A 72089-nucleotide genomic window follows, 5' to 3' on the forward strand; every position below is an offset into this window, starting at 1 on the left:
GTAATAATGGAGAATGGATGTTCTTTAGACAGGACATACCTGAAGAGTAAATGTAAATATTTAATTCTAGGCTGATTTATGCCTCTGGAGATAGGGGAGACATGACAAATAAAAAATAATAGACATGATGTTTTGACTCCAGTAAAATCCCCAAACATGTCATTTAGAATGGATTGGGTGCTCTGTAAATGTTGGTTTCAAATGAGCTCAGAAAATAATCATTAGAAGAATAATTACTTTTTCAATTTATAAATTTGATGCAGTCAGTTGCCTCATGTAAACCTCTTCCATGGTTTTCATCAATTTCATACTCAATATCTGCTACCAAAATGGAAAAATTTGGCTAAATATAATCTAGAAACTTGACATTGCTTTCAATAATAAGAAGAATAACTCAAACCTGTGTAAATAATGCATTCAGAAGTTGCTTGAAGGTTTGAACTTTTCCTTTCATTTCGCTGGCTCTATATCCAGTCCTCATGTCCTTCCCACAGGGGCTAGAGACACCTGGAATTAGGAGGAACACCTGGGGGTAGACCTCTCACATGGCTCTAACACCTGAATCTGAGAGGATGTTTCCACGAGCAGAAGAAGTAGGTGGGAGCCAGAGAGGAAGCTTAGAGTTGGAGTTGGTAACCCAAAGATGTGAGTTAGCCATGGGAAATCCAAAGGCTGATACTGGGGAAGAGAGACTCAAGTATGCCATTATTAAGACAAGGGGAGAGGGGCTAGAGGGGCTGCTTTCTCTTCTGTGGCTTGTCTACACCAGGAGCTGTTTAAGGAGGAGCTATAGAAAGCACATTGAGAATTGTTGTGAAAATGCTAAGAATTCCTTGACACTTTTTCTCACAGTTTGTGTCACTTGTAACTAACAGAGATTATGGTTTCCTGGGCTTGGTCAGCATAGGGCAGGGGATTCAGCTTCTGCCTTGCTCACTGCATCCCTAGTGCTGGGACCCTGAGCTACCACATAGGCAGTTTTTCCTAGGAGCAGCCATGTTATGAGAGAGCCCAAGCCAATGGAGAAGACACATGGACATGCTCTGGCCAGCACTCCTGTTGGCATCAACCACCAGGTATGTGAGAGAATGTTCCTTAAAGTAACTCCTGTGTCTAGCATTCAAGTCACCAATTGCCTTTGAATCTTTCCAGCTAATCTTTCCAGAACATAGATAGGCCCTTCCCACTGGGGCCCTGATTATACTAAAATAGTCGTTTTGTGTTCGTACTTACTAGAGACCTATTGCAGTGTAAAAGTAGCTACTCAAAAATATAAAATGAAGATAGCAAATTTTTTTCCATAAAATGATCTAACAAGGATAAAAGCAAAAGTACATTCACTAGATGGATAATTGTATGCAAAGTATGGGAGATAACATAGTTATCTGGCTTGTACATTCACTTTAGGTTTTAAACCTGTATTCTGAAATTATCAAACATATCTCCCTCTTTAGAAGAGTGAGAGAGTTCCTCAGTTAAACTCCTTTTTTAAATGTCAGAGAATTAGATTAAACTCAAAATCATGGAGAAGGCAAAAAGGAGAGTCCAGTTATGTGATTGCTCACTGCATCACTTTATACCCCCTGCATGTATAAAATAGTTCACAATACATTTTTAAACTGAAGGACACTTTATAAAATGGGTGTGGATCATACACAACAAACTTCTGTGTGCATGTGTACGTATATGTATTGATGACTGGAAGCCCAACAACAAGGTGAGGCACAGGTAATCTGTAGGGACACTATAAGATTATAGGGTAGAAACTGTAATACCTCAGATCCACACTGCAAGAAAGAAAGACACATAGACAACATGAAAAGACAAGGGAACAAAGTGCCCCAAATAAACCAAGATACTACAATAACAGAATCCATTGACAGCGTAGTGGATGAAATGTCAAGAAGGAGTTCAGAATATATATAATTAAAATGATCTTGTGAATTAAAGAATAACATAAGAGAGCAAATACAGGTGAAAATAGCTCACTCCAACAAAAAGATAAGAGAGCAAATACAGGCAACCATTGATCACACCAATGAAGATATAAATGAACAAATATAGGTAGCAAAAGATTACTTCAAGAAAGAGATTCTGGAAAAAAAATCAGAAATCCTTTAAATGAAGGAAACAATAAACCAAATAAAAAAAACTCAATAGAAATCATCACCAACAGACTATATTACTTGGAAGACAGAACCTCAGATAATGAAGATAAAATATAACCTTAGAAATAAAGTTGACCACACTGTGAATAGGATAAGAAAGCATGAGCAGAACATCCAAGAATTATGGGATAGCATCAAAACACCAAATCTAAGATTTATCAGGATAGAGGAAGGCACAGAGATTCAAACCAAAGGAATGCACAATCTCGTCATGAAATAATAACAGAACATTTCCCAAACATGAAGAATGAATTGAAAAATCAAATACAAGAAGCTTACAGGACACCAAGTGTACGAAATTACAATGGATCTACATCAAGACATAATGAAAATGCCTAGCATACAGAATAAGGATGGAATCAAAACCTCGCATGAAGGAATGCATCAGATCCCTCTATCACTTGAGCTTGGTAATCTGGAAGCTCTTCATTTTGTCCAAAGTGAGTTATGGTTAGTCATTTAATTAACAATTAAGCTAGATGACATATATGTAAAATATTACATATTTTAATTTACATGGTACAAATGTCAGGCTCCTTAAAAAAAGCAGTTTCCTCCTTATCATAAAAGTTGCAGAAGAAGAAAAGGAAAAGAATGAACATTTATTTAGTACTTTACCATAGTCATAACCCTTAATACTTTATGGCACTCACCAAATCCCAGATACATCCTAAGAGCTTTGCGTTTTTAAACCTCATGAAACCTTATGAAGACACAACAAATAATAAAATAGTAGTTTTATTATTTTTGAATATTACAAATTAAGAGACTGAAATGCAGCATTGTTAGGCAGCTTTCCCAGTGTCACAGAGCTATTCACAGGGAAGTAGAATGTAGCCCAAACAGGATGGCTTCCTGGGCAGTCCAACACATAGGGTGCCTCCTCCCCATGTCTAGTTATTTTTCCTAAGAGTGGTCAGGAAACTTGTCAGAGACACACAGATAATAAATAGTGGGATTTGCTTCATTCCAAGATCTACTTGAGTCTAACTAAACCTTTGACGCTATGCTGTCTAAAATCATAATCAGATGATCCTTTATGTGATAAACAAGCTTTCTTCTTCTATCATTTGGTCTGTATTTTTTTTCTGACAGATTTTCTTGAGAATCTTTTTGGTGGAAAAACTCCATATTCAATTTTATTGACTTCTATATTTATAACTGGGCTTACTTTACAGAGAGTATGGTGTGGCTAATTTTCAGTATCTTTTGTTTCTCAACCCAGATTTTTGGATTTGCTAACCCTAAAACACCCAGAGGAGCTGGTACATGACTAAAACTAATTTATAGGAGGTAAATTTGGGACAAATAAATATAAAAATGATATGGAGCTTGTTATCCCAAGATAGTAAAAATGTAAATAGGCTCAGAGATGGCTAGATGGCTAAGATAAATTTGTAAAGACAGCCCTTTAAAGATGCTATTAAGGAAAATTATGTATAGAAAAAATACATTCTTATTTATGGAATTTTGTCTAGATTGTACATTTTTTCATTTTATCATTTTTGTATCAAATTTTGGCTCTTCTTATTCTCATACCAGTTTCTTAATGAGAGAAAGAGACTCCTTTGGCCTTTTGGCTTTACTTATAGGATTCTGAATGAGAGAAGAACAACATAAGTGCTAATGCCCTGCGTGCTGGCACAGTGGCTAGATCCCATGGTCTTGGTGGGTTCTGAGGCTCCATCTAGCCAAACATTCAGTTGTACAGAGAGCCCTTGGGGCTAAGGTAGCAACTCAAAAGTGTGTTTCTTGCTGCAATTTGATGATGGAAAGACTAACATTAAACCACATTAGTACAAATTTACTCATCACTAAGATAAAACAGGCTCAAAGTACTTACGTGGGATTATTTGTTCAGGATTATAAGAACTCTTGGGGTACAAGGAATCTAATTCTTTTATAAGACAGAGAGGGATGCTGAGGCCCAGCATCCCAGTTGTCTATGGATGTGTAACAAGCTATCCTTCCACATTTAGATGTTCAAAACAATAATCATTTTATTGTAGCTCACTATTTGTGATGCATGAATTTGGACAGAACTCAGTTGGGTGATTTGTAGGTGGCTTGTTTGCTGCATGTGGTGATGACTCTGCTCACTGGTTGTTATTTGGCTAATAGGGGATCCTTCCAACTCCCTGGATTTGAAGACAGGTCACCTCTGTTTAACCACAGAACAATTCCCCAAGGCAAATGGGTCAATCTGGAGAATTTCAAGTTGCTCTCCAAACATATTTACCAATGACAAAAATACTAAGGCTGTGTCACGGGGTAAGTGCTGACAGAGTGTTTAGGTCATTTTCTTGTCCTTAGGTCTGCATTCTCCTGGGTCTTGCATCAGGTTCATTTCTTTAAAGCAGGCCATCACCTGTTAGCTATTAGCTGTTTTATTATTATTATTATTTTGCTTCCTTCCTGATGGATGAGTGGCTTAACCTTTGCTGGGGACCCAGGAGCATTTACCTTTGTTGGTACATGCACCTCTCAGAAGAAAATAAGGGGCCTTGGGGCTTGGGTCTGAGTGAGTTGGAGCTATGCCACTCAAGCCAAAGGTTCTGGTGTGTTCCGTTCCCAACACCACTGCTTCTATTTCTGTTATGCAGGGAAAAGAGCTACCGGGTGTTGACAGATGGCAGCGATATGGATTATCATTATTTCCGGATAAACCAGCTGTTCTCAAGAATGATACCTAATATGAATCTGAGGTTGGGTGCCTCTTGGTCCTTCTTAGATTCTTTCTCTTGCTTCCTGTCAATGATCAAATGTGGAAACACACCAACTTAAGAATTAATTTCCAGAGCAAACACCATAGCAAGCATGTCAATAAGCACCTGCTGTATCCCTCAGTTCCAAGTGTGCATGAACTTCGTTTTCAATTTACTTTTCAATATCTACATTTTTATTTTCTATCCCCCTGGCACCCCTGAACCTACAGAGGATCAGAAAAAAGTATCTGTAAGGAGTACCTGTGTTAAGGATGTGTATTCAATAGGGTTATTTGCTTAAATTGTAAAGTAGATTAATTGAAATAGAGAATTACTGAATATAATAAAAGTGAAATATATATGCTCTGTTGTTAAATTGGTCTGAGTTCAAATTTTAGCTCTGCCATTTACTTTTCATGGAAGTTTCAGGGACTTTAAAAACTTTGATCCCCAGTTTTCTCATCTGTGAAATGGACAAACTCCCTATCTCATATGGTAATTTTAGGGCTGAAACAAGATGGTACCTTTACTTGCTTGGCCTGGCAGGCCTTAAATTTATTGAAGTGCCCTTTGCTTAAGAAATAGGTCTCTGAGTAAACAAGACATGTGGACATTTAGGAGGACATACTTTTGTAAATAAAGGCCAAGAGCTGTGAGCTCAAAATAAATATTTTTTCAGCATTCCACACTGTTGCAGAGACAACAGAGAAACCCAAGCTCCTTATCCTGAAAAGGTGGGATGGGGTGGAAGTCTGCAAACAAACCTGACACAGGAAAAGTGACTTTAAGAGGGCTCCAGACATATTGAAGGAGACTAAAACCGCCCTGCTCATGTGCAAGAAAATCCTTCCCTGATAAGCACAGGTAAGCTGTGTAGAGTCAGGATGGGGCTCACCTTAAATTCTGTGAGGTTTTCATCTGACTTTCAACTTTGGTCACTAAGCAGAGAAAATCAATACTCTAGAAGAATTTTTTATGACAAGAAAAGTAAAATTCACAGAAATTAAGAAACCATGAGAAATGTGTGTGTGTGTGTGTATATATATATATATATATATATATATATATATATATATATATATTGATAATTTTGTGGGGGAGCAAAAAATTAGAAATCTTGGGAAATTTAGACTATATATAATGTGCTTTTAACGTAATCTTTAAAAATTGGCTAATTTAGTAATGTATAAATATATGCATTTTTTGTCAACAGTTTTTCCCCATTTTTAAATTTTGACATAATTTCAGAGAAAAAGTGTGAAAATAAATAGTGCTTAGAATTCCTATACAAACTTCCTTAAGAGTTAATATCAAAGCAAATAACCTGTTTTACTCCCTTTCTCTCTGTCTCTTTGTGTGTTGTATCTATACCATCTATCTATTTTTTCTATACTATTTAAGTAGGTAAAATGATACTCTGGACCTCAGAGTTCAGAGTATGTTTCCTTAAAACAGGATGTTGTCTAATGTAACCACGGTACAATTATTACAATCAAAAACTCGACTTTGATACATTAAAACTTCATTAATTATTTCATGGATGTTTATTTAGCACAAGAAAAACAAAAACATTTCAAGCCCAGAATCCAATTCAGAATTACACACTCCATTTATGTATCATGTCTCTTTAGTCTTTTAAATTTTTTTTATTTTGTATTTGTTTTAATTAGTTATACATGACAGTAGAATGCACTTATATACTTTGATATATCATACATAGATGAGATATAATTTCTCCTTTTTCTGAGTGTACATATTGTAGAATCACATTGGTCATACAGTCACATACATACATACAGTAATAATGTCTGTTTCATTCTACTATATTTCTTATCCCCACATCCCCTGCCTTCTCCGCCTTTCACTTCCCTCTGCCTAATCTAAGGTAACACTATTCTTCTTTTTTCTTTTTTCTTTTTGCATTGCAATTATTAATACACATATAAACCACAATTTTTGTATCTCTGCTTGTATATGAAGTATGTTGACAACTCAATTAAAGTCTTCATACATGTACTTTGTATAATAATGTCTATCACATTTCACCATCCTTGCTAATCCCTTGCCCCCTCCCTTACCCTCCCACCCCTCTTCCCTATCTAGAATTTATATATTCCTCCCATGCTCTCCCTCCCAAACCCAGTATGAGTCAACCTCCTTATATCAGAGAAAACATTTGACATTTGTTTTTTGGGGATTGGCTGATTTCACTTAGCATTATCTTCTCCAATGCCATCCATTTACTGGCAAATGCCATGGTTCTGTTCTTTTTTATTGCTGAGTAAAATTCCATTGTGTATATATGCCACATTTTTTTATCCATTCCTCCACTGAAGGGCATCTAGATTGGCTCCACTATTTAGCTATTGTGAATTGTGCTGCTATAAACATTGATGTGACTGTGTCCCTGTTGTATGTTGTTTTTAAGTCCTTTGGGTATAATTCGAGAAGAGGAATAGCTGGGTCAAATGGTGGTTCCATACCAAGTTTTCCAAGGAATCTTGGAAAATTGTTTTCCAAATTGGCTGCACCAATTTGCAGTCCCACCAGCAATGTATAAGTGTACCTTTTTCCCTATATCCTCACCAACACTTATTGTTGTTTGTCTTCATAATAGCTGCCATTCTGACTGGAGTGAAATTATATCTTAGAGTGGTTTGGATTTGCATTTCTCTGATTGCTAGAGCTGATGAGCATTTTTTCATAAATTTATTGATTGATTGTATATCCTCTTCTGAGAAGTGTCTGTTCAGGTCCTTAGTCCATTTGTTGATTGGGTTATTTATTTATTTTTTTAGTGTTTAGCTTTTTGAGTTCTTTATATACCCTAAAGATTAGTGCTCTGTCTGATGTAGGAGGAGTAAAAGTTTGTTCCCAGGATGTAGGCTCTCTGTTCACCTCACAGATTGTTTCTTTTGCTGAAAAGAAACTTTTTAGTTTGAGTCCATCCCATTTATTGATTCTTGGTTTTAATTCTTGTGCTATAGGAGTCTTATTAAGGAAGTTGGGGCCTAATCCCACATGATGAAGATTAGGGCCTACTTTTTCTTATATTAGACACAGTGTCTCTGGTTTAATTCCTAGGTGTTTGATCCATTTTGAGTTAAGTTTCATGCATGGGAAGAAATAGGGGTTTAATTTCATTTGGTTGTGTGTGGATTTCCAGTTTTCCCAGCACAATTTGTTGAAGAGGCTATCTTTTCTATAGTGCATGTTTTTGGCACTTTGTCTAATATAAGATAATTGTAATTTTATGTGTTAATCTCTGTGTCCCCTATTCTGTAACATTGGTCTACTGGCCTGTTTTGGTGCCAATACCATGCTGTTTTTGTTACTATTGCTCTATAGTATAGTTTAAGGTATGATATAGCAATACCACCTGCTTCACTCTTCCTGCTTAGGATAGCTTTACTATTCTGGGTCTCTGATTTTTCCAGATAAATTTCATGATTGCTTTTTCTATTTCTATAAGGAATGTGATTGGGATTTTGATTGGAATTTCATTAAATCTGTATAGTACTTTTGGTAGTATAGTCATTTTGATAATATTAATTCTGCCTATCCAAGAGCAAGGTAGATCCTTCCATCTTCTAAGGTCTTCTTTGATTTCTCTCTTTAGGATTCTGTAGTTTTTATTGTATAGATCTTTCACCTCTTTTGGTAATTCAGAAGTATCTTTTTTTTTTGAGGATATTGTGAATGGGGTAGTTTTCCTCATTTCCTTATCAAAGGATTTGTCACTGATATACAGAAATGCCTTTGATTTATGGGTGTTGATTTTATATCCTCTACTTTTCGGAATCCATTAACTAGTTCTAGAAGTTTTCTGGTGGAGTTTTTTGCATCTTTTAGGTATGGAATCATATCATCAGCAAATAGTGCTAATTTAACTTCTTCTTTTCCTAAACATATCTCTTTATTTTCTATTGTCTGTCTAATTGCTCTGGCCAGTGTTTCAAGAACTATGTTGAAGTGGTGAAAGAGGGCATCCCTGCCTTGTTCCTAATTTTAGAGGGAATGCCTTCAATTTTTCACCGTTTAGAATGATGTTGGCCTGAGGCTTAGTGGAGATAGCCTTTATGATATTGAGATATGTTCCTGTTATCCCTAGGTTTTTACTGTGTTTTGAACATAAAGGATGCTGTATTTTGTCAACTGCTTTTTCTGTGTCTATGGAGATGATCATATGATTCTTATCTTTAACTCTATTGATAAGATGAATTACATTTGTTGATTTCCATATGTTGAACCAACCTTGCATCCCTGGTATGAATCCCACTTGATCATGGTATACAATATTTTTGATATGTTTTTGAATTTGATTTTTCCAGAATTTTATTGAGAATTTTTGCATCTATGTTAATTAGAGATATTGATCTGAAGTTTTCTTTCTTTAAAGTGTCTTTGTCTGGTTTAGGAATCAGGGTGATATTGGCCTCATAGAATGAGTTTTGAAGTGCTCCCTCTTTTTCTATTTCCTGAAATAAATTGAAGAGTATTGGTATTAGTTCTTCTTTAAAGGTCTTGTAGAACTCAGCTGTGTATCCATCTGGTCCTGGGCTTTTCTTCGTTGGTAATCTTTTTATGGTTTCTTCTATTTCCTAACTTGATATCGGTCTGATTAAGTTGTGTATATCTTTCTGACTCAATCTGGGAAGATCATATGACTTAAGAAATTTGTCAATGTCTTCAATGTCTTCTATTTTATTGGAGTATAAGGTTTCAAAATAATTTCTAATTATCTTCTGTATTTCTGTAGTGTCTGTTGTAATATTGCCTTTTTCATCACATATGCTGATAATTTGAGTTCTCTCTCTCCTTCTCTTCATTAGCGTAGCTAAGGGCCTGTCAATTTTATTTGTTTTTTCAAATAAATAAATAATTTGTTTCAATTTCACTGATTTTCAGCTGTGATTTTCATTATTTCTTGCATTCTACTGCTTTTGCTCCTGATTTGCTTTTCTTTTTCTAGGGCTTCAAGATGTTGTTTGAGGTCATTTATTTGTTGGCTTTTTCTTCTTTTAAGGAATGAACTCCATGCAATGAATTTTTCTCTTAGTACTCCTTGCATAATTTCCCAGAGATTTTGATATGTTGTGTCTGTGCTCTCATTTACCTCTAAGAATTTTTTAATCTCCTCCTTTTATGTCTTCTGTAACCCATTGTTCATTCAGTAGCATATTGTTCAATCTCCGTATGATGAATAAATTTTTATTTTTTATTTTGTTATTGATTTCCAATTTCATTCGATTATGATGTGATAAAATACATGATAGTGTCTGTACTTTTTTGTATTTGCTAAGAGTTGCTTTGTGGCATAGTATATGGTCTATTTCAGAGAAGGATTCATGTGCTGCTGAGAAGAAAGTGTATCCACTTGATGTCAGTTGAAATATTCTATATATGTCAGTTAAGTCTAAGTTATTAATTATGTTATTGATCTCTATAGTTTCTTTATTCAACTTTTGTTTGGATTATCTATCCAGGGTGAGAGAGGTGTGTTAAAGTCACCCATAATCATTGTGTTGTGGTTGTGTTGACTATTGAACTTGAGAAGAGTTTGTTTGATGAACATGGCTGCAGCATTGTTTGGGGCATATATATTTATGATTGTTATGTTTTGTTGGTGTATGCATCCCTTGAGAAGTATGTAATGTCCATCTTTATCCCTTTTGATTAGCTTTGGCTTGAAGTCTACTTTATTTTATATGAGTATAGAAACCCCTGCTTGCTTCCGTAGTCCATGTGAGTAGTACGATTTTTCCCAACCTTTCACCTTCAGTCTGTGTATGTCTTTTCCTAACAGATGAGTCTCTTTTAGGCAGAATATTGTTGGATCTTTTTTTTAAAATCCAATCTGCTAATCTATGTCTTTTGATGGGTGAGTTTAAGCCATTAACATTTAGGGTCACTATTGAGACATGGTTTGTCCAGCCATATTTGTTTATTTTTGTTAACTTGACATGGTTTTCCTCTTTGATTAGTTTTTCCTTTAGTGTGCTACCTCCCTCTGCTGGTTTTCATTGTTGTTTTTCATTTCTTCTTCATGAAATGTTTTGCCAAGGATGTTTTGTAGTGCCAGTTTTCTAGCTATAAATTCTTTTAACTTTTGTTTATCGTGGAAGGTTTTTTATTTCATCTTCAAATTTTAAGCTTAAATTTTCTGGATACAAGATTCTTGGTTGGTACCCATTATCTTTCAGAGCTTGAAATATGTTGCTCCAGGATCTTCTAGCTTTCAGGATCTGTGTTGAAAAATCTGCCATTATCCTTATTGATTTATCCCTATGTGTAATCTGATTCCTTTCTCTTGTGGCTTTTAAAATTCCCTCCTTATTCTGTAGGTTGGAAATTTTCATTATAATGTGTGTTGGTGTGGATCTGTTGTGATTTTGCATATACGGCATCCTATAGGCTTCTTGGATATGGATTTCTGTTTCACTCCTCATGTCTGGAAAGTTTTTTAATATTATTTCATTGAACAGATTGTTCATTTCTTTGGTTTGGACCTCTATGCCTTCCTTTATCCCAATAATTCTTAAATTTGGTCTTTTTATGCTATCCCATAATTTTTGGATGTTCTGCTCGTGGTTTCTTATCATTTTCACTGTGCTATGTTCTTTTAAAGATGGTATACTTTATTCTATCTAGTAAGTGGTCTACTCTATTGGTGATGCTCTCATTTGAGTTTTTAATTTGGTTTATTGTTTCTGTCATTTCAAGGATTTCTTTTTGTTTGTTTGTTTGTTTTTGTATAACCTCTATCTCCCTGTTGAGTTTATCTTTTGCTTCTTAAATTTGTTTATGTAGTTTATTGTCAAAGTTATCTTTTCCTGCCTGTGTTTGTTGTCTAATGTCTTCTTTGAGATCCCTAAACATTTTATTCATGTATATCCTGAAATCTTTCTCCGTCATTCTTTCTGCTGTCGATTCTTCTAATGATGTGTTGCCTTGAATTGACTGTGGTACTTTCTTCCCTTGTCTTTTCATGTTGCTCACGTTTTGTTTGTTTTTTTTTTTCCAGCTCTATGTGACTGGTGTGTTATTGTTTTTACCCTATAGATTTGTAGTGCTCTTGTATGATTCCAAGGTCCCTCCTTTGTGGGGAAGGACAATGTTAACAGATCCTAATATCAAGAGTACATCACCTAAGAACAAATTGTTGTTATTAAGACATTTATAGTTAGTCTCAATGTCCAGAAATGTTGGATTCAATTGTTTTTTAAAATATAATGAGTAGTTTCATAAAAGGTGTACGGTTTCTGGTTGTGGCCAGTGAATTGGGGGTTGGGCGTAGGATGATATGTTAAGGGGGAAAGATGTGAGGGTATGGGGTTAATATAACTTAGGAAATTTGAAGGAGAACTCTAATGAAGAGGGTTATAAGCAGGGGAATAGATAGGAGGTAATTTAGGGTAGACAAGTATGTGGAGGACAATAGAGTACATAAAAACAGATACATATGTATTTAGAAAATTACAGGATGTCAAAATAGTAAAATTTGGAGGGTGCAAGAAGAAGAAAGAAGGAAAAAAGGGAAAGAAAGAAAGAAAGAGAAAAAAGAAGAAAAAAGAAAGAAAAGAGAATAAAACAAACAAAAAAACCAACAAAAACAGGGGATTGGGCCTTATGCTATTCCTCTCTATTATTCATGTGACTCAGTTCTCATTGTTCTATTTCATGTAAAGCTCTTGGTTTCACATATGTTGAGGTTGTGAGAGCCAGAGGATAGAGGGTAGAGGAAGAAGAATAAGGATAAGAAGGCAATACCACCAACAAAAAAACCAACCAACCAAACAAACAATAACAACAACAACAATAACAACAAATTCTCTTAGAATTCTGTTTCCTTTCTGCTTCTCTTCTCTTCCAGTAGGTGAGAGGACTCGAGGCCCCTGGTATCGTCTCCCTCTCCTGCCTGGAGCTTCCCAATCCTATTCTCTCTGATTTGCTTCAGGTTTTTTGTTGTTTGTCACAAGACCCCTCTCCTCCTTTGCATATCAGGTCACAACTGCAGGATCTGTCACCCTCAGGCGCGCTCCAGGTGGGCAGTGCCCTGGTCCCACTGGGCTCCCACTCCCATTCAGCTGAGATCGGTTTTTGTGCTGGGAGTCACTGTGCCGAGTAATCTCAGCTGGGGAGGGGGCAGGGGAGGAAATTGGAAACCAGGTACCTGTTCAAACAGAGGTTCATGTTAATAGCCACGTCCACCAAAAAATGATGAGAGAGATATTTCAAGATGGAGTTGGTCTGTTTCCAGCACTGGGGTGTCTGGTGAGGTGGGGGGAGCTGGGATGACCTTGTGCTGTGGTTAGATTGCTGCCCTGTGGCCTGCATGGGAGCAGGTGCAGCTGATTAGGTGATTCTGCTCCGCCGCTTGAGAGCTGTGTGCACTAGAATTGCGGGCTGTGGTCTGGAGTCCAGAGTCTTACTGGAACACAGAGCCTCTGATTTCTGCGCAGGTGGTCGCACCTCTGATTGTTTTTGCGAAAATCCTCTGTATAGGGGTCCTGTCATATGCTCTGAGATGTTGTATTCCATCTAGGTGAGACCTTGAGGAGACTGTTTTCTTGGTTTAATTCCAAAGAGCAGCCAGAAACAGTACCTTCTCTATTCTGCCATCTTAGATCTGCCTTCTTTATTTTTTAAAATATATATTTCTTAGTTGTCAATGGATCTTTATTTTATTTATTTATTTATATGTGGTGCTGAGAATCAAACCTAGTGCCTCACACATGCCAGGCAAGCACACTACCACTGAGCCACAATACCAGCCTTCTTTAGGCCTCTTTAATCCAAAATGTTCCTGTTCTTTCTGTCTTTCATGATTTACTTTTTTTTATATACTGGGAATTTAACTCAGGGCCTCAGGCATAGTAGGCAAGCTCTCTACAACTGAGCCACATTCCCAGTCCATGACTGGCATTTTGAGCAATACATACAAATATTTTTGTGGAATGTCCCTCACTTTGGCTTTGTCTGTGTATCCTTGTGTTTAGAATCATGTTATACATTTCTGTCAAGAATACTAAAAATTGTTGTTGTGTTCTTAGTGCATCACATCAAGAGGCACGTAATTTCCCTCAGTATTGGTACTATGGACTAAATATTTGTGCTCCCTCAATTAATATATTAACCTAACCCTCAATATGATAATATGAAGAGTTAGGGCCTTTGGGAAGTGTTTAGATCATGAGGATGGAGCCCTTTTTAATGAGATCAGTGCCCTTATAAAAGAGACTCTTGAGAGTTCCCTTTCTCTTTCCACTAAGTGAGGAAACCATGGGTAGATGGCCACCGATGAAGCCCTAGCCGGACACATCTGACGTTGGACTTCCCAGCCTCCCTGAACTCTGAGATATATGTTTCCATTATTTATAAGCCACCAAAACTGTGGTTATTTTGTTATGGCAACTCAAATTAAGATGATCTGTGATATTATCTTAATATCAACTCAAGTCCTATACATCAAATCGCACAGTATTTGCATATTAACCAATAGTTCACGGTGATATCTGATAGGTTTCTCCACTGTAAATGTATTTTTTCCTTTGTAATTATTAGGCATCTTGTGAGGAGACATTTTGAGACTCTCTCTCTCTCTCTCTCTCTATATATATATATATATATATATATATATATATATACTCTCTCTCTAGAGAGAGAGTATATATAAAGAGAGAATTATTGATACATATGTATATTGATATGTTTGTGTATATGTATATGTATATAAATATATATATATATATATATATATATATATATATATATATATATAGAGAGAGAGAGAGAGAGAGAGAGAATTATTGAAACAATTATTACTATTAGTGGTTGCCAAAATATAGTGTCAATATTTTAATTCCGTCTTTTTTACTACTTGTAGTTGGAATTCTATAAGGAAGTGTTTTCTGCAAAATTAATTTATTCATTACACATTTATCTCAGTGAAGACTCATAGTTTCTAATTTTATTCTATGGATCACTGTATTTATTTATTTTGTTGCTCAAATTTTTTCATATTTGATTCATAGTAGACCCTTCAATTTAGCTTCTTTGTTTTTTTAATAAGATCTCCATTTTGTATTATTTTTGGCCCAGTTCTGGAATCAGCCATTTCTCCAAAGATCCCTGGTTCTTTCATTTCAAATATTATTTTATTTAATATTAAAATGAAGTTATTTCCATATATATATATATATATATATATGTATTTTTTGCACAGCTGATCATCTGTTATATTTAAGGCACTGAGTATGGTACTCCTAGAGATATGATTATTTTCCCTAAGAGTAAAAGGATCAATAAAGTAAACATCTAAATACCTACCCAAGGTAAAAATGACATATTCCAAGAGGGTTAAACCTGAGATGCTGCAGGACACAGAAAAGGGAAAATCCATTCAGTCTGTGAGCATTCAAAAAGAGATTAACAGAGAAATGGCATGGGATCAGTAAAGGAGGATTTAAATAAAGATTAATATGGGAAGAAAAGGAAAAGGTGCCAAGTTAAAAAAAATAAGCTAGTCATTATCAAAACAACAGGTCCAAATTTCCTAAATTGACCAGCAATAAGTTTTCATTAAAAATGAGCTGTCAATTACTAAACATTAAGGAATTAAGTGTGTTGCAGATTTTATTATTTTTATGATGATCAGAGAAAACTTAGAGGCAAGGGAAAAACTGACAATTTAATCAAGTTCTCGTATTTTCATATTCATATTTCATTGTCTCTACAGTGTAAATCAGTTGCAGGAAACAGTTATTTGCAATAATTTCCTGGGTTGGGTAGAGTGAATGGTGGGCAGAGACCCCTGCTAGTTCAATACAATTTTCCTCAGTGGGATTTCCTCTAAATGACCTTGTTCCTGAAGTTATAACTGTCAGCAGTTTGTGCTTTTTCTTGTGCTACTTCTAAGACATGGTTTTTCCCCCAAGTTCAGTAACACCAACTGAAGATTTGCTCAGATTGATATAATCTTCTCTATTCTTAATTAGTAGTTTCTCTCTTGCCCTCTGGCAAGCATCCTCACACATGGACCACTTCTTCCCTGAGATGAAGAAAATGAGAAGTGCTGACATCAGGCAGGCAGCGGGGACCATGGACATCCTGGGTCCCATCACTATTGCAGAGGTTTCTGTGACTTCTGCCGTGAATGACATAGACACCTCTGAGTGCTGCTAAAGGAAATCGAGTTGGGATGCCTGATTTGGAGGACCTGTATACCATTATATAAAATTCTTACAACTCTGTTGTGGGTATTTTCCCACCAACATTTTATTATGATATTCCTTGATATTCTGGGAATATTTTTCCAGGACTCCCTCAGACAGCAAGATCCATGCATGCTCAATTCCTGTACATCAAATGGCACAATATTTGCACATCACCTAGAATTATCCTCCTGTGTACTTTAAATCATCTCTAGATGACCTTCAACACCTAATATAAGAAATATGTAAACAGTTATTATGTTATATTGTTTAAGGAATTATGACCAAAAAATGTCTGTACATATATGGTAGATGTAACTTTTTTCAAATGTTTTCAATCTTACAGATACAGAGGGCCAATTTTGTTTTTAAATATGCAGCACAGTTGAATAAATTTGACATCCAACCTAAATACCTACCACTTAAATTTTAACATTGCCATCTTAATATACTTGCTTTATCACATACTGATTCATTTATCTAACTCTCAGTCCATGCATCAGGTTGGGTTTTATAAGGTAATATCTCCAATATCCCTGTCTTTTGGTTCCATGCCCATTTACAGCTCTGAGTAGCTTCTTGCCCCATCTCAAATAAGCTTGTAACTTTGCTGTCTGATTCTTCACCATCATGGGCACCCACTACAACAGGAGGATAATCCAATGGAAGTCACTTACAGTCATACCAAATCTTGTCCTTTTAAATGATTTCCATTTGGATTTTAGTGCTATATATCCATTATGACTTTGAAATTCTTGTCACATACACACTCCCACTTCCTGTTTCAAAAAGTTTCTGACACCACAAAGCAGGTACAGAGATTTATTTTTTCATAGTGTCTTAGAGATGGTGGGATAGGATCTTCTCCATGTGTTGACTTGTCTCTAGACCCGGCCCAGAAGGAAAGCCTAGTCTGGTCAGTTTCCACTGTAAGGGCAGAGTCAAAGGGCCTGGCCTTCCTATTCCACCCCAACCTCTCTTGGCTCCTTTGGGATATCCTGGCTGCTGTGCTGAACAGAGACGTGAACTCAGATACTGCAGGGAGGTGGCAGAACTCTCCCTGGATGCATTGATGTCTAAGGGCTTCCACCTCTTTCCTGATGAATCCTACTGAATCCTGATTCATGGAACTGTTGCAGAGAGTAAAGGGATGCACAGGAAAGTACCTGGTAACTGTAAATACATTTTATTATGTGTCTCATGCAACATTTAGGACACATTCATACTACATTTCTTTATCTGAAATTCAAATTTAACTGGGAAGCCTGTATTTCATGTGACTACCACACTCATGGGAAACAGAAGTCAGTTCTGACTTCCAGTCCCATGACACCTCCCACATAGCACCTGGGGAGTGAGCATCCCCTCTAGAATGCCCTGAGGATCATGCCCTGCTTGCTGAAACTGTATTTCTGCAGTGTGAGATTGGCGGGTAAATGGGACATTGTGGGAATTTTTAATCAGATGTTGTATACAAACTCCATGAGATAAATTACCCATATTAGTTTTTATTTAAACTATAATTGAATATGTGAATAGAAAATTAGTGTAATGCATTGATACCATCTGGTGCTCCAATTTTATACCAGTTTTTTCATCTGTCTTAATTTCAACAAGATTGAATTTTCCTCCTACATGTGATTCTGTTTTATTAATTACTTTGTTTTTAGTTGGATACCATGATGTTGACCATGAGCTTAAGTGGATTTAGTAATTTGTAAATATAGAGCAGGTGTGATGTCCTCAATGAGGCAGTGTTCTAGTGACACAGATGCTTAGAACTCAATAGTTCACCTGCAAACCAAGACTGAGCAATTTCCCGTAGAACATCACACCCCTCAGGGGTGTATTTAGATAGATTCGAACCAGTTCACACATGCATTTCTTCCATATTCTGTGCACCAGGGATTTAGGGGGTACTAAGCAGATAAAAGGATATAAGACATAGTCTAACCTCTCAAGCTGGTGAGAGAGACAGACCTATAAACAGATAATAGCAATGTGATTCAGTAAGGCACAGTTACAGTGCTCTGAGAACATAGAGGAAGGAGTCGCTGATCTGATAGAAGTGAGCAAAGACAGGAGGCAGCCAGAGAAATGCACAGTGAGGCAGCAGGAAAAGGTGTTCAATAAAATCCCATTTTCAAACTTGGATGTTTAGCTGAACACACTTTAGACTTACATAGGACTATGTGGTTTATGAAGCACATTCACAGATTTTTGAGCAAACACATACATACATATTGTGGAGAGGAGCAATGTGAGGTTGCCCTCAAGGGCAAAAGAAGCACAGAGTGGAAGAGACAGAAAACAGATACAATTGACATTTAGTGGCTCATCAATGATATCAGGGAAGTGGAATGTGGTTAATTTAACTAACTGAGGTCTGGGCTTATGGGTGATTTTGTTTTATATATATATATATATATATATATATATATATATATATATATATTCCTAATATTTTGGTCTTCAACTGGTGCTGCAGCGAAATTGTTAAAAAGGCATGCTTACAAGACAAAGAAAAGCTGTGAAAATGTTCCAGATTAAGGGATGCTGAGGACATGCAATTTAGTGCAAAGTTCAGCCATAAGCTGGATCCATAATGGAAGGAAAGACCATGAGATTCAGAACTGGGTCCACCGACAAAATTGGAATTTGGATAGTAAATTAGAGAAAACTCCCATATCCTGTTAAATTAATGAAGTTGGTGACTGCTGTAGTTGAGCAAAAGATATTCTTATCATAATGATAAACAGACTAAGGTGTTTAGGTATAAGGGACCCTGGTACATGATCTCTCTCTCTTTCTCTCTCTCTCTCTCTCTCTCTCTCTCTCTCTCTCTCTCTCTCTCTCTCTCTCTCTCTCTCTCTCTCCCATATAAATCATTATTGTATGCACAGCCTCCCAGCTGATTTGACATCCTGGGTCTCTCCTCTGAGAGGTACCCTCTCTCTCTGTTAAATTTCTGTTCCATGGTGGACAAACTGTTCTAGACCTTTCTTTTCTCTCTACACATTCTTTTGAGCTCTTAGCCTTAACTGAAACCTGTGATTGCCAGGAGAGCACTGCTTCTCAACATTTCTCCCACACATGACAAGGGCAAGGTTTTCTATCTGACTCTTCCTTGCTCTCTGGTACCTGATCCACATCCTCACTTTGTTACCTTGTATAAAATCACTGCTCCTCTGGGACTTTATGGATTTGGCTAAATTATTCTATGCTCCCTTCTCATTCTCTTCAATATGGCCAATTTATCCCTTCCCCTCATTTCTTGAAGAGTTGGGCATCTGTTTTACCACATTCTGCTTCTGCCAAATTTCTACCACCATCAGTTTTCCATGCATCTCATATCCAAAGCTTTGTACTCCTCTTTGACCACCTACCTTATCCCCAGTGATAAGCACCTTCACACATCCCCCACCCACTTCTAGGCTACACCGCAGACTTTCTCACTGTGTAAACACTTGTTCTATGCAATGATATTAGTGGTAAGCAACAAACATCAAACCTACTAAAGTTCATGGAAGGTCCACTGGAAGGAGCATTAATAATGTACAGAACAACAAGAGAACTGGAATGCTCAGTCAAAAAACAGCCAAGGGCCAACAGAGTCTGTTGCAGAAGAGAGAGAACATGGCCTGATCATTGGTACTGAAAGCCAAATCAAAGGCGCTGACACTGCAGCAGACACTGCTGGCCTTAAATGCCCACCCACTGTGCCTTAGCTCTACCATTGCATCTACTGCAGATAACCACTAGCTATTCCTTTTTGGTCATATTCCTTTAGGATTAGGGGCTTGAGGTGACAGATGACGACTGCCCCAGCACAGTTTGTGAGTGGGCTCCTTCCTGTCCCTAGAGATCTGAGGAAAGGAATGTGTCTCTTATTTCAGTTTCCCTAATGAAGGCCGGCAAGGACTCTCCCTTGTGGGATTAGCCTAAGGGGGAAGGGTATTGGATGCTGGGAAGCCTAAATTGGTCAAGTCTCACAGGGTACACATAAGGCTTGGAAACCCCTCATCCTTATCCACTTTTCTTCACATAATCACCTTTCAAAATAAAGTTCCCACCTAGCCACTGCAATTCACACTTTTCTGCTGAAACCTCATTCACACCCCACCCACCTGTACCCCAATCAAAGATATATCACAAATCTTTCAGCTAACGCATCTAGCTCTGGATGATATCTATTTCTCCCCTGGTTCTCTCTTGATTCTGCCTCAATATTTTGAAACTTTTGAATTAATATAACCTACATAAAAATAAATATCAGGGAGGCATGAACTGTGACAGGTACTCTGTATTTTTCTTTTTTCTTAGGCCTTTGGCCAGTTTCCAAAGTGATCAGGGATGTTGGCCTAATAAAGTGACTCAAACTATTGTTCCTGAAGAATGTGATCCCCAGGTGTCCCTGCCCCTTAGCATCTCATGTTCAGCATGGCTGAAATAAGAGGTGCCCAGGGCACACCTGTGTTCCATTTAAAGTTCTTCTCACCTACTGCTTAGTTCAACACTATTTTCCCTAGGTAGGATTCAATGCCCCAGCCAAAAACTTAGCACCTTTTTTTCACTGGTTGGTTGAATAGCATGAGGAGCTCAAAGTGACCAGATGGCATCCTTAGCTTCTAATTCCATGGATTCATTGTTGAATTCTGGGTGGGAGCAATTCTCTAATGATGCTCCAAAACTTCTAAATTAACAGTCTGTAATTGCAGGAAGAAAAGCAAAACTTTTACTAGCAGGTCATAGATTTAGTTATGTGAGATGCATCCCAACTTTACCCCTTGTGAGATGACCATAAGAGTCACTAAATGATATAGTAGAAAATAATTCTGAGCATCTTCTCTCTTTGGCAAGACTGAATTCCTTCAAAGGAAGGTATTGTTTGTCAGTTGGGCTAGAGGTCTGGTGTTTCAACACATATACACACAATATGCAATATACACATAGACTATGACATGTGCAGGTAAATAGCAGAAGTGTGACTAGGAAAACAAATTCTAAATTTAGATACTTCTGAAAAGTAATTGATAGTTGTCCATAATGGAAGAGAGCTATGAAATCAAACCTGCCACATACAGAGATGGTCCTCCAAGATACTATGCAAAAGACTTGAGATTAGTCACCATTAGAAAGCTGCTCACTTGGAAATGGGTAGCCAGATAAATGTTGGCCAAGAGAAATGAATTTTGCTGGATCGTTGTATGGTCTTCATTTCTACCACCTTGCACTTGCACATTGAGTGGACAGTGGGAGGGTCAGGGAGGAGAAGTGAATTATATTCCCAGACTGGGCAGGCTTTCCCTCCTGATTAGTAGGAATTACTTTGGTGGAATTGCTTTTTGGGGGGATCTCATGCAAAACACAGGAATCCTTACATTCTGAGACTGTTCCAGAAGTTCCACATACATCTCCAAGTCTTTGTCACTAGTACTTTGTACTGCTTCTTCCAAGTCCCTGACCATCTGACCACACTATTAACCACTGCCCAGGAATAAAGGCAAATTCTCAAGTCAAATTCCTTCTAAATAAAATGGCTGAGGGCATTGGCTGCTGTATCTTATTCACTTAGCCAATTTGCCTTCTCTGTTTTCTTCCAAGGCCATCCATGAATAATCTCTAACATTGCATCAGTCTATTTGGCAAGGGACAGAATATCATGCAGAGGGATTTTAAAAACAGGCCTATTTTTTTCTCCATTGTCAACTGGCATGGAGAGAAATCTATAGGTGTGGCCTGAGAGAGGGGCAACCCATATGCTAATATCTTTTTCTTCCTGTGCGGCTCAGGGCACTTGGACTTCCTGCATTGTAGGATTTGATAGGAGATGTGATATATATGTATATGTATCTATGTTCCTGTTTTGTACAAATGTATGTATATAAATATTGAACACATGCACGTGTTATCCAAAATATACAAGGGTCAAGACTTTTCCTGTGGTATGTAACCACTCTATTCTCAACACACAACAAATGCCAAGATTACAGTAGTAGGCTTGTTAGACTTAACCAGTAAAAATATAGTCCTGCCAATTAAATTCTAATTTCAGACAAACAATAAATAATTTTAGTATAAATATATTCTGTGCAATATTTGGGGCATATTTATTCTAAAAAAATGCTGCTCACCCACATTTCAAATTTAACTAGGCATCCTGTGTTTTTATATCGGACAATACTTATTCTCAATAAGTTTCATTCATAAAGGAAGTTTTCTTAAATCAAGAGATTTATTTAGTGCTCACTCTATCCTTCTCAGTTCATTGAAATTTTCAACAACTATATAATATTTTGAAGTACTAAGCCCTTCTCCCTGTGGCTGCTAGAGATGGGGAGAGTCAGAGAACATAAAATGTAAAGGTTCAGGTATAAAATGGAAAAATTGGAAAAAAAATAGCTGCTAATCAACACTTTCTCTTTTTTCTAGCTAGACATGGACAAAAGGAATGAGGGGGTAGTCAGAGTTATTTCTGAAAAGATAGAAGTTATTTTTCCCATTGAATGAATATTATATATGGAATACAAGAATTTTCAGATAGACAAGTAGATCCAAGAACAGAGGGAACCTCTGACCTGTTTTCTGACTTATTCCTAGAAAGCTGGATAAGTTAGCTATTGCTGCGCAACAAATAGCTACAGAATCTGGGGACATGTAGCGCTGGGCATGTAATTTTGCTCATAGGTGTGCAGGTTGTTTATGGAAACTCTGTTTCACACTATTGATCTCCTCCACTCATCCCATCTAGGGACCCAGGCTGGAGGGGCTGTGACTCCTGATACAGGAAGGAAACTCCCAGGGTGTTGATTGGAAATATGCAGGGTCCTTTCAGGCCTAGATTCTGGCCAATCACACTGTCACTCTGCTCACATGCTATTGGCAAATTGAGTTCAGGACCAAGTTCAATATCAATGAGGTGAAGCATCACTTCCTGGTAAAGAGGTGAGAGGAGAAAGGGTGAAAATGAGTTGAATAAGAATTGCATCTACCACCAGACAGGAAACAGTCACAAAAGGTGTTGAAGCAGAAGGGCTTGAGGCAGCCTCACTAAGACCTCAAATCCTCTCCTTGAAGAAGGGGAACAGAACAATACTTTTTTTCTAATCAAAGGTTTAGAATGTGCCATTTTTTTGGTCTCTATTAGTTCTCCTATTCATTCTATAAAATAGATACTAAAATTCCTGTTTTGTACATAAGACCAAGGCTGACAAAGTTGGGTGATTAGCCCAGGAACCCTGGTAAGAGTTGAAGAGCTGGAATCAGAAACCCACATGGCGGGGGGGGGGGGGGGTGTCTGTAGCCTGTGCCTTTGCACTGCTCTGCACTGTGGGTGGGAATCCTGGTCTCTTCCCTTTGATGGTTGTTGTCTTCTGTCTTCCTCCAGGGACCTTGGAGAGCTCTCAAAGATAGTGGCCACTCACAGCTATGCAAAACCAGGAGGAAAACTTTACTGGGTGAGTTAAGCCACTTTGCAAAATAGAAGTTTGGTAAATGTCTTACCCCCAAGACCAGCAGAGTCTAGAAAAGCACCTCTTCCATAAGGCTTTAAGAAAGCACAGGTTGGCTGCCTCCAGTCAGTCCCCTGGGGAGTCCTCCTGCAGGGAAGGGGGACTGGACTGTCCTTGGCACAGCACACTAGCAGGCGAGAAAACAGGACTGATAGGCTTCAGCAGCAGACCTGAAGTGTGTCTACCTCTAGTTACACTCTATTTATCAGGCTCCTGGCTCTGCCCAAGGCCTTCTCAGCTGCTGCTGAGTCAGTAGGGTGGATATTTAATTAAAGTCGTGGTGCTGTAGAAATGAGAGATTGGGAAGACAGCCAGTCTCTGCAGCCCTTCTCCTCACAGGTTCTTCCATGCACAGCCCCACTGCCAGGCCTGGCAAACAGCACAATCAGTCCCATGAAAGGGCCCGTCCAGATCAGAGCTTGCAATCTCAACAACGTGGCATTGGAACCTTACAAAGGCATGCACATGAATAGAGAGGGTGCAACAAGTTCTGTTTTATTTAACAAGTCATTCTGCAGAGGCTGGTAGCCAGGCTTGAAGTTAAGTTGTAACATTAACAGACTGAATCATAGACCAAACCCTGCTTTGGAAGGAGTTGCAGTCACAAGGGACAATGGTAAATAGAGAACTAAAGCACTCATGGTTATGATCATTAGCTGGGATTGTGGCCCAGATACCATTCTGGGAGGTTTTGGAGAATCTGGATCACAGCAAGTGACCAAAGCCAATGTGAAATGGAGCTTGTCACTTGCTAATACCAAATCAAGAATCCGGGATGTGATGTTCCTTCAGCAGCAGGCCTCTACATTACCAGATACAAACACGGGTGAGAGGCTGAGCATATGTGCCAAGGAGGAGAGCTGGAGGGTACTGTCTGGCCAACTAAGTACTAACTACGTACCAACTAAGTTGGTACTCCAGCCAACTAAGGTGATTGAGTGTCAGATGGAGGAGACTCCCACCCACCCCCAGGGTGTCACTGTCTAAAGTCTGTACATGTGGACCAGCAGGACATCAATGCTTCCAGCCAGACAGACCCAAGCAGAAGGCAGGGGATGGCTAGGTGCAGGGAGCTCATGTGTCAGCTCCTCACTGCCAGCCCCCACTTTTCTGTGCTTCAGGCACTACTGTGGTCTTGAGTATCAAAATGTAAGTAACATACAATCCTTGCCTTCAAACATTTGATTTTCTAATGATGGTGACAAACTATTTAATAAGTTGTGATGACACAAAGGAACGTCTCACTGCTCTTTAGAAACTTTCCCCGATTCCAGCTCTGTCCTGGATTCCTCCTTTCATGCCCTTACCTAACAGAGTGGTGATGGAACCTTCTGTGCCTTAGTTGCCTCACCTAAGAAATGGGCACGGTTCCAACTTGAAGTGTGGATATGAGGATCAAACTGAAATTATTTATAATCATCCTTTGATGTCCATTCAGTATTGGTTCCGGGACCCCCATGGATATTAATGTCTGAGAATACTAAAGTTCCTTATATCAGAGGTATAATATGTGTATACGCATCTGCCCATATGCTTTGCCATCTCTGGATGATTTGTAATACATAATACAATGCAAATGCTATATAAATAGCTGTTATTCTATATTATTTATATATAGAAAAGTCTGTATGCTTTATTATTGTCCATCCACCCACCCAAAGAGTGCATTTTTCTTACTATGTTCTTCCTGAGTGACAAAATTAGTTTTCCCACCATTTCAAGTGGTTGAAAAATTTCCAGTATTTCATCTGGTAAGAAGTCAGATCATTTGTATTTCATCTGTTTAATGTCTGATTAAGACACTGACAAAGCACCTCTTTCTACTTTTTATTCATCATCAAAGAAAAAAAAAGTCTCAGCAGTATTGTGAACTTAGCTTACCCTATTCATCCGGAACTGAAAGAAGTAAATAAAGTAGCAAATTTGGAACTAAACCACCAGTCAAATCATAGCAATTGCCTCTGGACATCCTGTGTTTTGACATATTGACATTTTGTGTAAGTCTTAACTGATTCATCTCTTAAAGGAAATTACAAATAAATACCATACTTACCGAGCTTAAAATACACAATTGCTTTCAGTCATTCAATGCTGGATAAAACAGTGAGCAGCCAGAGTTCCTCAGGAGAAAATTAACTGCTCTTGAAAAGAAGAAAAATAGAAGTGTGCCGCTCCATACACAATCTGCAATCTTTGACTCAACATATTAATGCTTTTAATTTTTCTTTGAGGAGCAATGGAAACAAGGGCAATTAGTGATCCATTTTTCACATTCTGGGTCTTTGAGGTTCCATGGAAGGCTGAGCAAATGAGGGGTGTTACTCTGATTTCAGAAACACGGTTTCTGTAAAGGACAGCACTTGAGTAAAAGCCCGGAAGCACTTTGCTCTTGAGGCTTTTTATTCCTTGAAGTTTTAATAGAAGTAAAATGTATGGGTTAGAGCGTGAAAGGCTGAAAGGCATGCATTCATTGTTCATTTACTTTCAGGCAGTTAGCCCTGGCCAAGCCCTCTATCAGCAGAGAGATGCCAGGTGACTGAGGCAATGTCTTGGGCGGTCAGTGCTGTTTGCAATGTGGGCATATTTTCCTCAACTACAAAAATGAAAGTTGGGGCTTGATACTTTCTGTGTTTGCAAGATCTATTCTTCTGCAACCCTAAGAGGTAACCATTTCAGCTGGCCAAGCATAGACACTCAACTATTTAGTTCATTATTGGTGAAAAACAAATCACATTTAGAACTTTTGACTTTGAAGTGTGGCTTGGAAAAGATATAAACCAGTGACTATCAAATGTGGCTTTGCATTGATATTGATATTTAATAGCTCATTAAATGTCTATTAACGTGTAATGCCACATTCGTACAGAAAAGTGCATCCATTGGTGAGTGTTCACAAAGCAAACACACTAATTATACTGAGAAATGGCGTCTTGCCACCTCCTGAGAAGGCTTTAAAAATTCCCAAATTCCCATGTCTGACTTCAGACCCACTGAATTGGAATCCTAGGGTAGGAACCAGGGGACAGTTGTTTGCACAGGCTCCCTGGTGTATCTGATCCAGCCAGGCCAACAGTGCCATTTGCAAACCTCTGAAGTCAATAGTAGTTTTGTGCCATTGGAATAAACATGAAGATTCTGATCATCCACACACAAAAAAAGGGCACAGGCATGCATTAACTGTGTTAGCATGAGGCTGAGGAGCACAGAGTTACTATCCTACAGGGAACTGGATCAGCCCCAGGCCACACAATCTGCTACACTTATATGTGCATTAGGTACAATCCCCACTGTGTCCCTGAGGTGGTGATATCGTGCTTTTACTGAATAGATGAGAACACAAGCTCAGGAGGGTGAAATAGGTGCCAGAAATCACAAAGTCAGGGAGAATCTGTATTGAGTTCAAACTCAAGTCAGTTTGATACACAGATTCAGTATGTCCATCTCCCTAGTCCATAGGTTTCATCCTAAGATTAAAACCAGTTTCACTGGGTGCAGTGGTGCATGACTGTAATCCCAATAGCTCAGGAGGCTGAGAGAGGAGAATTGCAAGTTCAAAGCCAGCCTGAGCAACATAGTGAGGCCCCAAGCAACTCAGAGAGACTCTGTCTCTAGATAAAAAAAATGGGCTGGGGATGTGCCTTAGTGGTTAAGTGCCCCTGGGTTCAATCCCCAGTACCAAAACAATCAAACAAACAAACAAAAAAATCAGTTGCAACAAAACCCACAAAAATGCTGAACCAATATGGGGATGTCCCATGGCTTATGTTGATGTTAATACTCATCAGATTTTTTTAGGAAGTTGTATCAATTTTAGCATTAGTTCATTCTAGTCCATTCTAATTGTATTGTAGAGGTTCCGGGAAAATACATACACACACAGTTTTACTACTGCCATCTTTGTTGAGATCAGATCAAAACCTTTCCCCAAAAATATAGTATAAATCTTTCTTCTACTACAAATGTAGTTTGGTCAAAATGTAGTTTTGTGAGAGGCGGCACATATTCTTTTATTGATTAAGAATTTTGTTATAGTAGATCTTGTTGGAAAAAAATACAAGTTGTGTTTTAGGGCTTAAAGGTGTTACGCCGTTTACCCTACAGATGTGTTTAATTTTGTGGTTAATTATAGAGAAGAGTAGAATCACTGTTCTAAAAACGATGCTCTGTGAAACTCATAGTAGACACAGATTCTCCCATTATTTTATCTTATTTTAATTATGCTTTTAGTTTTAGTGTTTTTGGCCTGGGAGATGTCTTATATCGATATAAATACTTTTATCCCAGTGGCTTGGGAGGCTGAGACAGGAAGATTTTGAATTCAAAGCCAGTCTCAGCAAAAGCAAGGCACTAAGCAACTCAGTGAGACCCTGTCTCTAAATAAAATACAAAATATAAAATACAAAATATGGCTCAGTGATTGAGTGCCCCTGAGTTTAATCCCCAGAACCCCCCTTCCAAACAAATAAATATGGGCTATACTAAAAAATTGCTACTACAGAGATGAGAAATGATGGAGGCCAGAAGATGGATGAATGCATTTCTTCTCACAGCTACATAAGACATTGTGATATCTCCTTAGGTATAAAAGAATTTCTAAAATTACATGTAAATATGGTATAGCATTCTGGGCATGGGCTTCCAAGTTTCGAAGCTAGGATTATCTGGTTTAAGAGGCTGAAAATGAGCACTAATAAAGAATAATGGCAGTGAATTATTCATAGGATTGCAGGATGGCTTTCTTTGGGACAGCAGATCTCAACTGGAGCCATTTTTCTTCCCAGGGGATGTTTGGCACTACCTTGAGAGTTAGGGTTGTCACATTGAGGGAAGGGACATTGCTAGATATCCTACAATATGCAAGGTAGTCCTCCATTAAAAAAAAAATTATTCCAGAATGCCAGTGGTGCCAAGCTGGAGAAAACCTGGCTCAGGTAATGACAATAAATCTCACAGAGAAACTAGCTTTTCTGTAAACTAATGGGAAAGAATAAGCTATTTCTACTTAGATTGAATATTACCATGCTGAAGGAGACCATGTATTTGCAGGGGCTTGCTTAGATGCTAAATTAGATCCCCTCAGGGCTGTATTGGAATATGGAGCCCAGAGAAAACCACTTCCTCTTTGGAACTGGGGCTATTAAGCCTTTGTAATCTCCTCTACCCCATTATTCTCACCTCCATGCTAATACTTCTCTGAGGGCAGAATTTGTTATTCTAATGAGAAATCAGCACACAAACTAAAAAAAAAATGATACCAATGTAAGATGTATTTCTTTTGAACAAAGTTAATTTAGGTGTATAAAATCTCAATTGAAATATTGTCATGATTTTTTTTTTCCTCCAAAATCCTAACTTGGAACAAATGTGGCTGCTATGGTGTCCCTAGGAGAGAGTTGCTAAGGAAACCAAAAGCCATCCCCACTGCCGATGCACTCCATCCCCATGGATTACCATTATGGCCCATCAGTCATTTTGAGAGTCAGAGACACCACAGTGAGCAAAATGACGACTTTATCTGTTTATCCCAGGGGAACAGTTTCAAGAAATAGATTTACCCGATGCCATCAGAAGATTATCGAATGACCCCTTCCTGGTAATGAGACAGAAAATGGATGTCGCTCACAGAAATGTTACCATGGAATACATTTCCAAGTCCTTAACACTGTGATCATAAAAATGCAAAATATAGTTTCCGATAGACTGAAAAAATACATTCATAATAACAACTACAGTAAGACCAATCATATGCTGCATATGGTTGTTATTGTTTGGAGCACAGTGTATTGACTTAAATATAACCTTTGTGTAGTTGCTACAAAAGCTGACCAAAAAAAAAAAATTATGAAACTCTCCCACAGAGTGCCAGGCACAAAAAGTATTTTTTTAGTGAAATTTTTATGGGTGTGATTACATTTGGAATATTATACCAGACAATGGATAAGGAGAGGTTTCAGTCAATGCAACCAGGCTGACAATGCTATAGAAGGAACAGCTGTGGAAAATGGATATGGTTCAACTAATAGAGATTATTATAGGAGAGTAAGTGCTCCCTCTTCATACCTGCAGGGGTGACCTGCTAGAGAGCCTGGGGCCCTACCTGGAACTACACAGACCTGAATACAGAAATGTTCCAGAAAGAGGTCTCTCCAGCTCCAGTCTGGTGCTATCCTGGTTGACTGATTCCCTTTGCCTACATGACCACCAGCCTAGGGGATCCATTTCCCACAGAGCTATTGACTTGGGCCCTCTGCACCTGCTGGGGTCCCTCAGCCTCCTCTGCCTGCCTGTTATCAACCTCAGCTTGCTGGCTTGTGCCCTAGAGTTTGTTTCCTGCTCCATGTGGATACCTTGCACTCCAGGCTTTGCACTGCCAGCGGGGACCTGATTTCCTCTGCCTGCCTGCCCACTGACCTCAGAACCATGCTCTTCCTGTTTTCCCATGACTGTGGACCAGCTATGTCCCAGCAATCCAACAAGCTTCTCTGCCACACAATGGGCTTCAACTTTACCTTCTTCAATGACGGAAATGCTTTCCAAGTGTGTCCTTCTTGGGGTATCCTCTCTCAGACCCAGGGTGACCTTGAAAGTCTTCTTTTCATTTTTATCATTACTGTCTATTCGAAAATTAAAGATTGCTTATGTACACTTCCCCTGTTTAAATGACTTCATGGCGTCTGACATGTGGTTGGACCCAGAATGATCCACCCATCTCCCTCCCTTCCCAACGGTCCTGGAATTTATGTCAGATCATAAAAATAAATGCCTACATCATTTGTTTTGTTGTCATAGGCAAAAACTGAAATTGCGGACAGGCTACTAGAAGCTGTTCCCTGTTCCCTGTTCTCTGGAAGGTCAAAGGTAGATAGCTCTGCAGAGACTAGAATTAAACCAAACACTGATTTTCTGTTCTTCCTTCTCTCAGGAAATGCGCACACTCTCCAGACAGGAAATTGCCCTTTGCTTCAACAAAGTACAGTGACCTATAATAATATTACATCAGAGCCCTAGTTCTGTATTCCACAGCAAGGCAGAGTTATTCTCTCGGCTACATAAATGTTAGTTCCTGTGCCTACAGATACCTCTCTCTCTCTCTCTCTCTCTCTCTCTCTCTCTCTCTCTCTCTCTTTTTCTCTCTGTGTGTGTGTGTGTGTGTGTTTGTGTGTGTGTGTGTGTTTGCTGAAGTTACTACTATTGTATATTACTTACCACATGACGACAGGCATTGTTTTTATATCTTTCTGTATTAACTTTTTAAATTCTATTCGACTTCCCTTCTAGGCAGGTATAACTCATATTCCCATTTACAAATGAGTAAATCAAGGCCATGAGAACTTAATCTGCCTAAGGCAGAAAAGTCAGTTGGCATCTCTCAGTTCACCTGTGCTGTTATTAAGGTTGAATTCACTTATATCTAAAATAAGAGAAGATAGGAAGTTAATGAGCCGGTGACCCTAGGGAAGTGTCTTTTCATTATATATGATTAAGCATGGAAAAATGTAAATCATAAACATGATGAGTTCTGTTATATCATTTGCTTTTAGCCTAATGTGTTGGAAGAATTAAAATAAAGGTCAGAATGAGCAATTCCTGTCCCTCCTCCCTTTCCAAAGCTGTGAGTCAATTCCTTCCAGATACCTAGCCTCTCATTTCCCAGGTAAGATTGTAAGAGACTGAGAAGACAGTGGCCAGAGGCATAGTGGAACATAGCCAGTGGAACCAGAGGACCAGAGTGGGATAACTTTTTAATTTTTCAAAATTAGGATGTTTTTGAGAGTAAATGGGGTTGTTAAAATAATTACATTAGAACAAATCATATAAGTCAAAACCATCCTGAGCATACCCACACAGAGGGTAATGCCATTATCCTAGAGGATAAGACCACCAGGGTCCAGGCATGAATCAAGGGGGTAACTTGATTATAGAAAGCTAACAAAGGGCAGGAATGCAAGGACCCCAAAGAGGTAGTCACCACCAAGGACCTAGCACAGGCAGAAGGAGCTCCCAACTCTTGATCATCATGAGTGGGAGCAGCAGAAGAGAGCTGCGCGCAGAGCTAGGTCTTGGAGGAATTCTTGCTAGAATTGCCAAGAGCAGGGGAAGAAGCAGTGGAGAGATGCTGTCCTCTCCCCTCCCCTCCTGCCTTTAGATCTCCACTAGAGACACCTACTGGCCTAAACCAGAGGACAAAGCAGCCTAGATGGTGCCACCTGGAAGGGAGCTAATCTCTTACTATTGGAGAAGGGTAGAGAATGGGCTTAGGAGCAGAGTCCAGCAGAAGAATCAATGCACTGTGATATAATAACCTCCATCTCCCCATCATGCATCAGTCAGCATAACAAGTCCAAATCCTCCAGTAGTTCCCTATTCCCTGGAATCCACTACTATGGATCTCTCTGCACATGCCCTAATCTAACCCCTCTGCCACCTCCACCTCCTGACCCGACTCTTCTGCACTTCTGATACTTAGCAAAATCTTTTCTCCATGTTTTTAGTTGGTGCATTATAGTTGCACATATTGGTGGGATTTGTTTTACATATTGGCACATGCACACATTAAAACAACATAATTTTGCCAATATCACTCCCCAGCACTTCACCCCACTCCCTGTCCCTTTCTTCTAGTGATCTCCCTTTGATTTTTGGGAGATCCATCCCATCTGTGTTCTGTTTTCTTGTCTAGCTTCCACATGTGAGAGTAAATAGAAGTTTCTGATTTTGACTTATTTTACTTAACACAATTGTCTCTAGTTGTCCTCAAATGCCATAATTTCATTTTTATTTGTGGCTGAATAAAACTCCATTGTGTGTGTATATATACCATATTTTGTTTATCCATGTATCATTGTTGTACACCTAAGCTGGGTGACTTGATTATAGTTTGGCTATTGTAATTTGTGATGGCGTAAGTATGAGTATGTGTGTATCACTGTAGTAAGATGATTTTAATTCTTCAGGATAAATACTTAGAAGTGGTATAGCTGGGTCATCTAGTGGTCCCCTGCCTACTCTTTTGGGAACCTCCATGCTGAGTTACATAGTGTTTGTATTAATTTAGTCATACCAACAGTGTAAAGTGTTCCTTTTCCCCCCACATCCTCTCCAGGATTTATTATTATTTATATTCTTGATGACTGCCATTTTGAATAATGTGAGATGAAATCTCAGTGTAGTTTTAATTTGCATTTCCCTAATTGCTAATGATGCTGAACATTTTTTCATGTATTTGTCAGCCATTTGTATATCTTATTTTGAGAAATAACTGGTTTACTAATTTTGCCCACTTATTAATTGGATCATTTGACTATTTGGTATTAAGGTTTTTGAGCTCATTATATATTCTAGATATTAGTCCTCTGACAGAAGAGCAACTGGCCAAGATTTTTCTCCCCTTCTGTGGGTTCTCTCTTCACCTTCCTAATTGTTTTCTTTGCTGAGCAGAAGCTTTTTAAATTGATGCTGTGGTTTATTAACTCCTGACATTGTTTCCTGGGCTTTAGGGATCCTATTGAGAAAGTCATTGTCTATGCTTAAAAGCTGGAGTGTTGCCCCTATATTTTCTTCTAGGGGTTGCATAGTTTCCATTCTAATTCTGAGGTCTTTGATTCAAGCAAAATCTTCTTTATCTTCTCTTCTCAATGTGACCTTCATCATTTTGCTCTATCTGAAATCTGGTTTAGTGGACTGAGGATATTTACCACTTTTTTTTTTCTTCCCTTCTCCACAACAACCCATAACTTGGAAGCTGGAGCCTTCTGACTCTACCACCTCCCACCCCACCTTGGTGAAGTCATATCACTGTGCTCCTCATCCCCCAAAGATGTGAACACTGGGCTCATGATCACTCCTTCAAAAGTTATTGTAGCTCTGAAATCAAACATGGAAAATGTTTTTAAAAATATCATTTAAGCACTTTAAATACTTGACTGCTAACCTGAAATTAGTTTCAGTGTTATGGCTAATTTCACTAATCTTTTTACTTCCCCACTCTCCTGATTGATGATTACTTTCTTCTCAAGCCTTCAGTATCTCTTCTCCCATTTCCACTTTCCCTGGTCACCTTTCTTCCTGTTTCACTGTACCTCCATGAAGCAATCCATGTTTGCCCACCATTACATCCACCTGCCAACATACATGCTTGCACCATTTTCTGTTTCTATGGCTCAAAGACTACCAGATACATATTTCCAGCCCACATCATCTTCCCCAAATCTATACACACAAATACAGCTTCTTGTACAATATATGTACCAGGATGCCCGATAGACATCCTGGCATTGAGGCATTTTATACGTAACCTGTAGAATTCTTGCCAGCCCTGGTCATCCTCCTCTGTACCTGTTCCTCCTGCCCTGTCACTCATCACAGTACATGGTAGCTCCACCTTTACAGCTGCGCCATTATTCTCATCTCAGATATCCAATGCATCAGGCATAAAATTTGGGCTCTATGGTCAAAATATATCCTCAATTTAACCAATTATTACTACCCCAATCTTTAACCCCTTCATAAAGTCTCTGTTGCCTCATTTCTAAATCATTTAACATCCTCCTGCTTTGTCTCTGTTCTTCCATTGCTTCTCCCTAGTACAGCAATCAGAGCAAGTTGTGTCATGCTATTGCTCTATTTGAAACCATGCAGCATTTCCCTTTTCATCCAGAACACAAGTGAAAGCTTGTATGGCCTGAAACCTCATATAGGAACTATATTGTTATGGGATTTCTGGGAACTCATCCCCTTATTTTTATGGTCTGGATATGGAATGTCTCCCAAAGATGCATGTGTTGAATGCAGCAGTGTTCAGAGATAGGACATCTGGGAAGTGATTGGATCATGAGGGCTCTGGCCTCATTAGGAGGTTAATGAATCAACAGTTGAATGGACTACTGGAAAATTGCTATGAGAGGTAGGACCTGGTTAAAGTGAATGGGTGGGTCCTAGGGGCATTCTCTTAGGGACTATATATTGAACCTGGCCCCCTCTCCTTTTCTCCCTCCCCCTCTCTGCCTCTCTGTTTCCTGGCTGCTGTGAACTCTGCCAAGCCCTTCCACCATCATATTCTGTCTCACCTTAGGCCCAAAGCAATGGAGCCTACCAACGATGGACTGAAACCATGATCCATATCTTTTCTCCTTTAAGTTGTTTGTGTCAACTATTTTGGTCATGGTGATGAAAGCTGAAGAACACACTTGCTCACCACACTGCCATCATGCTGGCAAGCAAAATTCTTGAATATGCCTAACATGCTCATAAACCAGGGATTTTGCACTTTTTTGTTTCTCCTTTCTGGAACCATGGATGGCTTCATAATTGACACTTGTCATTCATTCATATCTTCCCTCCTATATTATCACGCTCTGGCATATGATATTTTATTTATTTATTTTTGTTTGCTTAGCCTCTGTCCCTCCCATAGGGAGGACCATAGCCTCTATGATGACAGCAGGTGCTCCATAAATAAAGAATAAAGAATTGGAGAGAGCCATGGGATGTGTGTACAAAGATTCTCTCTTTCTCTCTGTGACTACAGATGAGCCAGAGTAATCAACAGAAGCTGGTAAACACAGCTTTGTACAATGACTATTCAACATTAGCCATTGTCCTGGTGAAATACACTCTTGGTGATCTTGTGGAGGGCAGTAACTACTGATGCAGAGTTGCTTTCAAAGAGCAACTAAACTGGTGTGTTAGGATACATTGTTTGTTCAAACTATTTCCTGCCTGATTCCAGGTGTATCTTGCATTGTCCCTTTTTTGGCGACCCTTCCTCCATTGAAGAGGTACACTGTGAATCTGTTGTCACCCAACTTGACACTGTGGTCTGCTCTGATCAAGAAGTGACAGTGCATGTCCACAAGCAGCACTGGTGTGATGTTGCCAATGCCCTTTTTCCACTTCGAGAAGTATGTCCCAAATGAGGATAACTCCATCAGATTGGTCCCAGAATTGCCCTAGACTGAGGACTTTTAATAGAACTGCAGCCAATTAGATGCTGCAGGTGTGAGAAAATAAGCCTGGGCTATTTCAAGACATCGAACTTCCGTGTGATTTATTATCACAACTTAACCAGTGAATATTGACTAATGGCAGTTGGCAAAAATGATTCTGGAAACATCTGGAATATGGGCAATGGGAAAGAGCTGTTGCTGCCTCTCTTGCTCTTCACCATACTGACTCCAGAATATTCCAGCTGTGTTTAAAATCAACTCTGCTATGCCTGAACCTCTGTACCTGAACATGGCTGGAAAATATATTACTCTGACTCCCCTAATTTTACATATGTGATTACTAATCTGAAAGGAACTCAGAAGCTAGTCCTGGTGACCAGTGAAGGAGGTGACATTTGAACTGGAACCTGAACAATGAGAGGAATCCAGTCCATCCAGGGAAGAACAAGTACAGAAGCCCCAAGATTGGAACTAGCTTGGGGGATTTAATGGAGAGAAAGGAATATCTGGTTACAGTGCAATGAAGATAGGGCTGATGGGACAAGATGACACTGGAGAGGGAGCTGGGGTCCAGAATTATCTGTACACAATTCTGTAGTCTCAGGAAAAGACAGTGGGTTTTCTTCATGTGCCATTGGGAAGCCATTGGAAGGATTCAAACAAAGGAGTAAATAAGTTTCAGTTTGCTATTGTCACATAAAATATATTCTTAAAATTAGTGATTCAACACAATGGTTTCTATTTTACTCTATAGTGTGGGCATGGCTTGTTGGAGTCAGCTTGTCTCTGCTGTGCCAAGGATCTGTGGCAGCTCAGAGGTTGAGGTCAGGCATGACCTGAAGCTTTATTCACTCATATGTCTGGGGAATGATGCTGGCTTTCAGATGGAACAAGATGGACTACAGATGGCCACGTGGCCATTGGACTTCCTCACAACATGGTAGCTGGGTTTCCAAAGCGAGCGTATTGAGAGAAAGAGCCTAATGGTAGCTCATACAGGAGATTGTCCCAAAAAGCTTTCCAGTACCAAGGGGAAGGAACACAGACCCTCCTGTTGATGGATGAGTTTCAATATCACCATGTGAGATACATTGGAATGAGATATATTGAAATGGGATCAGCTTTGGAAAATAAAATATGCCCCAAAGAGTACGACTTATGTGTTTGAAAGGACACCCTTGGCTACTTTAAGGAGAACTAATTGGAGGAAGGCAAGAATGGAAATAGACCCTGGTCTGGTGACTCAAAAGATCTTGGGGACAAGTGATAGTGAGTTAATTATGATGGGGGAGTGAATGTAAGAAGCAGGGGATGAATTCAGGAATTAAGCCCCCATTTAGAAGCAGGTTACTTTAAAAAACCAGAGGCTCCAAAGGCAAAGGAGAACAGGCAAGTGGGGATATATGCAGAGACACTATCTCACCTTCAAAAGGGAAGGTATATTTCTTCCCATGGTCCTCCAAATATACAGGACTCACTACTGGGTGTTCACTTTAAAGTGGATTTGCTGATTTGTCAATATTATTGTTATTTCAAACACACATTTAAAATGGATATTTTGGTGGAACAGAACTGCTATGCTAAATAAAATCTGTGATTGACCTGCAGATAACACCTCACCTTGACAGTGGAGGAGAAATCTAGGAAGGTTCCTTGTTTCGGCAGAGTGCCTGCAGACAGACTTTTTTGAACAGACATCAGTTGGGTTCAACACATGTGCAACTGACCTCCTTTTTGACAGGTTTGTCAACACCTGGTCCTCTCCAGCCATGGTGTGCCATCTTCCTTAATAAGTGGTCACTGAGGCTTCTGAGAAACAATGACACCTGCTCCCATAGCCTCCTGATTACTAAGATCAGACATTCCAGACCTTCTATGTCACAGCTCTTCACTGCTGTGATGCCTCACCGGGAGAGGAGAGGACACTAGCTTTGGAATCCGACAGTGCTAGGCTCCAACACCAACGCTGACACTTATGAGCTGACTGACCTTGAGAGGCTTATTTAACCTTTCTGGATCTCAGTTTTCTTCATCCTAAAACAATGATGATAACCCTATTTCATGAGGTTTATTATCAAGATTAAATGAAGCACCAAGATAGTCGCTTGCATGGAGTCTGACACATCTTATGGGCTCGATAAATTGTAATGATAGTTATTACCTATTAAAGAATAAAGGTGCCGCAATATTTAGAAATCCATTCCTAAATTTCCAACAGCTAGCACCAGGCATACAGACCATTAGAGAACAGCTGACACTGCCTGCTGGCTCTGGTCATGTCACATCCTTTTATGGCTCAGTGACTTAACATTTAGAAGATGGAACTTTCACAGTGAGAGCAAGTTGAAAAATAAGTAAAACCCCAGAGAGCATTTAGGCACAAACCAACTTAGATGAACCTGAATTTCTCAGCTCAGTCTGCCAGCTGGATGGCTTTTACATTCTGCTTGAGCAAAGCTATGCTGTCCCAGAGGTTGTTGCAAATTCACAAGTGCTATATGCATGTCAAAGACTCAGGGGGAGATTAGCTCTGAAATGCTGACGTTTTTGTACATATCAACAAAGCCTGGAGCAAACGGAGGTCTGAGAAACACTATGAGAGCCTTCAGAAGGTGAGTGTGTGAGCTGTCACCAGACCTCCCCTGCCAGGTAGCCTTGGCAGTACGGTAGGTCACCCAAGTCATCATGCAAGTTTGCAGATCTTGGAAATGAGCAAATGATTGCATTTTAAAATTTCGCATTCAGTTGTTTAGTATCAGACAACACAAATATTCCCTAACTTCATGCCTTCTAACTGCAGCATCTTCCTTTGATAGGTGGCTTCCCCACACCTCCACACTAGTCTCAGGTATGGCTGCTCTTTATTGAGTGAGGTAAAGGTGACGAACCCTGTAATAGATTTTACAAGCATGATCTCATTTTCTCCTAACATTTGTTCATCTGTGTAACAAATACTAACTGACTGCCCAAGAATCTGTAACAGGGTACAATTTCACAAATGAACCACCTGAGTTTCAAAGATGGAAAGGGACCAAGTCCCCTTAAGAGGTGAGAAGATATATATTTGATCTACAAATATATGAAAAGATGTTCATAATCTCTAGTAATTACAGAAATGCAAATCAAAACTACTCTAATATTCCATCTCACACTAGTCAGAATGGCAGTTTTCAGAATACACCAACAATAAATGTTGGTGAGGATGTGGGGGGAAAGGCACATTTATACATTGCTGTGGGGCTGCAAATTGGTGCTTCCAATCTCTGTGGAGATTCCTTAGAAAACTTGTAATAAAACCACCATTTGACCCAGCTACCCCACTCCTTGGCTATACCCAAATGACTTTAAATCATCACACTATGGTAAAGCAGCCACATTAATGTTCATAGCAGGTCAATTCACAATAGCTAAACTGTGAAACCAACCTAGATGCCCTTCAATAGGTAAATGGATAAAGAAAATGGTGGTATATATACACAATGAAATATTACTCAGCATTAAAAGAGAATAAAATTATGGCATTGGCAGGCAAATGGATGGAGTTGAAGAATATCATACTAAGCAAAATAAGCCAATACCCCCCCAAAAAACAAAGACAGAATGTTCTCTCTGATAAGTGGATGCTGATTCATAACAAGGAGGGAGAGGCATGAGAAAAATGGAGGAACTTTGATTGGGCAAACGGGAAGGAGGGGAGGGAGGGTGAATGGAGGCAGGAAAGATAGTGGAATGAGATGGACATCATTACCCTAGGTACAGATATGATTGCACATATGGTATGATGCTACATCGTGTACAACCATAGAAATGTAAAGTTGTGCTGCAATTGTGTACAATGAATCAAAATTCATTCTGCTGTCATATACACCTAATTAAAATAAATTAATTAATTTATAAAATAAAATAAGAGGTGATTAGGAGAGTCAGGATGAATGAATCTGATTCCCACACTGTTCCCAACAAGCCATGCTTCCCCCGGGGCTGCGAATGCTGTGCTAGGAGAGAAAGCTAGACCTGGAGTCTGGAGATCCAGGCACTTTGCTTGGCTAGTTACTGGTCCTTTCCTGGCCTTGAGTAAGTCACTGAATCTCTTTGGGTTTATTTCCATATGTTTATGGCACATTGCTGAACACTCTTTGACCTACCTTCTGGTGTTCTTCGAAAATCAAATGCTATAAGGAAACAGTTCTCTTTAAGAACATCCTTTATGGGCTCACTCAGCTTCTGCTGAAATGGTGCAAAGGACAGGGCGGCACTCACTGCTTTGCACAGCTGGCGATGTTGGAGAGCTCTGGTGACCACCTGAGTTACAATCTGCTCTCCTGCAGCTTCCACTCTGTGGTCCAGAGTGAAATCAAGAAAGCCATTTTCCTGGCTTTCTTCAAATGTATAATTTTAAATGTATTTTCTTTGATTCTATTATTTTAACATAATTCATATAACAATCATTGACTAATCTTGCAATTACCTTTCTAAGATGAAATATGCACAATAAATCATGCAACAATTTCGAGTGCTATTAATTTCCACACAGGATCCCCTTTTAGCATTTTTGACAGGTAGTAAGTAATTTTATTTTCATCTATTGATTGGTTCAAAAAACAATTAAAATTCATTTTTGAACTTCATCATTGATCACACTTATATAAATTTAAAGCCCAATATTGTCTCCATCTCCTGCCTTCCAATGCCACCCACTAAAAGTAGCCACTGTCAACACTTTGATCTTGCTGCTTGTGAACTGATATTTTTCCTTATGCGTTTGAAGATACAACAACACAAATACACAAACATGTTACCCATTTTTTAAAAAATATTTTTAGATGGATATGGACACACAATATCTTTATTTATTTATCTGTATGTGGTGCTGAGGATGGAACCCAGTGCCTTACACATGCCAGTCAAGTGCGTTACCACTTAGCTACAACCCCAGCCCCAATTTTACCCATTTTTTAAGGACGAAGAAACAAGACACTGAGTCAAGGGACGGAGAGGAAAGCAAACTGAAAGTAACTCCTATGGAAGAGTAGGAACTGGGGAAACTGGGGTAGCCAGCTGCACCTAAAGGAGCTGTTTCTCCAGTCCATGGAATAGTTGCCCCTGAGCATAGAGGATCAGGTTTAGAAAATCTTCTGATTTTGCATGAGAAATCAGATACCCAGATTTATAAATGTCATTACTTTTTAATTAAGAAATTACATTTCTTAAGAAAGATACCAGCCTAGATAAATTCTTCCTCAGGGCTTATCTAGCCAGTGAGCTGCCAATTGGAATATCTATTACAAATATCAGTTAGCCTCTTGTTTATTTTCATGTAAACTATTTGATAAATATCTTTCCATATCAGTGCATATATGTCCCCTAGTTCTTTTTACGGTTGCATAGTATTCTATTGCGTAGCTGGACCTTAACCCTCTCTTTACTGATGGTTAAGAACTCTAGTGTTTCTAGTCCCTATTTCTGATCTATTATATGTTTTTCTAACATTCTGTCTGTTTTACTTCTCTTTAGCTATTTGTCATTCCAGTTTCCTTACCTCACTTCTCTTAGACCACTTTCAAATGAATTTTTGCTGAATTGTCCCACATGCTCATCATTTATACCAGTAAGATTTCATCAGAAATTCATTTTAAGTTGGTTTGAGAGAAATGTGATCATATGTGCTGGAGCATTTTGGTTCATAATCATTGATCTGTTCCCCTTGGTCTCCCAAGTGTCTACCTGGAAAATAAATGATGTGACCAACTAACCCAAAATCTACCCATCAGATAAAGCCATCATTCTCATCTTATGACAATGTGCTCCAGACACTTTTATAAGCATTTTACATCTTTGATCACATTCTACATATAAAATTTCATATTTAACACTAAAATATTATTCAAAAATATTTTATAGATATTTGATTAGGTACATTATTTTTTATTCTCCTGATTTTTGGAAATCTAGTTTATTTACAAATCAATAATATAAATAGTACTGCAGTGAGTATCTTTAGGCAAAAACCCTTTCTTCCTTTCAGATTACTTCCTTTAATAGAATCCAAGATTTAAATCCAGATCAAAGTGTTGACAGTGGATACTTCTAGTGGAAGGCATTGGAAGGCAGGAGATGGAGATAATATTGGGCTCTACGTAGGATTTCCAGGGAGAGAGTTATGAATATCTTCAAGGCTCTTGAACTGATGCCAGGTTTCTTTTCTAAAGGTAGAAATACTCTATGTTCCTTCCAGCTGTGTCAAATATGTCTTCGTCGTTGCACTCAATATCCAATATTAAATACTTTCATATTCTACAGTTCAATTAATCTGATAGGTTAAAAATAGCATTTAATTGTTATTCTAATTTCCATTTCATTGATAATGAGATTGAAAAATGTTGAAATGTTAATTAGCCATTAATAAGACTCTGTCTTAAATTATCCTTGTTCTTTTTCCCTTTACTTAAGGGGAACTCCATGCTTCTATTACCTTTGGCATGAATGTTATTTTTTTTTAATTAAGGATATCACCCTTTGTCCTGTTGAAAGCAAGTATTTCTCCCTGTTTCTTTTCCTGCTAAATGATTTTGAGAGAAATTATAATTTGGATATAAAAAAATATACTGACCTTTCTCTTTGCTATTTCTTCAATACCTTTTAGCTTAAAAAAAAAAAACTCTTGCCCTCGTCTTTGCTTAGGTTTTATCACTATTTATTTCCATTTTGTCTTAGTACTTTTTATAATTTTGTTTTTAACAAGCTCATTCCTTCTTGGTAAGGTCACACTATATAAGGCTTTTGAGGTTTAATAGGAAGTTACATTTACATTTTGTTTTGTTCTTCATGGAAACTCTGATGCTGCTATCGATTGTCCATTTTAATAAGGTGCTTCTGTTCCAAAGCAATCATGCAAAGGCATGATTGGAAACATAAATAATGAAGACTAAATGCTTTCCTCCCGCTTCATTATTTAGCTAGAGAAAAGCTAAATGTTACTTAGGCATGAGACACACCCTGTTTTCAATCAGATAAACGTAGGAAAATAATAATAATAATAATACACATTCCTTTTGTCTGGGGTAATAGTAGAAATGAATTAAAGTGTAGAATTATTAAAAATCTCTTGTTTTCTAAGCAACTATGCACAGTATCTGGCATTTACAAGGTGAATTCTAATCCAAAGAATTTCTTTGAGTTGTTAACCAAAAATTCAGTGACAAGGACTAGAACAATTTTTACAAAATGCAAAGGAAAATGCCAACCAAACTCCCCAGACAATAGACTATTTATCACAGTTTGTCGAAGTGGAGCAAGTACATAATTTTTTGATCCAGCTGACACATTCAATTATCTTCTAAAAGTTTCTATCACAGGTCTCCTTTCAGCCATTTATTGGGTACAAAAATGTAATCCATAATTATAGATATTTCATGTGCCTTATATCAAGTGCTCAACAATCCCTTCCCCAGGCTTTCCATCTCCCAGACAAAACTGAAAAAAAAAAAGAAAGAAAGAAAGAAAGGAAAATAAATGCTTTGCAATCAAGATTGCAAAGTGGCCATGAGGGGCAGCCAAGGAACTGACAGCTGAAAACAAGGAAAAAAAATATGTACAGCATAGCCCAGGGTTTGGGTTTGCTGAGGAAATAATTTGTTGCGTATCATAGACTCACAGATGTCTGGGAAGGAAAGGGACTCTGTGAGCAATAATAATTTGGTCTATCTCCCTGCTCTTAGATATAACAAATAACTTTCCAAATGTATGTGTGTATCTTAAAAATAAAAATGTGAAATGGTGAAAAAATATCAGAAGCAAGGTTTGAGATCAGTTCTAACATTTTCTAATAACATTTCCTTGGGTATAATTCTGGATTCTTTTCTGAGTATAAAAGGCTATCAATACTGGCTGTGTTCCTGTGATGTTAATGGGGTACCACATAGAGTTAACAATGAATAGCAATCATTTGTCTCCCTCTTTTACCTCCTCATTAAGAAATTTGGGGAGATAAGCTGATAAATAATCTTGAGATATTCACCCATATTTATCAGTCCTCTAAAATGGGAAATTTCCTTGCAGGCCAAATTTACATTTTTCATGTAGTACATTTGGCTTGCTTCTGGTTTATTTGCCAATGAGGATAAAGAGTAGAGATGATCAAACTTGGTCAATTAATCTTTCATTTGATGTTTTTGTAGACTTGATAGCTGCCTTTTGTAAATGATTCAGGGCCCTTATCTTCCTTTCATTAAGCTTTTAAATGAAAGAGAAACAGCAAGAAGATTGTACTGCCAAGTATCATCTGACAAATACCTTCTTTTCTCCTTTATATCTTGTATCCAGCTCCCCTACCTCTGCCCCATGTGCTCCACTTTTACAGTTCTAGAAAGGAATACCTAAGACATGACACCTGGCTTTCTGTTGGACTCTCCAAGTTGTCTATCCCATTACAGAAAAAGCAGAGAAACAATGTGTGGTGGATGGATGCCAATGAACAGGAGCTATTTATGGCTGAACTGAACTTGGCATTTGATCCCAGCCTCCTCTCAATGGAATGTCAATTAAATGCATTAAATAATACTCTGTTTTATTTAAAATGCACAAAACCAACAAGTATAAACCAATACCTTTAATTTATGGAATATAATAAATAGGAGGAACTTAAAAAGAATGTATTTTTGCTTCCATATTAGGCAAACTGAAGCTCAGAGATGTCCAAGGAGGTACCAAAACAATAAATAAGTTAGATATTGTACAATAGAAAGTAGCTACATTTTGTCACTCATGTTGTCTTTGGTTTTTCTATTCCCAAGATGACAGCAAAGATTTGCTCAGGTCATTGTCTCTAAAGACATCCCTTAAAACCACCCATGGAAGTTATTTACAGTTGAGAAAAGCCTAACGTTGCTGGGAGAAGGATAAGACAGCAGTCTTTGGCACACAATTGGCAACCAAAAAAAAAAATCAGTGAAAAGAATCAATGATGATTTTTCTATCCATCAATCATTCCATTTATTTATTTGTATACACACATAAATATTTGCATATATGCATATGTTAATATACATTTATATTATATGGTTACATATATATGTATATGCACATATGTATGTATATATATGAAATGTTTGATAGGTTGAAAAAACATACATACACATATAATACTTAATTTCTCTTTTTAATATTTATTTTTTAATTGTACACAATACCTTGATTTTGTTTATTTATTTTTAAGTGATGCTGAGGATCAAACCCAGGGCCTTGCACAGCTAGGCGAGGGCTCTACCGCTGAGCCACAACCCCAGCCCCTATAATACTTAATTTCATATGTAAATGAATATATTTTATATTCATTTAAATATATAATTTTATACTTATTTATATATAAACAAATTTATATCAAATAAATGCATACATATGTGGTGTGATGTGTATACGTCTGAAACACATGATTAGAATGTGATGATTGAGATTATTGCTCGACAAATAGTCCATCCAGTGGATGGAATTTACCCTACCCCACGTTTGTGGGAGTTTCCATGTGACTTGCTTCGATCAATAGACTGTTAGCAGAGGTGATACAAGCAGAGGTTCAAATGTGCTTGTGACTTTTGGTTTGCCTGGTTCTGTGGAACCCACAGTGAAAAAAGCGTGACCAAGGGAGCTATGCTTCTCATCGTATATTGCTAGGCCCTGGGAATAGAACTGAATCCAACACAAAGCCTGGAACCACACCCAGCTGGAACACAGCTCAAAGCCTACCTGTCCACTCAAGTCCACAGTCACAATCAATCTGTAGCCTTTTTAAAAGGAAAGAATGCACATGAATCATTGTCAGCCACTGAGTTTTAGCGACTTTTGTAATGCAGCATCATTGTGTTGGTAGCTGCTGGTACATGTAAATGACTTGACTGTGAACTAAGGGACAGACTCTGTGATCAGCACTTTAAGGATCTCAGTTTTATCCAATAATAATATCATTAGGCAACATTATTAACATGATAGCACAAATGAGGACATGGAGCTTCAGAAGAGTTAGGAAACTTAACCAAGTAGGTACGATAACAACTGCCTGGAACATGACTTGAATTGAGGTCTTTCTGATTTCAATGCATTTGTTATTTCTCAACTATGTGTTTTCACTTGAAATGGGAGAAATTAAAGCTATGAGTGATCCTTATCAGTGAGGTTTGCTGTGGGAATGGAACCAAATAACTGTTACTGTGTTCTTTTATTCTATACCCAACTGCTATTGCAAATGAATTGTTGAGGGTTGTGTTTCAATCTTTGCCAAGAACTGAGCTGATTCAGCTCTTGGAATTTCACTCCAAGGAGCAATTGATGAAGAATTCTCCTAGAGAGACAGACGATAGAGTAATTCCACAGCAAAATGCGATCAAGTCTAGGAGATATATGTCCTGGCCATGAAAAAAAAAAGTTCAATGATAGCATTTCTCTTATGTTTGATATTATCTCTTGAACTCTCTTGAGACATAGAGAGTATCAGCATATGAAGTATTCCCAGCATTGAGGGTGGGAGGAGAAATCCAACAAGATATTCTTATTTCATTTAAAAGACATTTAAAAAAAATAATTAGGTTCTTTGGAGTTCAGTTGTCTTTAAGAAGACTTCAGAACCACACAGTGTGTCCCTATTATAAATCTCTGAATACTTTGATTTCTTAGAAGATGGAAGGAAACTCTCTGCTCCAGCTCTGGCTCTCTCTTATTTGTCTGACTCCTCCTATTGATCTCTCCTACAAACACTGACATCAATGAAATTTGGCCAAAGCTTTGAGGAATGGGTTACCTAACCTCCCTGGCCTCAGTGAAGAGGTCTTATTGATAATTCCAAAGAGTGGAGGGATGAGAGGGGTGAGCTGGATATGGCTCACTCAATGGAAAAAAAGAAATAATGTGTCTTGTGGATCTCATATTCCAATGACAAGTGAGAAAGAAAGAAACAGAAAAATGAAGGGCAAATATAGATAAGGGCAGTGAAACAATGGTACAGCAGAATAAAGGATGATTGGAATGATCTATCTAGGGTGGCCAGATACAGCCTCTCTTAGCAAGCAACATTTAAATAAAGCTCACAATGAAGTGAGGGTATAATATAATCCAAGAGAAAAGAGCAATGGCTGATGCAACAGCCTGGAATTTTGAGAATTAATGTGATCAAAGATCTGCAGCAGACAGAATGGACCGAGACCAAGGATTGAGAGGAGCAGTGGTGGGAAGTGAGGTATGAGAGGTAGAAAGGGGTTAGATTGCTGAGGCCCCTGTGGGATGAGAATGGAATCTGGATATTTGTTCCTGATAAGATCAGATGCAGGAGAAGGTTTGGGGCAAGGGGATGACATGATCAGACTTCATTTAAAAAAAAAAATTTCTTAGTTATACATGGACAAAATATCTATGTTTATTTAGTTTTATGTGGTGCTGAGGATTGAACCCAGTGCCTCACATGTGCAACGTAAGCGCTTTGCCACTGAGCCACAGCCACAGCCCTCAGACTTCATTTTGAAAGTTCTCTGACTACTGTGTCAAGAGAACCTGACATTATAAGAACAGAACAGAATTTATATAATAAAAAAAAAGGCAAGAAATGATGGTGGTTGTGTGAAAGGCAAGAAATGCAGTGGCTTCAATGACAGCATCATAAGAGAGGAGGATGGTTGGATTCTGGATGTGTTCTGAAGGTAGAATCAATAGATTTCATTAGAAATTGGATTGGAAACATGAGGGAGGAGGATTTACAGATGATTTCAAACACTTGGACTTGAAAACCAGGTGCATGGTAGTGCCATTTACTCTATGGGTAATACTGGGAGAGGGGAGGGTTAAGTTGGGGGTGGGCACTCAAGCATACTATTTTGATTTGCCTGGTAGACATCCAAATGGAAATGTCACATGGAGAGTTGAAATGTCTAAATTTAGGGGAGACTTTGTGGCTATATAGAGATTTGGGAGTCATCAAAGTACTCGTCAGGGGAATAAAGAAGTCTGACATTTAGGGGCTAAAAATAAGAAAAGAAGTTATCAAAGTAGACTGAGAGGGAAACAGAATGAAGTCAAAGAAAAATCAGGGGGTTGATGTCTCAGAGGCCAAGGAAAGAAAGAATGTGAGGAAGGAGGAAGCCACCAAGCTCCCGAGATGCTGCTGGCTTGTCAAGGGAGAGGAGCATTGAACTTTGGCTAGGGATTCAGCAGTGTGGATGTCCTTCGTGACCATTGTGAAAGCTGTTTCTTCAGAGTGATGAGAGCAAAACAATTAATGGATTTGAACCAAAAGGGTATAGCTTTGAAGGATTGTGCTACAAAGGTACAAAGCATATTGGAGGTCAGAAGAGTCAAGAGAAGTGTGCATTTGTCTATTTTAAATATGGGAGACAAAATGGCATTATTTTATGTCACTGAAAATCATCTAGGAGAAAGGGAAAAGTTGATAATACAGAAAATAGAGGGAGAAGATTGATGGCAGGACTAATGGTGTTCTGGAGAAGAGGGGATCCAGTGAACCTGGAGAGGTTGGTCCTGGGCCACAGTCTGGGTATAATTCATGGTAGTGGGCCGGAAAGCAGAGCATGCCATTACAGATGAACATGGATTGGGGGGTTAGGTAGGGAATGAAGAATAGTTTTATTAATGGATTCCATTTTCCCTGCAAAATGAGTAAGTCTTAGCTGAAGCTGAGGAGGAGGAAAAGATGTTGCAGGTTTGAGAAGGAAAGAAGGGTAAGTGATCCTTGGGAGGATATAAGCACGTGAAAAGGATTGTGCAGGGCCTTGTGGTAGTGGTGGGAGCTCAGTAAGGTGGGAGGCCAGAGTATGCCTGGCCAGGCTGGGTGTGTGCTTCCAAACCACATTCAGCCTGTGTATCCTTGGCAGGGAGTTGGATTGAACTCAAGGGGTTTTTTTCAGTGTGACAAAAGAAGAGGGGCACAGGAGGTCATAACCCACTTGAAGGGCTTACCATGTGGCATAATTAATCCAACTCTTTCTAAGCGTTTTGTAAGTGAGGCTCTCAAGAAGAATGTTTTACTACTCAGAATAGATGAAATTGTACTGTTGTGGATATAGAAGTAGCCTCTGACTAGTTTCATTATTGTTATCAAGGACATGGATCACCATTATTTTTCACAATGCCATTAATAGCTTACTGTTGCAGACAAAATGGCATAAATCTTGTGCTAAACTGATATTAAGTGAATTACCTCAAGGTAAGTATGTCATGTAACAAGGAACATTTCAGATATGCTAATAAATAGTAGAAATCTAGAGAATGAAGTCTTCCATCAAACTTCATAAAGCATAAAGGTCAAACCCATAGAGAATCAAACTCACCCCTGTCAGACTCCTCTCCATAGACAGCACTTTCTGTCTGCCAAGAATATTTCTTTGGAATACATTATGTTTGAATTTCTTTCCTTCTTTCCTCCTATCTCTCTCTCTTATGTTATTTTGTTTCCCTTCATTTTTTCTCCCCTTTCTCCTTTTTTCCCTTTTCTTTCTCTCCCTTTTTATTTCTTTCTTAATTTTCAGACTTAATATTAAAAAAGAAAGAAAATTCCCAACTTGTAAAATGTAGCTGTTCATCTGTGCTAAACCCACTGCTTCCCTGGCTCTCCAGAGCTTTATCTGATTATATCACTTCAGAGCTTGGAGAGTTACCATGGTAACAGTTTTCCAACCCTCTGAAAAGAATCCCTCCTGCCCTAAGAGAAATCACCTGCAATGTAGCCATCCAGCTGCCTTTGTTCCGCCTTGTGTCTATCTTCACCCATTATCTGCAGTCAGAGTTAGGTCAAGAGCCTGCCAATGGCCTATGAAGTGGAACAGCAGCCACGCTGGTCCAAGGCTGGGCTGGAGTCTGCCCTCCTCGAGGCTTCTGCCCTCCCCTCCCCCTTCTGCCCTTGCAATAGGTGGACTGAGACCAAGAGAAGTGGGCACCTCAAAATCTCTTTTCACGAACACCTACATTCCTTTTAAACTGCTGTCTGGCTTTTAAGCAATTGAGTCCTTGTCCTAGAATTTGACTGGTTCCCTCCATCACAGGAGGGAATTTTCCTCTGTATTGGTTTGCCAAAAGCAAAATTAGTGATCTCAATCACCTGCCACTTAAACAAGAGCAGATTTATTACATTTGGCACAAAGGATTCTTGTTACAGATTGAAATATTGCATGTGTCAGCCAGAAGGAAGGTTGGCCATGATTCTTTGCTTAGTTAATGGAAGGACACTGCCTCATTTACCCCTCTACCTTCTCTCCCTCCTCTCAGTTCTGCTTCCCATCACAGTGAGAGTCTTTCTTCCTGGTCCAGTGTTAGCCCTCTGGCTGAAGTTATGGAAAGAGATAAAAAGTAGACACCTCGTGTTGAAGGGATAGTAGTCCTCCACATGGAGGTTCCAGCAGTTTCTCTGTATTGCTCATTTTTTTTGCAAAACTGCTCCTTCTTATCAACAACCAGGGAAATAACATTAGGGTTAGTTTTGGGTGCCACTTTGGGCACAATCTGCATGTCTATGACCAATTACTGTCTCTGCAATCTTGGTTGGCATCTCAGTTAGGCCCAGAACATAATAACTTGGGCCAAGAAGTTGCAACAGCCATTAGCCTTTCTTGGGATTAAAAAAGGAAAATTTTGGTATGGGAATGAAGAAATATTTCTTGAATATTGGGAAGACTTTTTACTAAAGTAGAATTAATGCAATAGCCAACTAACACAGACCTTATAACTCAGAAATGTAACTTTGGGTAATAAGTTTGACTCCATTTTTTTTTTTGATGTTTACTGACAGCTTTTAAGCTCTTTGTTCTTCTTCAGTTTCCCTTCTTAGAAAGCCAGCTGGGAAGTCATGCCACAACTTCTCCAGAAAGCCTTATTGTGAAAGGAATAAGACTTCTTACACCCTTGTTGTATATGTGTGATGTCATCAAAATTGTCATCTAAACCTCATTCTGGGTAGCAATCCATCTTGTTTTAGCCTAATGTCTGTGACAATTCAAGTAAGAGAGGGAGGAGTTCTTTTCAAGGGAGCACACAGCTGTTCCAGTGGTGACTCTCCCCCTGCCTCCACCCAGTACAGAGGGAAGTTGAAAGGGTTGGCCATGACTTAGGTTCTGTGTTCCCGGATCTTTGACTAAGCAGCAGGCAGAGGACAGACTGCCAAATATCAACCAGAGGGAGAATCCAAAGCCTCATCTTTGCATACTTTTCAATCATGCATCATCATGTGGAAGATGATAGAGAAGAAGGTAAGGAAGCAGGGTAGGGAAAACAGAATGGAAACAAAAAACGGCGACTGGAGTGAACTCACAAAGTGTGAGCACACACAGCTAGCAAGTGTCTGAGCTGAGAGCGCACACAGATCTGACGTCAAAGACTCTGCCTTTCTCCCATAATCTGCTTTGGGTGCTTAAATACAGCTTGTCATCACAAAGCCAGAAACAGGGGCATCATCATCCTTGCTATTTCTCCCCACCTCCCCCCATAGCCAATATTCTCTAAGCTCTCTCAATTTGCCTCTTCATATTTTCCATATTATACTGTGCTCTCCATCCCTATAAACAAATTTTTATTAAATCCTCTGTTGCCAGCAGTAATGCACACCATTTCCTAATTAGCCCTGGACCTTTTCATTCTGCATGCTATAGTCAGAAGGATCTGAAATCCAAATTTGATTCTGTAAATAAAAACGTTTAGTATCTTTCCATCATCCTCAAGATAGAAATTCATTAACACATGGCTTCTAGATCCATCATGATCCAATTCATAATGCTGGTCTAGCCTCATGTCTAGTTCTCCATTCAGGAGCATCACAATTATCCTTACACATGTAGGGTTATCTATTGCCTCCAGGTCTGTTCATATCCCATTCTCTGTCCTTCTCTCACCTCCTACCCCTCAGGTTCTCAATAGTAATCATCAGACCACAGCCAGGTGTCTAGTCCCTCCAGGAAACGCTCTTTGAAATCCTTGGTACTGGCAGGTTGAAACTTCCACATTTCCTGGAAAAACTGTCCTCACACTCACAATTTTCTCAATAGGTAGTAACTCCATTTTAACTTGATCATAATTGTTGCTAGCTTGGGTTTTGTGATGGGCAGCCACTATCTGACATAGTAAGAACTAAATAAGAGTATTGAAGCAATTCCTGTAGGTTTCAACTGCAAAACAAGCGAGACCCAGTTAAACATTGAAAGAGTAACAACACACCCCACAGACGATGGCCACAGGTCCATTAATTGAGCCAGTCTGGTGGCTCAGAGATGAGAAAGAATGAGCTGGATGAAGTGGCACATTCCTATAATCCCAGGGACTTGCAAGTCTGAGCCAGAGGATCACAAGTTGTAGGCCAAACTAACTTAGCAGGATCCTGTCTCAAAATAAATAATAAAAAGGTCTGAGGATACAACTCCACGGGAGAGCACCCCTGGGTTTGATCACCAGAATTACAATAAATAAATGAATAAGAATGTAAAAAAAAGTACTTAAAAAAAGAGTTTTTAAAACCACAAGATAATACTGATAAATATTGTTACTCATTCATGATATTGGTAAATACCATGTGAAAGAGAGAGACTGGGTGTCCAGCAAAGAAATCTTAGAGGGTGTTAAGTCAAAATTTGAATTGGAGCTGCCCTCACTCTCAGAATAAGGAAAGTGATAAATGGTAACCATGTTAGCCACTTCATCTGTTCTTTTTTTTCTTTTGTGCCTCCGAAAAAACTTCATGAGACTGAACATACATGTTTATGTGCGTGTGCACCAAACACACACAAACACACACACACACACACACATACACACACAACACTTTAGGCTGGCAGGTTCAGATGCTTCCATTTAGTGTTATTATATTGATTTTTATGAGGATAAAACCTGGCTGGTAAGATACTTTAGAAAATTGGGTGACATTTCTGAATCTAAATAGGTTTTTCTTTTCCTTTTTTCCCCAAGGAGCACATGAGGGAATATTTCCTTGTCTATTCATAATACACTGGGAAATTTTATTTGGCTTAAATGTTATAAAACAATCAAATAAGAATACAACAGACATGAGTATGGCAATATGTAAATCAATGGAAGTGTAACTGATGTGCTTCTGCAATCTGTATACGGGGTAAAAATGGGAGTTCATAACCCACTTGAATCAAAGTGTGAAATATGATATATCAAGAACTATGTAATGTTTTGAACAACCAACAATAAAAAAAATTTAAAAAAAGAAATCTAATCATTCTATTATTTGAAGACAGCATCTGAAAATCAGCATTATTTCTTTATGCCCCAAAAGAGATCTGAACATCATACTCACTGTGATTTTTCTGAACTCTTAGGTTGCTCACTCCAGTTTCCAAATGAAAGTGCTCTACTTCCTGGAAATAGGCTGAAGGTTTGAAGATAGTTTTATTTATTCCTTGAATCTGGTAAATTGATGGACTCAATTTACAATCTTCAGGCCAGATTCTCAAGGATCACCTACAGGTGAGAGTTCATTGGTGAAAATGGAACAATGTGTGGTTCTTTCTTTTAGACTGTTTATTTATTTATTTATTTATTTATTTATTTATTTATTTATTTATAAAAGCAAATTGTCATTAACAGGGAAAACATTCATTTTGAGGGATCCCTGAGCTTTCACCTGGGAAAGAACCCTTTGGATTCACAGCTCTTTATATGTATCATGCTGCTGTTGCTCAACCACATACGCAGAGAACAGGTAGGTGGACCTGGTGGAGCTCCATGGGGGAGGTGGTAGGACTACAAGGAAAGCCACTGGTATCCTGCAGCCTCTCTTCCTTCTCTATGGAGAAGACAGTTATGTGAGGATCCTCTTAAAGAATTTCATTATACTTTGTTGATTTAATGAAGTTCAATTATATTGAAAGTTTCAATGAAGATAGGAATTGTGAGGACAAAAATCATGCTTCCAAATATTTAGTTAGAAGATATGATGTAAAAAGATCCCACATGAGGTCAGCTATAAAACCCTAAATGAACAAAGCTTGAGGACAACAACAGACCTAGATGAACAGACGTATAAAGTCATAAAGTGACATCTTTAAAAAGGAGATGCAAATTATGTTTCAGGAGGGAATACACAACATTCCAAAGTATAAGTTAGTTTATATTCATATATAAATTCAGTGTGATTTCAATAAGAAACTCAATGATATGTTTTATAAAAACATATGATTTTTATATTGATTCTATATTTTGATTCTATATTTTGTCTGAAGGAATCAGTGCACAGAATTAGACAAGACATTAAAAAAAAACTACCATAATTTATCTAATTACTGGCAAATATGTAGACAAAAATTCACTAGATCAAGCCCCAAATCCAGAATCAGACTTCTGTCTTCCTGGAACTTAGTATAAGATGAAGATGGCAATCTAAATTCAATTCAAAGATGAATGGCTTATTGAATAAATGGCATTAAAACAATTAACTATGTCAATTATTAGAGTCATAAGAACTATATTGTTACCTTAACATGTAACTAAATAACAGGAAGTATAAAATATAAATGTATAATGTAGAAATGTATTAGAAAAACAAGAACACATATTTTTATTCTTGAAATAACACAGGATTTTATAAGCAAAACCTAAACCAGAGAAACAACCGAGAAAAATATTGATAAATTTAATTACATGAATAAAAGAACTTAGAATTAATAAGTTAATTTAGCAAGGCTATTATACCAACTTCATTAGTATATCTGTATACTGGTAGTAAACAATTAGAATATTAAATTTTAAAATCATTTTTGATTCTGTCAAAAACTATCAAATATTTCTGAAAATTCTGACAAACTATTGCAAGATTCTACTTGTAAATCAGATAAAACTGTTGAGAAAAATTAAAGAAACCTATAAAACAGATATTGGATTGGAAGATTGGATATGTTATAGTGTCTATCCAAAGAACAACTTTGAAGGAGTTAAACTACCTGACTTGAGTCTTATTACAAAGTTACAGTAATTAAGACAGTGATGTAAAGTTTGGCAAATAAATCAATGAAAAAGAATGGAATCCATAACTCAGAAATAGACCTGCATTGATAGGAAAATTTGATTTTTGACAAATGCATCAAAACAATCCAACAGAGAAAAGAAAGGTCTTTTAAGTAAATGAATCTCAATTCCTATCTCATGTCAAAATTAATTTGAGATGCATGAGAAATATAAATGTAAATCTAAAACCATAATGCTTATAGAAACAAATATAAGAAAATATTTATATGATTCAGGGATAATCAAAGCTTTCTTAAGATAAAGTAATGCTTTAAAGGAAATAAAATGATAAATTGGGCTTTATCAAAATTAGACCCATATTCATTAAAAAGATTGGTTTTTAAAATTACTGAGAGGATACTATTGAACTGGAGAAATATTCACAATTAAATATCTTACAAGGCACTATAATCCAAAATAATAAAATGTCAAACAACTTACTGAAAACATTTCACATGGCAAGTTGTGCAAAATAGCTACATAGCACCTAAAACCATTAATTCGTCTTATTTATCTATCTATTTACTTATTTACTTTAATTTGTTAGACATGCCAGCAGAATGCATTTCAATTCATAGATTATGTATAGAGCACAATTTTTCATTTCTCTGGTTGTACACAAAGTAGAGTCACACCATTTTTGTCTTCATACATGTACCTAGGGTAATGATGTCTCTTACTCCACCATCTTTCCTGCCCCCATACTCTCTCCCTTCTACTCCCTCCCCTTTGACTATCAAAGTTTCTCCATTCTTCCCATGCTTTCCCCTCTCCACTGTGGATCAGCATCTACTCATCAGAGAGAACATTCAACCTTTGGTTTTTTGGGATTGGTTTACTTTGCTTAGCATGATATTCTCCAACTCCATCCATTTATCTGCAAATGCCACCATTTTATTCTCTTTTAATGCTGAGCTATATTCCATTGTGTATATATACCACATTTTCTTTATCCATTCATCTATTGAAGGACATCTAGGTTGATTCCACAGTGAATTGTGGAATTGAGCCTGCTATAAACATTGATGCATCATTATAGTATGCTGATTTTAAGTTCTTTGGGTATAGACGGAGGAGTGGGATAGCTGGGTCAAATGGTGATTCCACTCCAAGTTTTCTAAAGAATCTCCATACTGCTTTCCAAATTGGTTGCACCGATTTGCAGTCCCAACAGGAATGTATGAGTGTGACTTTTCCCCCTACATCCTCACCTACACTTATTTTTGTTTGTATTCTTGATAATTGCCATTCTGACTGGTGTGAGAAGAAATCCTAGAGTAGTTTTGATTTGCATTTCTCTAATTACTAGAGATGTTGAACATTTTTTCATGTATTTGTTGATTAATGTGTATCTTTTTCTGAGAAGTGTCTCTTTAGCTCCTTAGCCCATTTATTGATTGGGCTTTTTCCCCCCCTTTGGTGTTAAGTATTTTAAGTTCTTTATATATCCTGGGGATTAGTTCTATATCTGACATGTGTGTGGCAAAAATATGTTCCCCAAATGTAGGCTTTCTGTTCACCTTGTTGATTGTTTCTTTTGCTGAGGAAAAAGCTTTTTAGTTTCAATCCATCCCATTTATTGATTCTTGATTTTATTTCTTGTATTTTAGGAATCTTGTTAAGGAAGTTGGGGCCTAATCCAATGTGATGAAAATTTGGTCCTACTTAAAAACTAGGGATAGTAGGAACATACCTCAACATTGTAAAACCTATGCTAAACCCAAGGCCAACATCATTCTAAATAGAGAAAAATTAGAAGCATTCCCTCTAAAAACTGGGACAAGACAGGGATGCCCTCTTTCACCACTTTTATTCAACGTCACCCTTGAAACTCTAGCCAGAGCAATTAGACAGATGAAAGAAATTAAACATTAGACAAATAGGAAAAGAAAACTCAAAGTGTAAATATTTGTTGATGTCATGATTCTATACTTAGAGGATCCAAAAAACTCCACCGGAAAACTTCAAGAATTGATAAATTAATTCAGCAAGGTAGCAGAATATAAAAACCAATGCTGATAGATCAAATGTGTTTCTATACATCAGTGATGAGTCCTCTGAAAGAGAAATTAGGAAAATCACCCCTTTCACAATAACCTCAAAAATAAATAAATAAAATACTTGGGAATCAATTTAACAAAAGAGGTGAAATACCTCTACAATGAAAACTACAGAATACTAAAGAAAGAAACTGGAGAAGAACTTAGAAGATGGAAAAATCTTCCATGCTCTTGGATAGGCAAAATTATATTGACAAAATAGCCATACTGCACAAAGTGCTATACAGATTGAAAGTGATATATTCTGTGTAACTGTCCTATGAAGTGCTTGTTCTTTTCCTTTGCCCATTTATTGATTGGGTTATTTGTTTTTTGGGTGTTAAGTTTCTTGAGTTCTTTGTATAACCTGAAGATTAATGCTTTATCTGAGGTGCAGATGGCAAAGATTTTCTCCCATTCGGTAGGCTCTCTGTATACATTCTTGATTGTTTCCCTTGCAGTGATGAAGATTTTTAGTTTGATTCCTTCCCATTTGTTGATTCTTGATTTTACTCTTGTGCTTTAGGAGCCTTATTGAGGAAGTCAGTTCCTAAGCTGACATGATGGAGAGTTGGACCTACTCTTTCTTCTAGTGAGCACAGGGTCATCATCTTCTGTCTTTGTGAGGGGTCAGGTTGCAGAAGTATATGCACAGACCTAAGACTCATACATTTTGCTATTTAATTTTACTGCCAAAGAAAAAGAGAGCTATAAACAAATATTGGATTATAGTTAGTGAAATGCATGCTGAAGTATTTATTGGAAATATGGTTACATTAAAATTTATCAATAAAATAAGATCCATCAGTGGAAAGGATCAAAAGATGAACAGATACATAAGAAAGAAAATATTATAAAATATTAATTGTACAATCTAGTCAGTAGTTAAATGATTCTTCATTGCAGAAATCTTTCAACTTTTCTCTATGTATTGAAATTTTCATAATAAGATATTGGGGGGAACTCCACTGAAAAACACTGAAGTACAAAAAATAGAAAAAAAGCATTTTTCACACACACACACACACACACACACACACACACAAAAACAAGGAAATAAGTACAATCACAAACCACAAAGCATGAAACATGATTGAATCTGGGGACCAAAAGGGCATGCACTTCCCAAGAAAAATTGATACAGAAAGATAAATACCAAGTCATAGCCTCTTGAAGTTGCTGAACTTCAAGGATAAAACAAAATAAATCAGGGAAAAGAAATGCAAGTTGACTTCATACTTCTTCACCTAAAATAGTATGACAGATAACAGTAAAGAAGTGTAAACAGCCTGGCTGTCCTTCAATTAAAGTGAAATAAAATTACCAACAACACAGACACTCAAAAGTAAATGAGAATTCACTGTTTAGCTACGGTTGGTGGTTCATGCTTGTAATCCCCACTACTTTGGAGGCTGAGACAAGAGGATCAAGAGTTCTAGGTCAGACTAGGCAATTTAGTGAGACCCAGTTTCAAAAACAATTAAAACATTTCATTGTTTGCTGGGTATTGAGCTTCCTTATAAAACTGAGTAAATCTAGTCAACTTTGAGTTGAATCAACACAGTTGGAGCCAGGTACAGTGGTGCATGCCTATAATCCCAACAATTTGGGAAACTGAGGCTGGAGGATCACAAGTTAGAGGCCAACTTCAGCAAATAGGCCATAAACAACTTAGTGAGATTTTGTCTCAAAAAAAAAAAATGAAAAAGGATTGAGGCTGTAGCTCAGTGGTAACATGCTTCTGGATTTAATCCCTAGTACCAAAAAATAAAAGAAAACATAGATGGAAGGGTTTGGGGTGTAGCTCAGTGGCAAAGCATTTGTCTAGAAGTAGACAAATGCTGGGAAAAAACAGGGTGGAAATAATAACTTGGTAAAAAAAAAAAGATACTTTTAAAGAACCGGTTGAAACCTTTAACACAATATGATATGAAATAGACATATTCAAAGATGGTGCTTGAGAACACCACCACCTTACTCAGACTTCTTTATCATAGTTTTATTTGAAAATCTACTGCATCCGAATAGGAACTATAGTCACGAGGGATAAAAAGATCACAACATAAAAAGGCACCCATTAAGAAATGTTGCTCCCATCACATTCTCCATCAGTCCTATCTCACTCCTTATTTAGGAAACCACTGTTGCTGGTGCCTTGGTTTATCCAGTATTTTTTATGCACAAAGAAAGTAAATCTGAAGGTTATTTTTATTTTCCCCCTTCCATCCACAAAAATGAAACACACCATATACACTGTTGTGTACCTTGCCTTTTCCACAACCATTCATGTTAGAGTTGTGTCCATGTCAGGACATGTGGCTTGTCTTCTGTCTAGTCAGCCTGGCATTGTTGTGACCAAAAGACCTGACAAGAACAACTTAGAGGAGAAAATGTTTATTTTGGCTCACAGTTCCAGAATTTCAGTCCATTGTTGGCCAATTCCGTAGCTCTAGGCCTGAGGAGATGGAGAACATCATGGCAGATGGGCATAACAGAGGAAAGCAGCCCGGGACATGGCAGAGAGAGAGAGAGAGAGAGAGAGAGAGAGAGAGAGAGAGAGAGAGAGAGAGCGCAGGAGCAGGGAGAGAGACAGAGGGAGCACACTCTGTTCACCAGGGACAAAATATAAACTCCAAAGTCACATCCCCAGTGACCTACTTCCTCCAGCTACAGGCCCTACCTGCCAACAAAACATTCCACCGGAAAACTTCAAGAATTGATAAATCCATATCAGTGGGTTAATTCACTGATCAGGTTGTAACTTTCCTGATTTAATCATTTCACATCAGAATATTCTTGCTTTGTCTCACATATTAGCTATTGGGGAAACCACATATCCATTTATAACATTCTCATTCCCAATTTTTTAAAATTTTTGTTTACTCATAATACTTGTATGCATGTATGCAGTACTGTGTGATGTTTTAATATGTGTATATATTGTATAATGACAATATCAGGGTAATTAGCATACCCATCATCTCATACATTTGTCATTTCTCTGGGATGAGAACATTCAAAGTTCTCCCTTTTAGTTATTTTGAAATAGACAGTGCAATATTGTTACTTGGCAACTCTAATGTGCAGTAGAACCAGAAATTATCATTTCTACTGTTTAACTATAATTTTTACCCTCTCACCAACCTTTCTCCAGTTCCCCTATCTGGTACCCTCCCCAGCCTCTGGTAATTACTCTTCTGCTCTTCTGCTCTGCTACGAGATCAGCTTTCTTAAATTGTACCAATGAGTGAGATTATGTGATATTTGTCTTTCTGAGCCTGGCTTATTTCATTTAACATAATGTCCTCCTGTCTTATCCATGTTGCCATAAATGACAGTCTGTCTTTCTTTTTGTGGTTGAACAATATTCCATTGTGTGTATGTATCATATTTTCTTTATCTGTTCATCTGGGGACTTTTAGGTAGTTTCCATATCTTGGCTACTGTGAATAGTGTGGTAATAAACATGGAAGAGCAGATATTTCTTTAACATATTGATTTCCTTTCCTTTGGAGATATACCCAGTAGTAAGGTTGCTGGATCATATGGTAGTTCTATTTTTAATTTTTCCAGGAACCATCAAACATTTTCCCATATGGCTTCTATTTTATTTTATTGAGGTGAAATCATATAACATGCAATCAGCCATTTTAACTTCAGAATTCTGTAGTATCACAATATTTTACAACTACCAGCTCTTTCTAGTATCGAAGTTTTTATCATCCCATAAAACATCCTAAACCCCTTAAGTAATCATACTCCACTTCCATTTTTCCTCAGGCTCTGGTGATCTTTAATCTGTTTTCTGTTTCTGTGAATTTGCCTCTCCTCATCATATCCTGTAAAAGGAACCATATGTAAACCTTTGTGTCTGACCTCTTTCACATAACATAATATTTTTGAGGATCATCCAAGTTTGTAGCATATGTCAGTACTTCATTTCTTTTCATGGCTGAATAATGGCCCATTGTATGGATGTGCCACATGCTGCTCTCCATTCACCTCTTGATAGGCACCTAGGCTGTTTAGACACCTTTTGGCTCTTATGAATAATGCTGCTATAAATATTCATGCGTGAGTTTCTGTGAACATTTTTTTTTCTTCTTTTCAAATGACTTTTTTGTTCTCATACATTTTTTTTTCACATAACTTTAGAATAACCTTGTGAGTTTTCAAAGAATCAAGCTAGAATGTTAGTCCTGGAATTCAAATTGCATTAAATCCATATGGGCGGGGAATATGTTTATCCACTGCAATTTTTTTCCTCTGGGAACTTATTTTTATTTACTTATGTCTTTTACATTTTGTGGTAAAGCTCAGAGACTTTTTTCATGTTGGTAAACACTTGTCATTAGTCTTTGAAGAGCAATTGAGCTATGGGCACTCAGAAGCCACCTGCTACCATCTGGTCAGTTATTGACTCAGATAATGCAGTGGCAAACTCATGGTCAAACTCTCACCTGTTGTACTTTGGAAGGCAGGCTGCAAGGCGCTGTAGGGTAAATGTAGGAAGATTGTAGCTGTTGGCATATGTTGGCTATTCACTTTAATGGCCTCCTGTGAAAGAGACAAACTCAGAAGGAAGCCAGCAGGGGAGAAACCTCCTGGAGCAAAGAACTTCAGATGAGCAAACTGCTCTGCCTGAGCAGGGGGCCTGGCTAATCCTCCCCAGCAGGATTTCATAATTGCTATGGAACAGTGACTGATGAATGCTCTCATTATCCCTCTCTGAAAGGAAGAGTTCAGTCATCACCATCCCACTGTTTCTCCATCATCAAGCTCTGGCAGCAAATTTTTTTTTTTCTATTTAGAAAAAAAAAATTTCACTGGTTCACAAGAAGCCACATCCAGACCCCATAGGGGTTCCATTTCACCCAGAGATCCTGAACCAGGAGCTGGCGTATTACCTGGATGAGACCTTAGAATATCTTCTTGGGAAAGGGCTGAAGAGTTTTCTGTAAGAAAAGAAGAATGAGAATTGATGTTAAGAAGCAAAAGAGTAGACTTCAGCTCGGTCGATCAATATCCTGCCAAATAGCCGTTGTCTCCTTTATCTGCTTCTTTCTAACTAAAACCAACACAAGTTCTTCTCTGAAAGGCAATGCATGCAGATAAAATTCTATTTCTTTGTCTCCCTTGAAGCCAGGAGAGGATAATGAAAAGCAAATGAAAATCACCGGGTGGGGCCTCTGGAGAAGTCTCTGCAGGCAGCTGATCTCCTGAGAAAGAATGTCCTTTCCCCCTTCCCTTTCCTTTCTCCTTCCTTTTGTCTGAAAGATTTTGGTGCAGTGGCAAACTGGTACTTGTTGCTTCTAATCTCCTTCTTGTGTGTCTTCCTATATTTCAAAGCTAGAAAGGATCTTGCCCAGTTTTCTGACAGCTGTGGATTTCTGTGTGGTGAGTGTTTGACCCACCAGGTGCATAAGCGGGCGATTTGGCAGGCAGGTGTGCATAACACAGAATGCAGAAGTGTTGTTCCAGCTGTTTTTGCTGGCAAGCCCCTTGTGCTTGTGTGGAAGAATTACCCAAAGACTTTCTGTTAAGAGTCATGGGTGGAGACTGAAGCAAAACCATTTGGTTTTTAAGACAGCAACAGTGGCACAAGCTTCCCAATTATTGCAGGACTGTGAGGATATGTGATTGGAGACAGTCTGTGCAGTAGCCAGCAAGTAGAGGGGCAGCTTCCCAATCAGGTAAACAGCTTCTTTATCCCAGAAAGGGTGATAGTTCCCATGGTGGCTCAGTTCCTTCAGGTGACTTTGGGAATTGGTCCTGAAATCTTAACCCAGAGCTTGTTTTATTAGCCTGGCCTCTGATTTTATAAACCCTTTCATATGCCAGAACCTAGTTATATAAGTCTAAACCAGCCACAGTGAATTCAGTTTTCCACAATCAAAAATTGATGAACACGAATGTGATGTGATGGGGAAAACTGGAGCAACCGTCCTGGCCCATGACATAAATGGGAAGATGAACCTACAGCCAAGATGGTGGAGTAGAGTAGGGGAAAGGCGAAGGGGGCCCAGGAACCACCGCTTTAGCCTTCACAGAACACCACTTCCTGTATTAAGTTACTCTTACTCCAAGTCTCTGCTTATAGTTTATCGAAATAACTATCTTATAACATTCATTCTAGTTAGTTTTTGTTGCTATTATTAGTTAGGCCTTTCCCCCTACTATTTCTAACAACCATTAAAAAAAAAAAAAACATGTTCATTATCTATAGTCTTTAATTATTGTTTTTAATCCATTTAACCTCACACAGTCTCTTATTCATACTAACAATTTTGCAGTGAATTCCCTTGGATTATATTTCTCTTACAACCCACTAGAAAAGTGAGAGGAAAAGGGAAAGTCCACATAGTTATATACTCATATTTTTAATTTCTTCTATAAACCTGACTGAAGTAGTCTATGATTTTCATATAACTTCATATTTATCTTATTAGGCAAAATATATCCCAAAGCTTATGTGTTTATTTTATTAAAAACAATTCCACATTGTTAGTAAGACACACTCAATATTTATAAACGAATGCTTCTAGTTACAGCTGTCCTACTAAATTAGGAAGATAAAAATATTCCCTAACTATGTTTGCCAAATTGCAGATGGTCGGCCTTCCAAGGAATTAATAAGTGGATGTTTCCTTTCTTTCAATAAATATGATAACTGTGGAACCAGCTGTAAGGAGGCTTTTTGTGATAAGATGACTACTTCATTGTGCATTATCTTCCTTTGGACCAAACAGTGAGGATGGCAAGGCAGGAGGACCAAACATCACCCATTCAGTCACCAAAGGTTTTGTTCCTTTGACACATCACTCATCTGCGTCCCAAATTTTAAATAAGGTGACTTACTTTTTCTAGCTCTAAAATTCTGTTTCATAGCTATCTATTGAATTTTGCCTCAGAGATATTGCAAATACACAAGTGTTTGTGACAAAGTGTAAGATAAGTATTTTTAATAAAAAACATCAAACGTAAAATACTAAAATGAAATCCAAGAAAAAGCCTACTAAATTATACCTCCTGCTTCAATATTATGGTTCTTTTTTTCATGGATGGAAGTTTCCAAGATTGAAGGATATCAGAATCAAATGTATGTTTAATGTGATAGTGTATTCTCCAAAAGTTCCCGCTACACCCATGCTATATCTCACATTCACTGTTAGCTAAGAATCTTGGAGAAAACAAAATAGGTGCAAGGGCTGTGTCTCCATGCAAACCTAAACTGAGATTTATACCTGTCTGTGCATAAGGCCAGGGCTCACCATGTGCTGTGGGTGTACAGAGAGAAGCTACCTGGAGACATTTGTTGGGCAGTTGCCAGACATCAGAGTCAAGAGAAGGATGAGCGAGGCTAGAGGAGTGTAGCTTAGGTGTCCAGGTCAGGAAGCAGAACAAGAGTTGGGAGAAGAGCCCTTGCCCTGCTTTTAGGAGGACACACCACTGTGCTGGACTCATATCCCTTGTTTTGGAAAGGGCAACAGGAAGTGTAGCAAAACACCAGGAAGTTGAGAAACAAGGATATAAAAATATTTAATTTTAAGTTGCTTGAAACATAAGTGGTTTGCTTTACCCTTTAATATCCAAATTTATCAGTAATATCTACACAAAAAGTTTTTTATTGTGTAGGAATCAGGAAAGGAGTTGGATTTCATTTCATGCCAAAGTGTGATCAAAAAACCAAAACCAAAACCAAAACAGAAGTATGATGAACAAGTTAGAAGATTCAGAAAGTTTGGGCTAGCGGTGACCAGGAAAATGCAAGGCAATGGTTTCACAGACATTTTGGAGAGAGCATTGGGTTTTTACAAGGCCAGGGGATGAGCCTATCTTAGTTGGACCATTAGCAAATGGAAAGACCTTTATGTATAAAAAGATGAATGTAGGTATAGGTGAAGGTAGAGGTGGCCTAGGACAGCTCCAGTTTATCTCTGTGGTCCTCAGGTCTTGTGGACATTTGTTGTTTGTCCTAGACTTTTCATTTTCTAGTAAAGTAATCTGATTAACAGGTGTAGCTGCTGGGCTGGGCTTTACAGATTTTTCACTTTGTATTATCACCTTCACTCATGGCCTCTAGGAAGATGTGACACACAGGTGCAAATGATTACATCTACCTATTTTCCAGATGCAACATGTATGAACCTTAGAAGAAGGATTGAAAATTGTATTTATAAGAGATCAAGCCTGGAGGTTGTTTAAATACAAACAGTTCTGCTGAAAGTGTATTTATATAACACTCTAAGGCATGACCTATCATTCAGATCAAATGAAAATAATAAGATTTAGTCATTTGGACACTTCTAAAATCATTTTTATTACTGTTATGCCTATTTTTTTTTGTACCTGTAAACAAAGGAAGGTCACATCTGTTGATTGTCAGAAGAACCTCTCAAGCCTGAGATGCTTCAAATAGATAAGGAGTTAGGTTGATTCCATAAGTGGTTCCATTTTTCCATATGATTTATATAATCATAGCACAACTTTTTAAACCTCATATTATCAAAAATACTACATCAGACATTATTGAAAATGAAATACCAACTTCGAAAGTTCAATATTGAAGGTAGTACTTTGTTTTTGAGACAATAATATTTTATGGTTTGAATATGAGGTGTCCTCCAAAAGCTCAATGCAGGAATCTTCAGAGAGAAAAATTCCAATATTATGAGAGTTGTAACCTCATCAGTGATTGCTCCATTTGATTGATTAATAATTTGAATGGATTAACAGGTGCCCTTGGGGACTATGTCATTCTTAGCTCCTTGCCCTCAAGTGCTTTCTCTCTCTCTGTTTCCTGGCCTTCTTCTGCTATGCCCTTCCACCCAGGAAGGGCTCTGCCTCACCCCCAGCCCAAAGCAATGCAATCGGTTGACCATGGAATAACCTTTGAAACTGTGATCCAAAATAAATTTTCCTCCTCTAGATTCTTTCTTCCTGTTGGGTCTTTTGGTCTCCGTGATGCAAAGTTGACTAAAACATGATACAAATACAAATTAGCATCATGAAAAAATACTGTCCTAATTTCAGATACCTATGAACATAACTATTCTTCAATTGCCTGGGACAAAATAATGCATAATTGCTTCCAAATAAATTGCAATATTCTATCAATTCAAAGCAAATCAGAGTTCACAAAATTTATAAATTGTTTATATATATTCAAGGTAACAAAACTATGGGATTTGGGGGATAAAGCTGATATTGAATTGAAAAGTATGTCATCATCACAGTTGTGCTCTTTGATGCTCATCATAAATCAGGTTTTAGAAATGTTTGAACATTTGAAGATCTATTTTTAAAATAAAACTAGGTGATCTAAAATATTAGGGAACCTTTTGTAAACGAGTTCCTGAATTTTATTTGTATTTCTTACCAAGACTTACAACACGTTCACTTCAGGTCACCTCGCTGTGCCTACCAGTTCAAAGAAAATTGTTGTCATTAAACAATGCTAGTTCCAACCAGTTCTCTGTCCCCAAACCTACTTTAATGGTATCAAGCACAGGCTCTATAAACTTGAAAGTATAGTAGGCTCATCCCAAGATGTATCCCAAAGGATACATTCCAAGACCACAATGGGTATCTGAAACTACAAAAAAAAAAAAAAACCTTAAAAAATATATACACACACACACACACTCTCAAACTATGCATTTTCCTATGCATACATATCTATGATAAACTTTCATTTTATCACTTAAAGGAAATAATTTATGGCTTCTCTTTAGCATCTCCCAATTGCCAGCATCACTGCTCACTGCTTTTGTACTTTGGGACCATCATTAAATGAAATAAGGGTCACGACTACACAAGTGCTATAATACTGCAACAGTCAATCTGATGTCCGAGGCTGCTGAGTGACAAATGTGTGTGTAGCATATCCAACATGGAATCTCTGGACAAAAGAATGATTCACATCCAAGGCAGGTCAGAGCAGACAGGATCATTGCAGTACTCAGAATAGAATACAATCTAAAACTTAAAAATTTTTTGCTTATTTATTTGATTTTCCATTTAATATTTTTGGATTGTAGTTGACCTCAGCTAACTGAAACTATGGAAGGAGAACCCATGGATCAGGAGGGACTACTTTACTTCCTGTAGTTTCTCCTATTTTAGACACTGCTAAGACAGCCATGGTGGTGTTCTTCCTCACGCAGAAATGCTCAACAGGTTAGACTTATCAGCTTAAAACAAACCTTATTTTATTGTATTTACTTTATCTCTCTTCCTCTACTTTGGTATCATCAGTTTGACATGTATCATCAGTTTGATTTCTTTTATGAAAAAAAAATGTTTTCCTTGAAAATTAATCTCACTTCTTTTCCTACCACTTTGCAACCATACTGCCAATAGAGTTTCCATTCATATTTATATTATATTTCATATTTATATTTTCCATTATATGAAGGATTTTACTTAAAGGAACAGGCTTAAAATCTACCTGTGGGTGAGGTATGGGAAATGAAGAATTGTTTGGCATTTAGCCACCTTTTTTCTCCTAACTACTCTCTTCTTTCTGCATAACTTAGATTGAGAGCAACTATCACAATGTCCTCCAAAGCAATTTGCAATCTTTAGCAAGTATGAGAATCATTGGAAAGGCTTATTGAAACTCAGATTCCTATGCCTTTTCTTGTGATTTGAATGCAATGTTTCCTGGAGGGAGAGCAAGAATTTACATCTCTTTTTCATTTTTTTTTTCAGAATACAGAGCCTCTTCCATGCTAGATAAACATTTTCTCATTGAGCTACATCCCGATCACTTTTTTAAAAGTTTATTTTGAAACAGGATTTTGTTAAATCGCTTAGGCTGGCCTCAAAATTTCAATCCTCCTGCCTCTATGTTCTGCAGTTAGGATGCTTAAGACTGCCTGGGTTCTACCTCATAGAACAAGGGGGTAATCATGTTTTCTGGAGTTGCACAGTTGTTCTATACTGTGGTGTAACACCTGAAAGTAAGACTCTGTGATATATGCTGCATGTCATCTGCTAAAATTAGGAATGCCCTGAATGGTCTAATAGCAAGTTCCCCTCCCTACTCTACTTGTGGGAAAGTCTTCCAGCCAAATGCTCCTTATCATAGACAGCAGGCACAGTTCCTGCTTATCCTTTAGTAGGGTCCTAGTTCTCTGTCAGCCTGAGGAATTATTCAAATAAGCCAATCCAGCCTCCCTTGGGAACCCGTGGCTCCTCCATCCACCCTTTTGATACTTCAAATCCTGCTTCCCACAATCCTTTATTCCTTCTGTTCCTGAGTGCAATCCCAATGTGACCCACATGGCATAGCATGCCTCTCGCTAGGCTGTGTGTATGACTAGCAAATTGCTGTCCCTCTCATCTGTCCAGCATCAGGTGTCCTGTGTTTGACCTAGAATGAACCCCACTCTTCACCATCGGAGTGAAGGGAAGGGGACTGAAACCACTATTCCTACACAAATAAAATTTCCCCAAAGAGGTAAAATAATCTGATTCTAGGATTCGGAATTAAAAGAAAATACAAAAGTACTACACTACACTGGTAGGTAGTTACACCCAACAAGCTCCAAACCTAATATTGAAAAGACAGTAGTTCTGAATATAAACACCATAATTTCCAACACTGGGAATTAATTAACCACTTGAGTCACATTTTTATAAATTTTTTCATTTTTTATTTTTCATCTTTATTTTTTAACAAAAAGAACACATAGGTAGCAAAAGGCTTTCAAATCAGGAAAAGACATTAAGTCTTCTGGTGTAAATTAGAATTTCACTAGCGATTTTTTGAAGCAGGTGAGATTGTCTTTAACGCCCCTGGCTTCTCCTGTATGTCCACCTTCACTTTCACCTACCTATACACAGTCTCTGTGGCACTTTTGAAGCATAAGTAGAACTCTCAGTGTGAGAATCATCCATAGGACGTCCGGATTTCACTGATCCCTGCTACACATTCTCTTTATCGCTGTGGTTAGGTAACTGAGAGTGTAGCTCTCAGAAGGCTGCACACATGAAGCAGAGCCCAGATCTTCCCACAACCCATCCCCCAGGTGTCCTGCTCTACCTCTCAGTGCAGGAGGTGACTAAGGACAGGCAGGAGGACTAGAGCATGTGAACACGCTTTGTCTATGTCAGAGATTGGTGAGGATGAACGGCCACATGATGTCTGACCCCAGATGTACTTTCTGGAAATTTAGATGCCTTCACTGAGCTTAAGCCATAGCACTTAGCTGCAGTAGGAACACAGAGGCAGGTTTTCTCCCCCAGGTCTTTCATGCCGCCCTGGGGCCAGGCAGGCCTGGGAGTTACCTATTTTCTAATTTGCCTCCAGCAATTGTCTACAAATGGACCAAGAGCAAGGCAGACTCACTAGTTAGGGCATGAAAAACCTGGGAGGAACTGAAGTAACATTCTTTTAGTAAAACTGTCTTTCTCTGAAATATAGAAATATTGCCCAAGGGTTGAACTCCAGCTGTCTCTACCAAATTCACCTTGTTAGTGTGAGTCCTTGACTCCAGCCCTCAAAACAGTACTGCACAGGGGATAAGTTTAAAATGCAGACTGGTGGGCCTTCCATGCAATGCAGCAAGATGCTGAGATGGATCAGCAAACAAAGCATAGTATCCTCTGCCTCAGGAACAGCAAGGGAGAACCAGCTATGGATCACTGAGGCATCTGCTGCAACAGGCTAAGGACAGAGCACTTTGGGAGGACATAGGAGGCACTTTGCTGAGGCATCAGAGCCAGGAAAGGCTTCCCAAGGAAGGAATATATAAGCCGAGGCTAAAGGATGGTTAGGTATCAGTTTGCAATCAGGGGAATGCGTCCCACTTCCCAGGAGAGAGAACAATGTCAGTTAAGATCTTGAGATGACAGATACCACTCACATGGAGGTCAGGGACAAACACCATGTCTAACTCCTTCAAACTGGAAATCATCAGTCCCAAATAAGTTCCTCATCTTGAGTTTGTAAACAAATTAGGGTAACCCCTAGCAGAATAAAAAGAAATGAGATGTTAACTTTAAAAGCTGCAAAAGAGAGAAAAACTAAAACTAAAACAGAAAACTTAAGCATTTAACAAAGAAATAGAAAGAGGAAGAAATATAAGACTTCAGAAATAAAACATTACAAATGGCAGGAATTCCTGCAAATACATCAATGATGGTGACAGGGAAGAGTAAAAAAAAAGTTCTCTTAGATTAGATAACAATTTAAAATCCTGTTTATAAACTGTACATGGAGATATACATAAAGTAAAACAATACAAACTTTGAGAAGAATGGTTGGCCAAAATATACCAAACAAATATACACAAAAATCAGGATACAGTTATAGGCAAAGGAAAGTTTAAGCAAACTCAGTTTAAAAGGGAAAAAAGTAATATTTTATATTGATAAAATGATAGATTAGTACACCAAGAAATCAAATCAACAATGAACACTGAAGTATCAAACCACCTGGCATCAAAATGTGTAAAGCAAAACTAATAGAAAAACAAAAATTTGACAAAGCTACAAAGAGTTTGAACATCTGTCACTCTAAATTTTACAGATTAGTAAACAACTTAAATGTTTGATGATATACTTCATTTAGAACCAGTTACCATGCACTGAAAACGTATTTAAAACCAAATTGCCTTCAATAACAAAAAATAAAAATAAATGACCCGAACTAGAAATGAGTAAAGAAGTTGAACACATACTTCTCTGAAGAAGATATACAAATACCACACAAAATAATGTTTAATGTCATTAGTCATTGGAGAAAAGCCAATTGAAACTGCAATGAAATTGCATTTACACTAAAAGTGTGACTATAAAAAAAATCTGTGAATAGTAACATGTTAACAGGGATGTGGAGAATCGGAGTACATTGTGGGAATGGTGGGAATGTAAAATGGTGCGGCCATTAGGGAAGACAGTTTGCCAATGTGTTAGTCAGCTTTTGTCACTGTGACAAAATACCTGAGAAAATCAACTGAGAGGAGAAATGTTTTGTTTTGGCTCATGGTTTTGAAGGTTTTAGTTTGATGGTAACTTGGCCCCATTGCTTTGGCCTTTGGCAAGGCAGAACGTCATGGTGGGGAACATGTGGTGGAGCACAGCTACTCATTTCATGGCAGCTGGGAAGCACATGGAGAGAAAGAAGAGTCCAGGGACCAAATATATCATTTGAAGCTATACTTCCAGTGACTTACTATCTCCTACTGTGCCTCTCCTCCTTAATAGCCCATTCAGCTAGGAACTCATTAATGTCCAGTGGCTTTCCAAAAGCCCCACTCTGAACATTGCTGCACCAGGGACACATGAGCCTTTCTAGAACATTCCAGATCCAAATGATAATAGCCAGGTTTTCAAAAAAGATAAGCAAAGTAACCATATGATCTAGAAATTTCACCTCTAGGTAGAAGTGAACCACAAAGAATTAAAAACAAGGACCCAAAAGATATTTTTTATAACAATGTTCATTATAGCATTATCCACAACAGCTGAAAGATAGAAGCAACTCAGTGTCACCAACAGATGAATGGAACAGAATGTAATACATATAATAAAGTATTATTTGGCCATAAAGAGGAATGACATTTTGACAGAAGCTACAACATAGGAGAACCCTAAAAAGATTATGCTAAGTGAAATATACCAGCCAAAAATAGACTTTACAGTTCTACTTTCATGATATATCTCAACAAGGTAAATTATATAGAGGGAGGAAGCAAATTGGATATTACCAGAGGAGGGAGAAGGGGAAAATGGAGAACTTGTGCTTAATAGGTACAGAGTTTCTATTTAGGAGGACACAGTTTTAGAAATAATAATGATGATTGTACAACATTGTGAGGATACTTAATGTCACTAAATTGTTAAATTAAAAAATGGTTGAACAAACACTTCTCAGAAGATGATATACAATCAATCAACAAATACATGAAAAAATGTTCATCATCACTAGCAATTAGAGAAATGCAAATCAAAACCACTCTGTTGGGCTGGGGATGTGGCTCAAGCGGTAACGTGCTTGCCTGGCATGCACAGGGCGCTGGGTTCAATTCTCAGCACCACATAAAAATAAAATAAAGATGTTGTGGCCACCAAAAACTGAAAAATAAATATTAAAAAATTCTTTCTCTCTGTCTCTCTCTCTCTCTTCTCTCTATCTTTAAAAAGAAACAAACCAACCACTCTGAGACTTCTTCTCACTTTAGTCAGAATGGCAACTATTATGAATACAAACAACAATAAGTGTTGGTGAGGATGTGGGGAAAAAGGTACACTCATACACTGCAGGTGGGACTGCAAATTGGTGCAGCCAATATGGAAAGCAGTATGGAGGTTTCTTGGAAAATTGGGAATGGAACCAACATTTGACCCATCTATCCCTGTCCTCGGTCTATACTCAAAGGACTTAAAAACAGGACACTACAGGGACACAGCCACATCAATGTTTATAGCAGCACAATTCACAATAGTTAAACTGTGGAACCAACCTAGATGCCCTTCAGTAGATGAATAAAAAA

General features: G+C 38.1%; 2 long non-coding RNA genes across 2 annotated transcripts; one reads left to right on the forward strand and one right to left on the reverse strand.

The window, feature by feature from the left end:
- Positions 1-5652: 5652 nt before the first annotated feature.
- On the forward strand, positions 5653-52948 carry LOC144252003 (uncharacterized). Its single transcript, XR_013342850.1, has 3 exons — positions 5653-5737; positions 23474-23543; positions 52864-52948. It is a non-coding gene; the product is annotated as an uncharacterized LOC144252003 (long non-coding RNA).
- Positions 52949-58818: 5870 nt separating this feature from the next.
- Positions 58819-61547, reverse strand: LOC144251981 (uncharacterized). The gene is made up of 3 exons (XR_013342847.1): positions 61494-61547; positions 61047-61143; positions 58819-59041 (listed from the first exon to the last, which is right to left on the reverse strand). It is a non-coding gene; the product is annotated as an uncharacterized LOC144251981 (long non-coding RNA).
- Between the last annotated feature and the right edge of the window lie 10542 nt (positions 61548-72089).

Source organism: Urocitellus parryii, unplaced genomic scaffold (genome assembly GCF_045843805.1).
Source record: "Urocitellus parryii isolate mUroPar1 unplaced genomic scaffold, mUroPar1.hap1 Scaffold_35, whole genome shotgun sequence".
Lineage (NCBI taxonomy): Eukaryota > Metazoa > Chordata > Mammalia > Rodentia > Sciuridae > Urocitellus > Urocitellus parryii.